Here is a 72089-nt window from a genome sequence, read left to right as displayed (position 1 = left end):
CGCTGACCGCTGCACCCTTCTGACCCCCCTGCCCCAAAGCTTACTTACCCCCCTTTGCTGACCTGCCAGGCTGCATGCTCGGATAAGGGTCTGGTATGGATTTTAATTTTTGATTTTGATTTTTTTAAATAACTGGGTGTCGGCAATTGCACCCACATTTACGTCTACACAATGGCACGGGCAGGCAAATGGGCATACCTGTACCTCCCTTTAACCACTTGTCCACTAAAGGACGTCATATGACATCCTCAACTTTGTACGGTGATATCTGAATGATGCCTGCAGCTACAGGCATCATTCAGATATCATCGTCCTCTGTCGGCGATTCTGTGCACGATAAGAATGATCATAGCGGCAGTTCCGCCACTTGATCGTTCTTATAGACAGCAGAAGGGATGTCCCCCCCTCCCGCCGCCATCCAGTGCTTCTCTGGGATCTTCCGTGCCATCGGGGGCCCGGAGAACAAATTGGCCGGTGCCGGCTCACGACGATAGAGATTTACCAGTCATCTCTATGACCATCGGAAAGGCCCGGGCGCGACGTTGTGACGTCACGCCCGGGTACCCGGAAGTAAACAAAGCCGCAATCGCGGCTGTCGGCATGAGATCAGTGTTTTTTTTTCACAATCTCATGCTTTCAAGCCTGGAGGAGAGATGTTGGGTCTTATTGACCCCACATCTCTCCATAAAGAGGACCTATCAGTGATTCCTATTACAAGGGATGTTTACATTCCTTGTAATAGGAAAAAAAGTGATCAAAAAAATTAAAATGTAAAAAAAGTGTAAAAATAAAAAAACATTTTTTTTTTTAAAACGCCCCTGTCCCCGGTAGCTCGTGCTCAGAAGCGAACACGCATGTAAGTCCCACCCACATATGTAAACGCTGTTCAAACCCCACATGTGAGGTATAGTCGCGTGCGTTAGAGCGTGTGCAACAATTCTAGCACTAGACCTCCTCTGTAACTCGAAAATAGTAACCTGTAAAAAAATGTAAAGCATCGCCTATGGAGATTTTTAAGTACCGAAGTTTGGCGCCATTCCATGAGTGTGACATGTTAGGTATCTATTTACTCGGTGTAACATCATCTTTCACATTATACAAAAAAATTGGGCTAACTTTACTGTTTTGTTATTTTTTAATTCATTGTTTAAAAAATTATTGCGCAAATACCATGCGGTGTCTGCTAAAAAAAATATATATAATGTTTGGGGGTTCTGATTAATTTTCTAGCAAAAAAAATTATGATTTTTACATGAAGGAGAAAAGTGCCAGAATAGGCCCGGTGGAGAAGTGGTTAAATTTTCCGCCCAGCGGGCACACGCTTGCCCGCCGCGTGCCTTGTGAGTGTGCTTGCGGGTCCCGGGAACTCGATGTTCCCGGGCGGCCCATGATTTTGGTCGGCAAAGGCAGAACAGGGGGATGCCTTTGTAAACAAGGCATTCCCCTGTTCTGCCTAGTGACACATCACTGATCTACCGTTGCCCGTGATCTTAAAAAATTAGCTTTCTTTAAAAAAAAAAATTGCCATATTTATTATAGCAAAAAGTACAAAATGTTGCTTTTTTTTCAAAATTGACACTTCATTTTTGTTTATAGCGCAAAAAAATGATCAAATACCACCAAAAGAAAGTTCTGTTTGTGGGAAAAAAAGGACGTACATTTTGTTTGGGAGCCACGTCGCATGACCGAATGGCAAAAAGTGGCCTGGTCTTTGCCAAGCCAAATTGTCCGGGGCTTAAGTGGTTAAACGTGATTTGACCTGTTTTTTTATTTTATTTGGAAATTTCATTTTTGCTGCAGCAGGTTCTATACAGTCATGGCCGAAATTGTTGGCATGCCAGAAATTTTTCCAAAAAATCAAGTATTTCTCACAGAAAAGTATTGCAGTAACACATGTTTATTCCCTTTGTGTGTATTGGAATAAAACAAAAAAAGGGAGGAAAAAAAGCAAATTGGACATAATGTCACACAAAACTCCAAAAATGGGCTGGTCAAAATTCTTGGCACCCTTTCAAAATTGTGTATAAATAAGATTGTTTCAAGCATGTGATGCTCCTTTAAACTCACCTGGGGCAAGTATCAGGTGTGGGCAATATAAAAATCACACCTGAAAGCAGATAAAAAAGAGAGAAGTTCACTTAGAGCCGGTTCACACTGGGGCGACTCGTCAGGCGACTCAGCCGCCTGACAAGTCGCGTCCAATTCTATCCACCAGAACCATTCTAATAGGAGCAACGCAAGTCGCTCCGACTTAGAAAAAGGTTCTTGTACGACTTCGGGGGCGACCCGGGGAGACTTGCATTGACTTCTATACAGAAGTCATTTTGCATGTCGCCTCTGAAAATGTCTTCAGGACGCCTTTGCCGAGTCGCCCCCGAAGTCGTGCCGCCGCAGTGTGAACCAGCTCTTAGTCTTTGCATTGTGTGTCTGTGTGTGCCACACCAAGCATGGACAACAGAAAGAGAAGAGAACTGTCTGAGGACTTAAGAACCCAAATTGTGGAAAAATATCTACAATCTCAAGGTTACAAGTCCATCTCCAGAGATCTAGATTTGCCTTTGTCCACAGTGCGCAACATTATCAAGAAGTTTGCAACCCATGGTACTGTAGCTAATCTCTCTGGGCGTGGACGGAAGAGAAAAATTGATGAAAGGTTGCAACGCAGGATAGACCGGATGGTAGATAAGCAGCCCCAAACAAGTTCCAAAGAAATTCAAGCTGTCCTGCAGGCTCAGGGAGCATCAGTGTCAGTGCCAACTATCCTTTAACATTTAAATGAAATGAAACGCTATGGCAGGAGACCCAGAAGGACCCCACTGCTGACACAGACATAAAAAAGCAAAACTACAGTTTGCCAAAATGTACTTGAGTAAGCCAAAATCCTTCTGGGAAAACATCTTGTGGACAGATGAGACCAAGATAGAGCTTTTTGGTAAAGCACATCATTCTACTGTTTACCGAAAATGGAATGAGGCCTACAAAGAAAAGAACACAGTACGTACAGTGAAATATGGTGGAGGTTCAATGATGTTTTGGGGTTGTTTTGCTGCCTCTGGCACTGTGTGCAAGGCATCATGAAATCTGAGGGTTACCAAAGGATTTTGGGTCGCACTGTAGAGCCCAGTGTCAGAAAGCTGGGTTTGCGTACGTGATCTTGGGTCTTCCAGCAGGACAATGACCCCAAACATACGTCAAAAAGCACCCAGAAATGGATGGCAACAAAGTGCTGGAGAGTTCTAAAGTGGCCAGCAATGAGTCCAGATCTAAATCCCATTGAACACCTGTGGAGAGATCTTAATATTGCTGTTGGGAAAAGGCGCCCTTCCAATAAGTGAGACCTGGAGCAGTTTGCAAAGGAAGAGTGGTCCAAAATTCCGGGTGAGAGGTGTAAGAAGCTTATTGATGGTTATGGAAAGCGACTGATTTCAGTTATTTTTTCCAAATATTAAGTTAAGGGTGCCAAGAATTTTGACCAGTCCATTTTTGGAGTTTTGTGTGACATTATGTCCAATTAGCTTTTTTTCCTCCCTTTTTGTTTTGTTCCAATACACACAAAGGGAATAAACATGTGTATAGCAAAACATGTGTTACTGCAATACTTTTCTGTGAGAAATATTTTATTTTCTGGAAACATTTCTGGGGTGCCAACAATTTCGGGCCATGACTGTGTATGCTACAGATACACCACTTTACAGGAAGACTAAGGGGACCCCAGGCACTATATTTAAAGGGATTTTTCATGTTTATTGTTGCACTTTAACTGCTTGCCGATCGTGCACCGCAGTTCTACGTCGGCAAGCTGGCTCTCCTGGGCGAGAGCACGTCATTCTACGTCAGGTCTTTCAGCCGCCACTAGGGGCGCGCCCCCCGCTCGCCCCCGACTCCCGTGCGTGTGCCCGGTGGGCGCGATCGCCGCCGGGCACACGCGATCGCTCGTTACAGAGCGGGGACCGGGAGCTGTGTGTGTAAACACACAGCTCCCGGTCCTGTCAGCAGGGGGAATGCTGATCTTCGGATCTTCGGTTCATACAATGTATGAACCGAGGATCAGTGTTTCCCCTAGTGACGCCACCCCCCCCCCCACAGTAAGAACACACCCAGGCATACTTAACCCCTTCCCCGCCCCCTAGTGTTAACCCCTTCACTGCCAGTGGCATTTTTATAGTAATCCAATGCATTTTTATAGCACTGATCGCTATAAAAATGCCAATGGTCCCAAAAATGTGTCAAAAGTGTCTGAAGTGTCCGCCATAATGTCACAATACCGAAAAAAAAAATCGCTGATCGCCGCCATTACTAGTAAAAAAAATATAATAATAAAAAATATAATAAAAATGACATAAAAATACCCCCTATTTTGTAAACGCTATAACTTTTGCGCAAACCAATCAATAAACGCTTATCGTGATTTTTTTTTACGAAAAATAGGTAGAAGAATACGTATCGGCCTAAACTGAGGAAAAAATATGTTTTTTTATATATTTTTGGGGGATATTTATTATGGCAAAAAGTAAAAAATATTCATTTTTTTCAAAATTGTCGCTCTATTTTTGTTTATAGCGCAAAAAATAAAAACCGCAGAGGTGATCAAATACCACCAAAAGAAAGCTCTATTTGTGGGAAAAAAAGGACGCCAATTTTGTTTGGGAGCCACGTCGCACGACCACGCAATTGTCTGTTAAAGCGACGCAGTCCCGAATCGCAAAAAGTACTCTGGTCTTTGGGCAGCAATATGGTCCGGGGGGTAAGTGGTTAAGCATAAATAAAATCACTGCTCCTGAAAAAAACAGTACCCGGACCCCCAAACCCCTTTTATGGCCAATTATTGCATACAGTATAAGACTTCAAAATTAGCACTTTTTAGTTCTCATGTTTGGCTCCTATGGACCTCAATCGAGTTTGCGTTTTGGGACAGAACTTTTCCCTTGTTTGGGAGTTCTGCTGTGAACCAAACGGGGGTGTTTGGCCCATTTCTACTTTAGGGCATAAAGTGCAAGAAATTTGAAAGAAGAGGAATCACACTTACCACTCCTGTCCCTGGTGACTCCAATCATTTCTCTCTTAAAGTGGTTCTAAGGCCTCAAGGTTTTTTACACTTAATGCATATGGGGGGAGGGGCCCAGTCCCACTGTTTGTGTAAATGGATGCAGTGGGGCTTGGGAGTGAGCACGCAAGTGTGCCCCCATGGATGTGGCCCAAGAGAAGGTTTCGGTGCAACATTGTGCTATTTATTTATTTTTCCTCTACAATCGCTTTGAGCAGTTCATAGATGATTTAGTCGGGACTCCTGAGAGAAATACTCATATACTGGAGTGAAAAATCGAATATGTTATTATTTAGTGTATTGAGGTATGAACATGCACTACAGGCCAGTGTTAATTTTGACATCAAATATCAATTTAGTTTTAGTCTTAGGCCGCGTACACACGATCAGTCCATCCGACGAGAACGGTCCGAAGGACCGTTTTCATCTGTTAACCGATGAAGCTGACTGATGGTCTGATGTGGCTACACACCATCAGTTTAAAAACCGATCGTGTCAGAATGCGGACACGTAAACCACGTACGACGGCACTATAAAGGGGAAGTTCAAATCCAATGGCGCCACCCTTGGGGCTGCTTTAGCTGATTTTCTGTTAGTAAAAGACGATTTGCGCTTTTCTGTCTGTTACAGCGTGATGAATGTGCTATCTCCAAAATGAGCGCTAGTTTTACAAGAACGAGCGCTCCCGTCCCCTCATTTAGTCTGAGCATGCGTGGATTTTGAACCGATGGTCGTGCGTACTAACGACCGGTTTTGACCTATCGGTTAGGCGTCCATCAGTTGAATTTTAAAGCAAGTTCTCTTTTTTTGGACTGAAGGACAACTGACCGATGGGGACCACACACGGTCAGTTTGGACCGATGAAACTGAACTTCAGTCCGTTTTCATCGGTTTGGTCCGATCGTGTGTACAAGGCCTTAGTCTTTTGACTAAAAGGGCATTTTAGTTTTAGTCCCATTTTAGTCTTGACTAAAATGCCGTTTTAGTTTTAGGCGTATTTAAGTTATCTCAATTGTTTTCGTTTTAGTCATATTTTAGTTGACTAAAATGGTATTAAGTTAGTTGACTAAAATATTTTAGTCGGTTTTAGTCGACGAAATGAACACTGACTATCACACCTCAGATCAGCCCCAATTCCTGCACCTTCACACCTCAGATCAGCCCCAATTCCTGCACCATCACACTTCAGATCACATCAATATTAATATCATGAGATCAACCCCAAATCCTGCACCTTTAGAAGACCTCAGTGCACCCAATTCCTGCACCTTCACACCTCAGATCAGCCCTAGCTCCTGCACTTTTTAACCTCAGATCAGCCCCAATTTCGGAACCTTCACACTTCAGATCAGCCCAATTCCTGCACCTTCACACCTCAGATCAGCCCAATTCCTTCACCTTCACACCTCAGATCAGCCCCAATTCCTGCACCTTCACACCTCAGATCAGCCCCAATTCCTGCACCTTCACACAGAGATCAGCCCACATTCCTGGACCTTCACATTGAGAGATCAGCCCAAATTCCTGCACCTTCACACCTCAGATCAGACCAATTTCTTCACCTTCACACCTCAAATCAGCCCCAATTCCTGCACCTTCACACTGAGAGATCAGCCCCAATTCTTGCACCTTTCCATTTCAGGTCAGTCCCACTTTTTGCACCATCAGATCTCAGATCAGCCCAATTCCTGCACCTTCGGAACCTCAGATCTGCCCAATTTCTGCACCTTCATACCTCAGTTCAGACCCAATTTCTGCATCATCACATCTCAGATCAGCTTCAAATCCTGCACCTTCATATCTCAGATCACCTCATTTCCTGCAACTACATACTCATAATCACCCCAAATCCTACACACTCACTCCTCAGATCACCCAGTTATTGCAACTTCACACCTCAGATCACCCCAATTCATGCACCTCTAAATTAGTATTTCCCAATAGCTGGTTAATTACTAGTACATAATGAGAGCAGGCAGCTTGGGGCATCGATTCAACACCGGGACTGGATCTAGCTTTTCTGATGTGGGGGTGCAGTAAGAAAATGTAATGGAGGGCAAAGGATGGGAGGTCAGCAGGACAGAGTATAGGGTCAACAGTGTGTAGGGCAGTGTACAGAGACCAGCAAGGTAGATGATGCAAGGTCAGCAGGGCAGAGGAACAAAGGACAGGGTAGACAACAGGGGGTCAGCAGAGGACAGGGGGCCAGCAGGGCAGTGTACAGGGGATAACAGTGCATGGGACAATAGGTAGCGGGGCAGAGGATGGGGTCAGCAAGGCATTGGATAGAGGTCAGCAGGGCACAGGATGAGGTCAGCAGGGCACAGGGTGTAGTCAGCAGGGCATAGATTGGGGTTAGCAGGACATAGGATGGGTTCAGCAGAACATAGAACAGGGATCAGCAGGGCGTAGTGCAAGGGTTAACATGGCAGAGGAGTAGGGTCAGCAGGGCAGTGGATGGGATAATCAGGGCAGATAACAGGGGTCAACAGGGCAGAGGACAAGGGTCAGCAGGGCAGAGGACAAGGGTCAACAGGGCAGAGGACAAGGGTCAACAGGGCAGAGGACAAGGGTCAACAGGGCAGAGGACAAGGATCAGCATCTTCCCTTTTTGTACTATATATAAATATCCGATGCATATATCCTTCATATTCAGTTTCAAGTTCAGGGTTCGACATACGAAACAATGTGACGTTCGTAGCGTGTTCTACCAGTTTCGTCGTGTGACTTGGTCTGGACCAAGTCACACGACGAAACCGGTAGAACACACTACGAACGTCACATCGTTTCCAGGTATCAGACTTTTGTCAACATTATATGCCATACTGTTTTTGTCTACATGTGAGTACCCCTTTTTTGTTTATTTAAATAAATAAATAAAGTGTAAAATGATACTACACTACACTCTGGGGCTCCTTTCTCTCCTATGTATGGGCTATTACTGGACTAACATCATCAGCGCAGGGGGACGAGTAACGGCCAGAGGACTACACAGTGGCCCATACTGTGAAGGCACCAGACCCTAAGAAGGGGTGAAAAAGTTGGTGAGTGCGGGCTGTATAAGAGCATGGATTGCAGTGATCACGGCATACAACAAGAGCACAAAGCACTTTTAGAATCACTCAGCACTGTGTAAATGGATTTTTTTACTTCCTATAAGGACATTATATTGCACTGTAAAAAAAAAAAAAATGTGTTTATCAGCACATCTTTTAAAGGGTTAACATAGGTACCCTAATGGAATAGGAATTTTACGTTTTGCACATTTTCTTTACCTAGCAGTGTTTACACAGGCACTTTAGCACTTTAGTTTGCATAGCACTGTGATATATATTTTATTTAATTATTAAATGTTTTATTTATTTTCATAGCTGCATTTATGATACATACTGTGGAATCATTCTAGTAGTTTACACAGGCACTTGGCACTTTGGATCATTAAGCACCTTGTGTATATTTTGCACACTGCACCTTACACTAAGGGCTCTTTCACACGGGCGGCCCATTTAGGTCCGCCTGCCAGTTTTTTAGGCGGACCTGAACGGGCGCTCCGTGTTCCTCTATGGAGCCGCGCATGTCAGCGGTAACATGCCCGCTGACATCTGACCCGTTCCGATCCTCCTAAGTGTGACAGAGGAAAAACCTACTTTTCCATCCGTCTGGTGGATCGGGTGAACACGGACAGACGGTCCGTGTTCATCCGATCACCCCACAGCGGAGAGCGGAGAAAAGACAGGGCGGTCCCTGCACAGTGTGCGGGGACCGCCCTGTCATCTGCCGGCTCAGCGGGGATCAAGGGAGCGATCCCCGCTGAGCAAGCGGAGGTTCACAGGGTGGATCATTACTGACCCGCCCCGTGTGAAAGGGGCCTAAGAGCCTCTTTTATGGGGCATCTGGCTCCATAGGACCAGCGCCATCTCTACTTTCTTTTTCTTCTCGACACTTTCTTGCTCCACTTAGGTGTAAGCAATTAGTAGAGGCAGTTTCAACCATACCTAGTCCAATACCAAATACTTTTGCTATCACTGGTGTTTTTAAATATACTTGCGCGGATTTATTTTGACACATATCTAAATTAATGTCAAGATTTGCGGCGGGGGAGCTGCGGTGGCTCAACGCGATTAGCACTGCGCTGACAAGCCATTCACCTCTGCAGCTAGGGGTTCGGATCCCGGTCTCGGCTACATGTGAATTGAGTTTGGTGGTCTCAGCCCGGCTCCCGGTGGGTGTGCTATGCGAGGTAAGCCTGCGCTTAGTACGCCCACCCCCCTCCCACAAAAACCACCACACTTACACGCACTCAAAATTGGGTTAACATGCACACACTTTGACCACGCGGTCTCTAAAAAAGAGAGGCGAAGGACTAACGGGGCTGGTTGAGCGGGAAAATCCTCTCACTCCCTTATAGGGAGTCCCTCTGCCCCGTTGGGCTTCAAAGCGGAGCAGGTAGGGCGGGCTGTGTGGGAGGACCCCCTCACACACCTGCCATTGCCACCCGGGGCATGGAGAAAGGTGGCAGATTGCCTCTGGGGGAGGCCTGCCTACTCCCAACTCCTGCAGTCCGGCCCCTCTCTCGAGTACACGCACAAAATACACTTTAAAAAAAAAAAAAAAAAGATTTGCGGCGGGGCAGTACGTAGTTCAGAGAACTTTTGTGTGACCGAGTGTATACAAGCCAAGCTTGAGAGAAATTGTGCAAGAAGGTTGTTTGATTCTGGTTTCTCTGATCATCCCCTCCTCCCACTGTCTCCTGATAATTTCCTGATAACACAGTCTATAGAGTCAGGCTGCACATGCTCAGTTTGGTGTGTAATGAGAGGTTTTTTTCTTTTCTTTGGAGGGTGCATGGGATCAGCACTGTCCAGACAGAGGGTCAGGGGTCCTGCAGACTCAGAGGACAGTCAGAAAACTCCTCTTGCAAGCTTGGTGCTTGGCTGAACACTGATAGAAGCCACAAGACTGCTATATACTGCTGATGAGAAAAGGTATATAGCTGTTTATATTTACTAAAATAATTACATTTCCATGTTCTGCGTACTGTGGGAGACCAGATATAGTGAATGCAGGGTCCTGAGTTTACTAACACTTTAACCACTTAAGGACAGGAAGAATTTACCCACTTCCTGACCAGGCAACTTTTTGGGAAACGGCACTGCGCTGATATAACTGACAATTGCGTGGACGTGCAACATTATACCCAAACAATATTAATGTCATTTTTTCCCCACAAATAGAGCTTTTTTGTGGTATTTAATCACTTTTGCGGTTTAAATTTTTTGCGCTATAAACAAAAAAAGAGCGACAATTTTGAACAAAAACATTTTTTTTTACTTTTTCCTATAATAAATATTCCAAGAAAATGTAAAAAAAAAAAACGAATTTCTTCATCAGTTTAGGCCAATATATGTTCTGCTACATATTTTTGGTAACATCACAATAAGTGTATATTGATTGGTTTGCGCAAAAGTTATAGCGTCTACAAAATAGGGAATAGATTTATGGGATTTATGATTTTTAGCGGGACTGTGACATTGCGACGGACAGATCGGACACCTAACGAACATTTTTGACACTTTTTTGGGAACCAGTGACATTATTACAGTAATCAGTGCTAAAAATATGAACTGTTATTGTACTACTGACACAGGCAGGGAAGGGGTTAACATCAGGGGCGATCAAGGTGTTAAAGGGGTTGTAAACCCTTGTGTTTTTCACCCTAATGCATCCATGTATTAAGGTTAATACTCACCTGAACCCTTCGTTCCCTTGGCAGAGATGCGCTCTTCCTCTCTGCCCATTGTCTCAGCTCTTGATTTGATAGATTGATAGCAGTGCAGCCATTGGCTCCCGCTGCTGTCAATCAAATCCAATGATGCCGCGCCAGGGGGCGGGGCTGAGTCCTGCATTCTGTGTGAATGTACACAGATGCAGGACTCGGAAGCGTGACTGAGGTAAGTTAGTTTAGAAAAAAAAAACACGAGGGTTTGCAAAACCTTTAAATGTGTTCCCTGTTTGAGTTTTCTTACTCTATGGGGGACTGTGTGACTGGGGAAACACACAGATCAGTCTCCCTGCATTGAAAAAATACAGGATCTGTGTGAGATTCCCTGTTAGAATGGAGATTTGCCTTGTTTACAGATCCCTGTTCTGTCATTGCAGGGAATGATTGACTTTGAGTCCACCGGACCTGCTGATTGGCTCCCCCGCTGGCCAGTGGGAGTGCGCGCGCCCACGTACACCTACGGCAATTTGCGGGATCATGCCACCTTGCCGCAGTATAATGACGGTCGGCAAGTGGTTAAGAAATGTAAATGTAGCGCCTGGTTACTTCTAAGAACCCATTGCTAAGTTAAATTTAGAGGAGGTCAGAGAGTTAGTTAGCTCTGACTAGGCTAATTGGTTCAAATGTGGGCTTATTCTGTCGCTTCTGGGGTGCTGTTCCCACCCCAGTACGACAGGTGACAGCAGTGGAGTCGAGGTTTGGGTGCTTTTCCCCAGCAGCTTATCAGGAGTGGTTTTCCTCTCTGTGCATGCTGGGGGGGGGGTATTTATGGGACAGACGCCATTAGCCTGGGTCTTCTTCGAGTGTGGCGCCCCAGCGAAATGGCCTTCCAGGCCGGGGTGCGCTTGCCATGCAGTGTTCCTGCGCTTTGAGCTGTGATGTGGGCCCCAGCAACTGGGTCCCCAATCCTGAGAAGATCCCAAGCGCTGTTCCTTTGAGAGTAAGCTGTTCGGTGGGGAGTCCGCCTGAGGAGAGCCAAGAGAGACTGGCAATCCAATAGAGTCTCGACCATCCACCGGGGATCAAGGTAACCGGGTACTGAGAGGCTGGACGTCAGTCACCTATCAGTCGGTAACCTAACTGCAAACTACCTGAAGGAGATCCAGGTGTAAAGTCAATTGAGGAGGAATATCTCCGCTGTCTCAATTCTAAGGAGGGTCTGTGGCAGAGACTTTTCCCTAAGTTCCGAGTGACACTCTGGCTGCCAGGCCAATGAGAGAGGCCTGTCCGGGTGCACTGGACTCACTCTGGCTGGAGTGGCGAAGAAGAAAGTGTTGTTGGAAGCAGGACTGTTTCCCTGTTGCTACGCCTGAATCTGCTATTTTTCCTTCTGCTGAATCTCTACTCTTCACCACAAGTTTTATTGTTTTTACCTGGCTGGGTAATAAAGAGAACAGAAAAAGACACCTGTCTGGACATTCCGTTACTACTACTTTCACCATACACCCCTAGACGGCGGAGGAGCCACCCAAAACAAACCAGCAGCTCCCTCGGGGGTAGTGCTACATAAATGATCACGGTGTTGACTCGAATTTTAAAATTATTTTGAGTGGGAAGTTTTCAATGAGTATTTGTGAGTTGTTTGGGCAGGCGAACAAACCAGTTAGTTCACCTGTTCTGTGAACTGAAAACCTTGCATCACCCCAAACTCAAAGCTCATCTCTACTAGCCAGCAAAAATAAATAAAAATGAACTGTCTCAATTACTCAAGTTAAAATCAAGGGGCCAGATTCAGGTACAAATCCGTTACGCAGCGGCGGCGTAACGTATCCCATTTACGTTACACCGCCGCAAATTTACAGCGTAAGTGGCTGATTCACAAAGCTCTTACCTAACGTAAACGTAACGTAAATCTGCTCGGCGCAAGCCCGCCTAATTCAAATGGGGCGGGCACCATTTAAATTAGGCGCGTTCCCGCGCCGAACGTACTGCGCATGCTCCGTCCGTCAAATTACCCGATGTGCATTGCGCTAAATGACGTCGCAAGGACGTCATTGGTTTCGACGTTAACGTAAATGGTGTCCAGCGCCATTCACGGACGACTTACGCAAACGACGTGAAATTTAAAATTTCGACGCGGGAACGAAGGCCATACTTAACATGGGTTACACCACCTAGAGGGCACCCTTAGTTTTACGCGACGCATCTCTACGGAAACAACATAAATTTAGATCTACAGGCAAAGCGGACGTTCGTGAATCAGCGTAACTAGTCATTTGCATATTCTACGCCGACCGCAATGGAATCGCCACCTAGCGGCCGGCCTAGAATTGCAGCCTAAGATCCGACGGTGTAACACAGTTACACCTGTCGGATCTTAGGGCTATCTATGCGTAACTGATTCTATGAATCAGCCGCATAGATACGACAATCGTATCTCAGAGATACGACGGCGTATCAGGAGATACGCCGTCGTATCTCTTCTGTAAATCTGGCCCAAGGTTTTTTTTGTTGGATGCATTGTTTTGATTATACATCAAATGAAAACCCTCTGTAGTGCAGAAAGTGATGGGAACTCCAACATTTTATGCCGCGTACACACGATCATTTTTCGGGTTGTAAAAAATGATTTTTTTTTAATGTTGTTAAAAACGATCGTGTGTGGGCTTTTAGAGCATTTTTCGGGTTCTGAAAAACGGACAAAAAAAAATTCGAACATGCTCCATTTTTTCACTAAGTTTTTCGGGTTGTAAAAAATGGTCGTGTGTGGCTTTAACGACGTGAAAAATCCACGCATGCTCAGAAGCAAGTTATGAGACGGGAGCACTCGTTCTGGTAAAACTACCATTCGTAATGGAGTAAGCACATTCATCATGCTGTAACAGACAAAAATCGTCTTTTACTAACACGAAATCAGCTAAAGCAGCCCAAAGGGTGGCGTCATCCGAATGGAACTTCCCCTTTATAGTGCCGTCGTACGTGTTGTACGTCATCGCGCTTTGCTAGAGCATTTTTTTTTTCACGATCGTGTGTAGGCAAGGCCGTTTTAATGATCAAGTTGAAAAAAACTTTGCTTTTTCTAGAGCCTGAAAAACTTCGTTTTTTGCAACCCGAAAAATGATCGTGTGTACGCGGCATCAGACTTGTCACACTCCCTACACAATCCAAAACAGAAAAGTAAAACCTTTTGTCTTTGTACATGCTTTCATTTATTGGGAGTGAGTTGGGACAGTGGTTCTTGCAACAGCTCCATGGAATTAATTTACTAAAGGAGAAGTAACTTAAAGCGGAGTTCCACCCTAAAAACAGAGGCCCGGATTCACAAAGCACTTATGCCGACGTATCTCGAGATACGCTGTGTAAGTGTAACTATGCGCCGTCGTATCTGTGCGCCGTGCCCACATAACTAGATATGCCTGAAAATAGGCTTCTTCCGACCGACATAACTTTCCTTTGCCGGCGTATCGCGGGCGCATATTTACGCTGGCCGCCTCATTGCAAATATGCAAATGAGGGCGATACGTCAAATCACGAACGTAGTTGCGCCCGGCGCATAATATACGTGGTTTGCATAAGGCTTACGTCCGGCGTATAGTTAATCCCTATCTATGAGGCACAACTCATGCAAAGGTATGAACCAGGGAACAGCCGTCGTATTTTACGTTGTTTACGTAGTAGTATGTGAATATGACTAGGCGTAGGTTACGTTCACGTCGTAGGCAGTGATTCGACATATCTTAGGGAGTAGTTTCAACGTGATTCTGCGCATGTGCACTGGGTTGCGTCCACGGGACGGCGCATTCGCCGTACGTTATTCGTATCTTTATGATTCTCAATACATCATTTACATGGGATCACGCCTCATTAGCATGGCTCACGCCCACTTCCACCTACACTGGCTTCCGCCGAGAAAACCCAGCGTAGATTTGAGGGCGAGTGCTTTGTGAATACTGTGCTTGGCGCTCTGCGCTACGCCGGCGTAGCCTAAAAAAAGATACGGTACACCGGCATAAATATGCGCCAATGTATGTGAATCCGGGCCAAACTTTTTATTAACAGCTTGCCTTTAATGTAAAAAAAAAAAAATCAACCCCAGAAATGTTTCTTTACCCAGTACACCAGGATTTCAAACACTTTCCAATTACTTAAGCAGTTGACCTTCCCTGTGTGTTTTAAAAGGTTAAAAAAATATTCCAGCTAAATCTGCCTGTGGCAATGGCACGGTGCCATGGTAATGACTTTTATTGACTGTGTGTATTTTTTCACGTCTATAATGAAATATAATTGCTATGAATCATTGTAAGTGAACTGATCTATTTTCTAGTCTAGATGCACATTCTTCACAATTTCATTAACCACTTGCCTACTGGGCACTTTCACCCCCTTCCTGCCCAGGCCATGTTTCAGCTTTCAGCACTGTCACATTTTGAATGACAATTGCGCGGTAATTGCAACACTGTACACAAATTCTTTTTTTTTATCATTTTTTCCCCCACAAATAGAGCTTTCTTTTGGTGGTATTTGACCACCTCTGCAGTTTTTATTTCTTGCGCTATAAACAAAAGAAGAGGGACAAGTTTGAAAAAAAATATTCAGCCAAATGCTTCAGAACTCATTGGACGGCACAGTGCAGATGGACAATGACCCGAAGCGTACTGCGAAAGCAACCAAAGAGTTTTTTAAGGGAAAGAAGTGGAATGGTATAGAATGGCCAAGTCAATCACCTGACCTGAATCTGATTGATTTCAGGCTGTAATTGACTGCAAAGGATTTTCAACCAAGTAATAAAAAGTGAAAGTTTGATTTATGATTGTTAATCTGTCCCATTACTTTTGGTCCCTTAAAAAGTGGGAGGCACAGATACAAACTGTTGTAATTCCTACACCGTTCACCTGATTTGGATGTAAATACCCTCAAATTAAAGCTGAAAGTCTGCAGTTAAAGCACATCTTGTTTGTTTCATTGCAAATCCATTGTGGTGGTGTATAGAGCCAAAAAGATTAGAATTGTGTCGATGTCCCAATATTTATGGACCTGTATGTTATATGAAAAAAAAAAGAAAAAAAAAAAATTATATATATATATATATATATATATATATATATCACTTTTACTATAAATGAATAGTGTTGCGAATATTCGTTACGAATATGGCATATTCGAATATTCGCGAATAACTCGAATTTCGCGGCCAAAATTCGCTATTCCGAATATTCATATTTTTTAAAATTTATTTTTAAAACAGATCACATCCTAGTGATCTCCATCGACGTCTAAAAGCATTGCTGGTATGATTAGAGACCCTGGGCCGAGTAGCTAAGCTGAGGCGATCCTTTTATGTTGCCGAATATTCGCAATAGCGAATACTTTCTCCGCCCTTCTTTTGCATCAGAGCCAATCAGAGTTCTCCTACCACAGTTGTCATAGGAGAGAGTGGAGTGTTTCTGTGCGTTTTTCCAGTGTATCACATCTTCAAAGAATTTTCCATCTTTTAAGTTTAAGTTGACAACTTTTAAGAGATGTCAACTTAAACGGTTTACTTGGCTTTTTTTTAACTCAACAGAATCAGGGGCCCCAGTGTGCGGTTGATCTTTACCTAACTCAATACAGGTCAGTCTAGAGGAGAGATCTATATTTTCCAAATCTATGGTTATTCAATATTTATTAAACTAATCAATATACAAATTGGTCAAAGTAAACCCTCAAATCTATATAATAATGTATTTATTTTATTAATACCTTGTTGTTAGTTGCAGGGTCCATTACGTAAAACCACACTTTTTCCAAAGGGCAGGTGAAATTGAATGTTTCAAAATTTCGCAATCGCATTAGCGAAATTTCACAATCAATTTCGCATTAGCGAAATTTTGCAAAAATTTTTTTTTTGATAAAATATCACGAATATTCGATTTTAGCGAATATTTCACGAATATTCGTCTATATATTCGTGATATATCGCAAAATCGAATATGGCGTATTCCGCTCAACATTATTCTCAAAGGGCTTACGACGGCGCAACGTCGAGGGGGAGGGGCCACGTGTGACGTCACCCGCGATCGCCGATCCACGGAGAAACCCATGCTGCTATGGATATCTCACTATGCTACATCGCTGCACTCGCTTGAGAGTGCTTTTAAATGTGAGTGTACTCTTTTTGATCTTAATAAATGATTGGCTTTTGGCTTCAGAGAGCACTAGATTCCCTCTTTTTTGTTTTTTATGCCCTGACTGCCATGGCTTGTCCCTGAGTCTGATTACATCGTGGTGCTTATGCTGTATGTGGCTGCTGTCCTCTGAGAACAGGGAGGTTCTCTGATTAAGCTTTGTGACCTATTGTAGGTCGAAGCATTAAGGTGAGAGGCCATTCCTGTCATATGGTGGAGGTTCTTCTGGATTCACCCTTGAGTTTTGCACCGATTTATTCTGATTTGGGATTTACTTGCCTGAGCACTTTATATGGACTTTATTTATATCACTTATATTCCGTTTTAGATCTATATTTGCACTTGAGCACTATATATGGACTCTATATAGTTTATATTGTATAATTTGTGTATGTTATTTTATTTATTTAATTTCATGTTTTGCGCTGCACTATTACTATTGTATATACGTACATTTTAACATGACTGCTGAGAAGCTTAGGCTTAACTTGCTCTTAATCCAACCATACCAAAAACCTTGCCCCCCCAATAATTCCGCACAGACCATTTAAAGTTGGAAGTGGGCAAGGCCGCAGCTTTATTGAAACATATTGTTATAACAAACTTCAAATCCCAACAATCCAAAAACCATGCCAGTCACGGTTACACCGTGAGCATATAACCAAAATTGTCTAGTCTAAGAGGCCTGTCTCCACCATCAGTGCGAGACGGGCATTAAACTGACCCTGTGATTCAACGTGAGGGCTTAGCCCAAAAAGTAATGCTAATTGCTGGCCAGGTAAATCTGCCAAAGAAGCTGTGACGAAAAAACAACACCATGGGCGGGAGGGTGGGCAACTCTTGTGATGTCAATTCTTCGGAATTAGTGGGACGTGCCCCTGCGTAGCTATTTCTAGAGTTCTGTCTCCACCCCCTCACCCCGTGCCATCGTAGCCAATCCCAGCGGAGCCACTCCGACTCCCTCCTCATGTTGATGCCCTGACTGGTTGCCAAGCATCCAGCAGTCAAGGCTCCCTTTCCTTAGTGCAGGGCGGGTCAAGGGGCCTTCATGACTGCTGAGAAGCTTAGGCTTAACTTGCTCTTAATCCAACCATACCAAAAACCTTGCCCCCCCAATAATTCCGCACAGACCATTTAAAGTTGGAAGTGGGCAAGGCCACAGCTTTATTGAAACATATTGTTATAACAAACTTCAAATCCCAACAATCCAAAAACCATGCCAGTCACGGTTACACCATGAGCATATAACCAAAATTGTCTAGTCTAAGAGGCCTGTCTCCACCATCAGTGCGAGACGGGCATTAAACTGACCCTGTGGTTCAACGTGAGGGCTTAGCCCAAAAAGTAATGCCAATTGCTGGCCAGGTAAATCCGCCACATGCAGTCAGTGGTACACTGACTAGCGCCCCACCGCAGCCAGCACTTGCTCGACACTACCAACGAGGCCAAGGATAAAAATGTCGAGGCCGATATCATTCAAGTGGACCCCATCAGGACGCAGTAAATCGCTGTTGTCCCCTTCAAGCTCCCGGTGGCGCACCACAACACCACCGATACGGCGAACAAATTTTGACACATTTACCTTGCGCCAAAAACTCTCCAGGCCCGCACCCGGGGTGCCGTGAGCCCAGACCCGTCGAGGGACAATTTCCAACCAAACGACCGTCACATCAGTGAACGAGGCACAGCACTGAGCAATGTCCCGTTTTATCGACGAAATGAGGTCCACCGAACGAGACATGCCAACGTCATTTCCCCCAGCGTGAATGATAATAACAATCGGACCTTGAACAAATCTCCCGAGGTTCAGTAGCTCCGGCAACAAGTTCACCCAGCGAAGCCCATGGAAGCCACACCAGCGTATTCTGGCAACCGTGAAAGGAAAACCAAGGTTCCTCCCGTAGTATCTGTCGGAGGCATGCCGGGCAGCCCAGTAGATAAAAGAATCACCGACGATCCAAACCCGAACCGGAGGGGAACCTGAAATCAACACAAACGATGAGGACGAACATAAGGAGAAAAACGAGAAGAATCCCACCTACCCAAGCGCTGCAGATCCTCGTCTGAGAAACCCATCCCCCGCGCAGCAGTGGTGGCGCCAATGCGAAAGGAGTGTGTTGAGAAATCAGCAGGAGGCAGGCCCAACCGAGAAAGGCAGAGGCGGAAAACCCTAAGGAACTGCTGATACCTGCTGAGATTGGAAGAATCGGAATGAACAAGATAAACAGAAGAAGGAGGACGTACAGAAGAAAAGTAAGAAGACAAGCGGACCGGGCAAAAGGGGCCCCCACAGGCCTTGAGAACTACTGCGTAGCTATTTCTAGAGTTCTGTCTCCACCCCCTCACCCCGTGCCATCGTAGCCAATCCCAGCGGAGCCACTCCGACTCCCTCCTCATGTTGACACCCTGACTGGTTGCCAAGCATCCAGCAGTCAAGGCTCCCTTTCCTTAGTGCAGGGCGGGTCAAGGGGCCTTCATTATGCACATTAGACATCTCTGTATAGCATTGTGAAATATGCACAGGGTTTATTGGGAATATTAGGTATGCAACTGCAGAAGTGCTTGGCAGGTGTATTTCATTATGTTTGTCATGGATGAAATCCTGGCTTGTGTTCTTTATTACTCAAGAATGTGATTAATACTGGGTAGACAATGACATCTCTTCTGAGCTCACTGAGGATAATCCAGAGTGCCGTATATTAACTTTCAGTTTAGTAAGGATATTTTACTTGGCAGTGTCTAGAAGCTGGAGACACACCTAGACCTGTCCAAAAGAGCTGGATTGCTCACTTATAATCCAGCCTCAGGCTAACCACACTATTCCACAGAACGGAGGAGACACACGGCAGGTAGAGGAGGAAGCAACATCTGTATGATGAGGAAATATCGGTACTTACTATCTTCATCACTGATCCTTTTCTTGTCTGTTGTTACCACTTACACAGGTAAGATGATCACCTTATTGTGTAATGCTGCCGGTTTCACCTGTAAATGATGATCATTATTTGAGTGCTTAAAGTAGATGTTAACCCCCCAAAAATAAAATCTTGAATGATTAAAGTGCATGTCAAACCAAAGTTTTTTAAATTAAAATTTTTAAATATTTCAAAAATCACAGATGAAACACGGAAAACAACGAGAATCATTCCCTATTCTACCCAAGCCTAAGAAAAAAGTTTTGGCTTTCCATATATTTAAACATAGTAATGTAAAAAAAATGTTCAACCTTCGTAAGGGCTCTTGTGTGAGGCCATAATTTTTTGTGTATAGTTATGAAACATATGCCTATACGTGCACATGAGTAAATGCTGGTGGTGGTTGTTTCGTGCATAGGAGCGCACAGTACTTTCGATGAGAAAAAAAAAGCTATAGCTGTGGCTCTCAGGTGTCACAGCTACAGACAAAGGCCCAGATTCACAGACACTTACGCCAACGTATCTTCTGATACGCCACGTAAGGGCACGGATGCGCCTTTGTATCTCTGCGCCTAATTCTTAATAGAAGATACGCCTGAATTTTGGCCTCATCCGACCAACGTAAGTCTCCTACGCCGTCGTATCTTGGGCGCATATTTACGCTGGCCGCAAGGGGCGCTTCCATTGATTTACGCGTTGAATATGTAAATGAGCAAGATACGCCGATTCACGAACGTACTTACGCCCGTCACAGTAGTCAACGATGTTTACGTAAGGCGTACGTCCGGCGTAAATTTAAAGCACCATATAGGAGGCGCATCCCATGCAAAGGTATGGACGTCGGAACAGCCGTTGTATTTTACGTTGTTTACGTAAGTCGTACATGAATGGGGCTGGGCGTAGGTTACGTTCACGTCGTAGGCATTGAGCCGTCGTATCTAAGGCCGAGTACTCACGGCAGGACATGTCCGATGAAAACGGTCTGCAGACCGTTTCCATCGGACTTGTCTGGCCGGGGCCTGCCCGGGGACTTCTGTTCGATGGCTATACACACCATCGAACAGAAGACCGCGCGTAAACAATACGCGGGGCGTGTCCGCGGTGTCGCCGCGTCGATGACGCGGTGTCGCCGCGACAATGACGCGCCGGCGTGGGCGGCCTGCCTTGAAAATGCTTCCACGCATGCGTCGAAGTCATTCGACGCATGCGAGGGATGGCGGGCGGCAGGACATGTACGGTAGGTCTGTACAGACGACCGTACATGTCCGGGCGGACAGGTTTCCAGCGGACTGTTTTAAAGCAAGTCCGGGAAACAGTTGTCTGCTCAGAAACGGTCTGTCAGACAATTGTTTGCTGGAATCCTGTCCGCGCGGCTGTACACACGACGGAACATGTCTGCTGAAATTGGTCTGCCGACCAGTTTCAGCAGACATGTTTGGTCGTGAGTACGGGGCCTTAGAGAGTATATGCAACGTGATTCTGAGCATGCGCGCACATGCGCCGTTCGGCCCTTCATTTACATGGGGTCACGCTTCATTTTAATAGATGACACCCACTACCTTCCTACTTTGAATTAGGCGGGCTTACGCCGGCCAATTTACGTTACGCCGGCGCAAGTTTGGGAGCAAGTGCTGTGTGAATACTGTTCTTGCCTCACTGATTTTCGTCGGCGTAGCGCATATGAGATGCGCTACGCCGGTCTAAAGATGCGCCGCTCTATGTGAATCCGGCTAATAGTTTACACTGTATGGCCATATGGCAAGGTCACTAAATGTGCAGCTTAAAGCGGATCTCCACTCTAAAGTAAAGTCATGCTGATCGGCACCCTCCCCCCCTCCGGTGTCACATTTGACACCTTTCAGGGGGGAGGGGGGTGCAGATACCTGTCTACAGACAGGTATCTGCACCTACTTCCGGCCACACGATATGGGCAAAAGACGGGTTTTTTCCTTACTTCCCGTCCGTCCCCCGTTGTATGCTGGGAACACTCGGCTCCCAGCACACAGCGGGAGCCAATCGGCGGGCGCAGCGCGACTCGCGCATGCGCCGTAGGGAACCGCGCAGTGAAGCCGGAGCACTTCACTTCCTGGTTCCCTCACCGTGGATGGAGGGGGGAGCAGCAGGGTGACGAGCGATCGCTCGTCATCTGCTGCGGACGGCGCTGGACTCCAAGACAGGTAAGTGTCCTTATATTAAAAGTCAGCAGCTGTAGCAGTATTTGTAGCTGCTGGCTTTTAATATATTTTTTTAGTGGCACATCCGCTTTAAGTTTAAAGAATACCTAGCCATGACGGCCCTTGTTTAGGAACCTGTCTGCCTCTGCCTGCAAATTGCACTCCAGCATTGCCACACCTCACATTTGATTTCATTGGAGAATATATTCGACCCTGGGGAAAGTCATTGTGCAAGTACAGTGCCTTGAAAATGTATTCACACCCCTTGAAATTTTCCAAATGTTGTCATGTTACAACCAAAGATGTAAATCTATTTTATGGGGATTTTATGTAATAGACCAACACAAAGTGGCACATAATTGTGAAGTGGAAGGTTACATTTTTTACAAATAAATACAGCAGAACCTCGGATTGCGTAAAACGAGCATGATTCAGGCCAAAGCGGTGGGCACCGGAGCCGAACAGAGCCAAACGTGGGCGATCAATGCCGATTGGTGCCGTTCGGAAATGCATGGAAACGCCCGAGGACAGCACGGCTCGTCCTCGGGCGACCTCGGCAAATCTTGCGTAGGAAGTCTTTCCGAGGTTTGCCGAGGTCGGCCGTTTCGAGGCTATACGGCCGCATGCGGTATTGCATCCCATTAAAGTCAATGCAGAACTAATTATTTTCGTTTCCATTGACTTCAATGGGGAAACTCGCTTTGATATGCAAGTACTTTGGATTATGAGCATTCGCCTGGAACGGATTATGCTCGTAATCCAAGGTTCCACTGTATCTGAAAAGTGTGTGCAGGGGTCTCCAAACTGCGGCCCGAGGGCCAGATGTGGCCCTTTTCTAGCCTTTTTCCGGCCCTTGGGGGACTATTCCTCCCACTGACACCATCAATGGGGCACTATATCTTCCACCAATACCAATGATGGGATTCTTATTGACCACCAACCCATATTTATCTTCACTGAGGCTGGGCCGTGACATTTTCTGCCTTTGCTGGTCACATTTCGGCCCTCCTAAAGTCCTAAAGGGCAATAAACTGGCCCTTTTGTTGGAAAAGTTTGAAGACCCCTGATCTAGTGGAACTAATTGCCTTCAGAAGTTACCTAATTAGTAAATAGAGTCCACCTGTGTGTAATTTAATCTCAGTATAAATATAGTTCTGTGAAGCCAACATGTACTGTGACATACTGAAGCAGAGCATGATCCCCTCCCTTCGGAGACTGGGCCCCAGGGCAGTATTCCAACATGATATCGACCCTAAACACACCACCAAGATGACTTCTTCCTTGCTAAAGAAGCTGAGGGTAAGGGTGGTGGACTGGCCAAGCATGTCTCTAGACCTAAACCCTATTGAGCATCTGTGGGGCTTCCTTAAATGGAAGGTGGAGGAGCGCAAGGTCTCTAATATTCACTGTGATGTTGTCATGAAGGAGTGAAAGAGGACTCCAGTGGCAACCTGTTAAAGCTCTGGTGGACTCCATGCCCAATAGGGTTAGGGCAGTGCTGGAAAATAATGGTGGCCACACAAAATATTGACACTTAGGGCCCAATTTGGACATTTTCACTTAGGGGTGTACTCACTTTTGTTGCCAGCGGTTTAGACATTAATGGCTGTGTGTTGAGTTTTTTATTTTTTTCTATTATTATTTTATTGGATTTTTTTGGCAGAAAGTAAAAAATATTGTGTTTTTAATTTCAAAATGTTCTGTCTTTTGTTTATAGCGCAAAAAATATGTAGCGCTACCCCCTCAGGAGCCGCTGGTTGTTGTTGAGATCGTCATATTAAGTTACCCTTTCAGTGTTGTCTAGGGGTGCGGTTGATAAGTAGAGTAGCTTAGAGTAGTGAGCGAATGTCCAGTCATTGAATAAAGGTTTTCAAATGCTTTATTTCCAGGCCCAACATGGCCAACATCAACATCAAATGAGGAGAAAAGGTTGATGAAGCACGAGAGAACTTTGCAGTATCAGGCCTGGATATGAATCGAGCAATCCTGCTCTCAGTAGTATCAATTGCAATCCGTTTCCACTCTAGCCAGAGTGGGTGAAGTGCCCCCGGACAGACTTCTGTCACGAGCCTGGCAGCCGAAGTGTCACTTTAGGTTTTCTGGGAAGAACAGGTCTCTGCCACAGACCTGGCTCTAGGGCCTCTGCCACAGGCCAATTATTTGAATGAGCTAAATGAACAGATTGAGATTTAGCGAATCCTCCCAGTAGATTAAGCATAGGTCACCGGATGACAGCAATAGAGTACCTGTCAACATTCCAGTCACCAGATCCCCGATGGTTCGTTCAAGCCCTGTTGGACAACCTGCCCCCGGGTTCTCCTCAAGCCGACCCCCCCATCGAATGGCATACAGCCTGGGATCTTCTCAGCAAAGTGGGGGACCCAGTAAGTCACTAGGGCCCCTCTCAGGAACATGGAGCTCCGCGTAGAATGCAACCCCGGCCTGAAAGACCATCGCCGGGGTCCGTTGGATGCGCACACCCTAAAGGTGGGTGCCGCACCTGGAACCCGGAACCCGCGAAGAACCACACAAAATGCTGTCTGCCACAGATATACTCTCCCCCAGCATGCCCCGCGAGGGAAAACTCCTCCAATTGGCTGCTGGGGAAAAGCGGCTCTGCCAGAACCCCTCTAGCGCCAACTGTCGCCCAAGGGATGTAAACAACACCCCAGGAGCGCAGACTGACCTACAGGACAGTTCAGGAATGACAGCAGCCCAATTTAGAAATATGTGAATGGGAGCAAAATAACTCTCCCATTCCCCACTAACTTTAGCGTAGTGCCCATACTGAAAGTAAGGGGGCGCTACAAATACAAAAGTCAGAGGTGACCAAATACCACCAAAAGAAAGCTCTATTTTTTGGGAAAAAATGACATAAATTCTATTTGGGTACAACGTCACACGACCGCACAATTGTCAGTAAAGTAACGCAGTGCCGTATTGCAAAAAATGGACTGGTCAGGAAGTGGGGTACATTTTTCAGAGGTCAAGGGTTTAAGACAAGGAACATAATCTGGTATTAAGTAAGGCTGAATGACAATTTCTGTCCTGACAGAGGTTGCCTAATACTTATAACCAACATTTATGTGTAATTTTAGTCTTACAGACATCAGTGACTTAAAACAATTGCAGTTTTTGTCCACTCGTCTTAGCTTTTCATTTATTTCTACTATAGACTTACAAGATTCTGTTTTTCTTTTGACATTGGTTCCTTGCCATGGAAATGTATACTTTAATGCACTTGGTGTTATGAAGAGCCTTTTGTGTCTGACAAAAACACATTTTTTTTAACTGACAACAGTAATCCAAGAGGTGGACATATCTAAACATTTTTATTGAATGTTTGACAAAAAAATATAATGGTAGAGCTAGAGGCTTAAAGGCAAGGTGGGGATGCAATCTACTCTGGTGGCTAAACTAATATGCTCAATTAAATTGTTCAAAGGACCATTGACCATTTCTCTTCAAATCAGAGCACTCAACAGGCCCCACTTTACAGAAAGCTCTCATTCCAAGAGAACGGCATTTTTTTACCCCTCATCAGGGGTGGACTGACAACTCATGGGGCCCCCAGGCAATATGGGATTATGGGGCCCCTGGACAATAGGAGATTATGGGGTCCCCAGGCAAAAGGAGATTATGGGGCCCCCTGGCACTGGATTATGGGGCCAAACAGAATACACAGACAGTATACATACACAGTATTCACACACAGACACACAATATACACACACGGTATACACACACAGTATACATACACACAGAATACACATACACACACACTGAATTTGGATTTTTAGACCAAAAGGATGTCGGTAAGGGACAGGGCTGGACTGGGACAAATATGTGGCCCTGGACTTCATCCAGACTGGCCCAGGGCACAACACATCAGGGTACAGTGCACATCAGGGCATAGTACAGAGCTCAGCACATCAGGGCACGGGGCACATCAGGGCACAACACGTACAGGGCACATCACATCAGGGCCCATCACAGCACATCAGGGCAGACCACATTGAGGCACAGCACATCGGGGCACGGGGCACATCAGGGCACTGGGAAATTCAGGGCACGGGGCACATCAGGACACAGGGCACATCAGGACACAGGGCACATCAGGACACAGGGAACATAGCACATCAGGGCACATAGCACATTAGGGCACAGGGCACATTATGGTGCACATCGTTTACCAGCCAGCCTCACTCGGCTCCCCAGCGGCCCCTCCTCTCTTCTCGTCCATCCCAGATGATGTCACAATCAAATAGGAATGGACGAGAAGAGAGGAGGAGCTGCGACAGGAGAGAGAACATATTACACACGCTTACTGCGCTACTCTGCATGCTCGCTAAATCTCAATCTACCCGTCAAGCGCCAGCTGTCGGCGATTGACGGGTAGATCACCACGGACCTCCGACCGGCCCACTGAGCCATTGGCCCACCAGGAATCTCCCGGTTGTCCCGATGGCCAGTCCATCCCTGGTAAAGGACATTTCAGGGACAGATGTAAAAAAAACATAGATTTTTACATACTGTCCCTGGTTTTACTGAGGCTGGCAGCCCTGATGGGCCCCCCTAGTGGCATAGTGCCCGAGTGGTCAGTCCACCCCTGCCCCTCATCAATGACCTCCGATCCATGCTGGGGTAGAAATAGGATCCTGCATTTTTGGCCTTGCGTGACAAAATGAAAATCTGTGCCCCCTATAAAATTATCACCCTAATAAGCAAGCACGCCTCCATATGTGGTAGTAACTAGGGATGAGGATTGGGTTTGCTGTTATGACGAGTTCATGACAAATCCCCAGGATTCACAAAATGTTCAAATTGCAAACCTTAGGCCAAATATTTTACTGATATGCCACCAGAAAAGAGGAACAACCAATAATGCAGTGGAGAGACTTTGCAACTGGTTAGCTAAGTCAAAGAAGCCAATAATTTAAAGGGATGGAAAGAGAGCTGAAAAATCTGCATAAGTAGAGTTATGCCGCGTACATACGATCAGTCCATCCGATGAGAATGGACTGATGGACCGTTTTCATCGGTAAACCGATGAAGCTGACTGATGGTCCATGGCGCCTACACACCATTGGTTAAAAAAACGATCGTGTCAGAACGCGGTGACGTAAAAAACAACGACGATGATTCTGAGCATGCGTGGATTTTTAACCTATGGTCGTGCCTACTTTTTACGGTTTTGTCCTATCGGTTTGGAATCGATGGTTAACTAACCGATGGCGCCCACACACGATCGGTTTTGACTGATGAAAACGGTCCATCAGACCATTCTCATCGGTTTAACCGATTGTGTGTACGCGGCATTCCCGTAATTTTAAAATCTTTAATTTTGGCATTGTTAGATGCAGGGCTTTTTTTCAGTGGGAACGTGGGGGGAATATACTTCCGGCACCTCCAGCACTAAATGTATGTAACGGCAAGGGATGCTGGGGTTGAGCTGCAGGGTCTATTGATGCTGGCTGCTGGGGGTTTTTTTTCAGCTGGAGGGGATCTATTTTTGCAGGGTTGGTCTATTGTTGCTGAGAGGTCTGTTGTTGCTGGTGGGGGACCTAGTGTTGCTGGGTTTGGGTCTTTTATTGCTTTTTTTTGCCCATGATAGATTTCATTGGGCTTCACTGTAAAGTTTATGAACTTCAAGCAAGAGTCTGCAATCCCAACACAGGAACATTCATTTATCCCTAGTAGTAACCTCTCAGCATGGGAATTCTGACCTCATATTACCAGGAGGTCATAAAAAGCAACCATTCAATTCCAGCCATGACTAAAGGCCAGGGCCAGATTAAGAACATCATGGGCCTGGTGCTGAGGATTTTGGTGGGGCCTTTTATAAATAATAAATAAATGCGTGGGAATGACATGAATGCAGCACGGCCAAGGCAAGTGACCAAAGACACAGAACCCAGAAGGAAGACCGGGTGAAGATGGAAGCGCCCGGGCCTCGCCTAATTCATCACCGCGCAGCACTGGAGGGCTCAGTCTGAAAATTTAAGTGTACACTAATGTGCTAATATGCTGTGTATACTTGTACGTTGTGGCATAACCTACCCCAGGGCCTCTAAAAAGTAGTAATGTCAGGAAAGTTTACTACCGCTTTATTATCACAGGATCCCAGGAGCCTCTCATGGGGCCCCTACTGACCCAGTGGCCCTTGGGCAGTGCCTAAGTGCACAGTTGCCAACATTTAAAAAATATTTTCAGGGAAACTTTTTTATATAAGTGCTATATTTAGAGTAGCTGAGATCCCCGATGTTCCTTTATACATCATAGTAGTAATCACAAAATTAAATGAGTACTAATAATGGGGCAGAACAAATATGAGAACTGAGATTTCCTTTAGTTGAACTAACAAAAGTGTGTCCATTCTAGAGCTGGTAACATTGAGGATATTCAGTATAATTTTAAAGAACTGTTTTTGTGGGTAAGCGACATAGGGGAGGAGTATGGACGGTATATAAGTGGGAAGTATGTGCAGGTGAGGGAGAGAAATGTGGAGGGTCTAACAGTGGGCACATTGTACAGGAGAGGAGTGCAAAGGGTACGGCAAAAGGCACTATGTACAGGAGAGGAGTGTGAAGGGTATGACAATGGGCAGTATGTACAGGAAGAGTGTGGGGGTATGACAGAGGGTAGCACGTACTAGAGAGAAGTGTGGAGGGTATGATGGGGCACTTTGTATAGGAGAGGAGTGTGGAGGGTATGACAGTGAACACTATGTATAGAAGAGGAGTGTGGAGGGTATGACAGTGAGCAGTATGTACAGGAGAGGAGTGTGGAGGGTGCGACAGTGGTCACTATGTAGAGGAGAGAAGTGTATGACAGCAGGCACTATGTACAGGAGAGGAGTGTGAAGGGTATGACAGTGGGCGCTCTGTATAGTAGTGGAGTATGGAGGGTATGACAGTGGGCACTATGTACAGGAGAGGAGTGTGTAGGGTATGACAGTGGGCACTATGTACAGGAGAGGAGTGTGGAGAGTATGACAGTAAGCGCTATGTACAGGAGTGGAAGGATATTTAGGGACTGCGTAGTGGTTAAGCGGGTCATACATGGATTGAAATTACGCCAATTATGCAGAGACCAGCCATAGTCAATCTATGTATGGGCTAGCTGGTTTTACACAAGTCAATCTATTAATCGACTTGAGTACAACCAGCCTGTTAGGTTTTTCCCAAAACAATCAGTGCTGCCAATATATAATATAAAAAGCTGCGCCAATCACAATGAAAAATAAAAGTCAATCACTGAAGATAAAGTTGATATGATCTCCTTGAGGACAATATTAACGGATAGAGCCTTTAGTTTGTTTGATGAATGACACTAAGTTCTTAAAGTTGGTCAAACCACGAACACCCAGGTGACATGCATACTTTTAGTGCAAATCCTCCACCGTAAGAATAAGCTGCTTACCAAACGGCAAGTCTTTAATGCATTTGGCTTTAGCCCAGCCACGGCCTTTCAATCCTCTAGATACTTCAGGGTGGACACACTTGTAATTAAGCAGCGAGATCCCAGCCTCAGCATAGAATTGGAAGGCAGTTGCAGTCCACTCTCGTTACCCCCCGCTCAGGACATTAGCAATCAAGCGATCCAGACACATATATCAAGGATAAAGAAGGGGCACAATAGCGTAATACCGCAAGATAAGGAAATTTATTTAAAAGTAATGTACTTACATCAGTACGAATAAAAACAGCGTATAACAGCAATAGTAAAGCCGGCCGGCTTGAGGAGCCCTCCTCCTTGGCGTGGTGACGTCACTGACGCAGCCTCCCAGACGCGTTTCGTCACTACTAGACGTTTTCAATGGGGGTGGCTGATCATTGTACTCACTGGCAGAACACAATAACACTGCAGGAGTGATTCCCCCATCCACAGGTCAGCAGGTGAGAGGGTGTGTGGAGACAGTCTGGGGAGAGATACTAGCCAGTGGCTGGGTAGGCACTGGTAGTATCAGAGCCAGATACACACAGGTTACATGTGCCACGATCATTGGAGCGAGAACAATATTTCTAGTACTAGACCTCCTCTGTAACTCTAAACATGTAACCTAAAAAAAATTTAAAGCATCGCTTAGGATACCAAAAAAAATCGTGCCAACTTAACTAAATAGTGTTTTTTTTAATGAATGAAACATGTTTGAAAAATTGCTGCGCAAATACCGTGCTAGAGCTGCAGAATTAATCGTTAAAATAATTGTGATCTCGATTCAACCCCCCTGACGATCTCCAATGCAGAGTTTGTTGATTCTTTCATATAACAAGTGGAGAGACTTTCAGCTGTCAAAAAAAAATATCTGGAGAGTCTGCCAAGTTTTTAACAGGAAACATTGTAACTAACACTTCCTTCTTAGATCAAAAGGGATAAACTTCTGTGTGTAAAGAAAAAATCTCAGCAGTCTGCCAAGTTTGTAAACAACATGAAACATTGTAGCTAACTAACATTGTAACTAAATTTAACCACTTAAAGCCCAACACTTGTTTCTTAAAGCGGTGGTTCACCCTCCTTAACATCATTATATCATTAAATTCGGCATCGTAGCGCGAGCTACAGTATGCCGGTCTTAAATTTTTAATCCCCGTACTCACTGTGCTATGGATCATTGAAGATTCCGACTCCCGCGGGGAATGGGCGTGCCTATGGAGAGGGAGGATGATTGACGGCCGGCTCTGGCACGTCACGCTCCCCGAAGACAGCCGGAGTAGGTCTCGGCTCTTCACGGCGCCTGCGCACAGGCTATGCGCAGGCGCCGTGAAGAGCCATGCCTATTTCGGCTATTTCCGGAGAAGCGTGACGTGCCAGGGCCGGCCGTCAATCACCTTCTCTCACCATAGGAACGCCCATTCCCCGGAATCTTCAATGATCCATAGCACAGTGAGTACGGGGATAAAAAATATAAGACCGGCATACTGTAGCTCGCGCTACGATGCCGAATGTAATGGTAGAATAAAAAAATACATTTTTTTTTTTTTTAATAGGGTGAACCCCCCGCTTTAAGTTAAAAAGCAAAATTATTTGCTAGAAAATTACTTGGAACCGCCAAACATTATATATATTTTAGCAGAGACTCTAGGGAATACAATGGCTATTGCTGCAATATTTTATGTCACACTGCATTTGCCCACTTCAATGAATAATAAAAACCATAAAAACAAAACAGTGAAGTTAGCCCATTTTTTTTGTTGTTGTTTTAATGTGAAAGATGATGTTACACCGCAAGAATCGTGAGAGAATCGTGATCTATCTTCTAAGCAAAAAAAATGCAATTCTCATTTTAGCCAGAATCGTGCAGCTCTGTACCCTGCAACATAAAAAGTGCAAAGACCACCATAGAGTAATTTTCTAGCAAAAAACAAATGATGATTTTTACATTTAGTAGAGAAGTGTCAGCATTGGCCTGGGTGGTAAGGGGTTAATTACCATGAGTAATATACAAATAATTATTATAAGCACTGTGATCCTATCAGTTTGCTGCAGTGGGTCAGCTTGTATTTATATTGGCCGCTCTGAATGTAGCTTCTGACAGGCTGTGCAAGCAGGCCTGTATCTCCGGAACCATAAATGATAGCTGTCCCATATTTTGACCAGTTGTGGGGTAGCTCTTCCCATGCCTACCCCCCAAATATGGGGTTTCTGTGACTTCTGGTCATCGAGCTACAACCCCCCAAAGTCGATAATTTTTTTTTTTGAATTTTTTTTTTTTTTGGGCAAATGGGCCTATCTTGAGAAAGGGGCCTGGAGCTGCAGCTCCATCAGCCCCATTGTTAATCCGGCCCTGCTAAAGGCCATTGTAAGAAAGCAAGTAAGGAATCCATCCTCCCTTGGAGCTCAGGCTACATGCATTGAAGGCCCACTTAGCGGTTTTTATTTACAAAGCAAATATTTATGGGGGATACATGTACAGATTACAAAAGGGGTCCATACAGTGAACTTGGTGTTGAGTTGTTCACTTTAAGGTAATCACAGAGGACAAGGGGGGAACTCTTTACGTCTAGAGGAAAAGGAATTATTTTTATAAAAGCACACCTTTATGTATATTATTGTCAACATACCTCTGTGTGCTCAGGTTGAAATAAATAAGCTTTGAACCACTGTAAAATTTCACAATTACAGTATGGCAAAAATATCTCTTTTTTTAGTTTTTACAATTATGTTGGATATTTTTTTTCTTTAACCACTTCCTTACTGGGCACGTATACCCCTTCCTGACCAGGTGAAATTTCAGCTTCTGGCACTGCGTCGCTTTAACTGACAATTGCGCGGTCATGCGACGTGGCTCCCAAACAAAATTCGTGTTCTTTTTTCCCCACAAATAGAGCTTTATTTTGGTAGTATTTGATCATCTCTGCGGTTTTTATTTTTTGCGCTATAAACAAAAATAGAGCGACAATTTTGAAAAAAAGTCAATATGTTTTACTTGTTACTATAATAAATAGCCCATTTTTTTTTTTTTAAAAAACATTTTTTTTCTCAGTTTAGGCCAATACGTATTCTTCTACATATTTTTGGTAAAAAAATAAATCGCAATAAGCGACTGGTTTGCGCAAAAGTTATAGCGCTTACAAAATAGGGGACAGAATTAATATAAATTTTTATTATTATTTTTTTTTGCTAGTAATGGCGGCAATCTGCGATTTTTATTGGGACTGCGATGTTATGGCGGACACATCGGACACTTTTGACACATTTTTGGCGCCATTCACATTTATACTGCGATCAGTGCTATAAAAATGTACCGATTACTGTATAAATGTGACTGGCAGTGAAGGGGTTAACACTAGGGGGGCATGGAAGGGGTTAAATGTATTCCCTGGGTGTGTTCTAACTGTGGGGGTGACTGGGGGAGGTGACCGATGCTGTGTCGCTATGTACAAAGGAAAAACACAGATCGGTCTCCTCTCTCCCCTGACAGGACATGGATCTCTGTGTTTACACACAGAGATCCATGTCCTTGTCCCTGTAACCGCCAATTGCGAGTGCCTGGCGGACATCGCGGCCGCCAGGCACGCGCATCGGTATCTCAGGAATGCGGCGGGCACGCGCGCGCCGCCGGCGGCGCTCGCGCACCCTCTAGTGGCCTGGAAGAGCGGAGGACGCATATATGCGTCCTGTCAGAGATTTAGAACCACCCCGCGGCCGCACATATTCGTACGGCCATCGGGAAGTGGTTAAAAAGTGTATTTTGTAAATAAACATTTAATGCAGAGATTAAAATATTAGTTTCTTTATTTTTTTTCAATTAGTAACTTAAAAAAATACTGAAACCAACGACTCAGTACAGCATGCCAGTCAGGGAAGTACCGTATTTGCCGGCATATAAGACGGCCCCCTAATTTTCCAGCTAAAATTTTGGTTTTGGGATATACTTGCTGTATAAGATGACCCCCTTCCTTCTAGTCTGTCTGGAAGCTGGGGGGTAGCCAGAACAACCGCTGACAGGAGAAAAACGCTGCTAGGAACATGCTTTATTCAGCTTTTTCAAATCTCACTGTGCCCATTACACGCCTCACTGTGCCCATTACACGCCTCACTGTGCCCATTACACGCCTCACTGTGCCATCACATGCCTCACTGTGCCATCACATGCCTCACTGTGCCATCAACATGCCTCACTGTGCCATCAACATGCCCCAATGTGCCATCCCAGGCCTCTCTCTGCCACCCCATGCCTCACTCTGCCACCCCATGCCTCACTGTGCCATCAAAATGCCTCACTGTGCCATACCTTTAGTCCTGTACTGCAGGCGTCCATTATTCAAAAGCCGCACCTCCTCCTCATGCTGTTCCGTGATAGGCGCCTGTGTTCCGCCTATCACGGAGGTCCTCTCGTCCGAAGCCGAGGATGAGAAGACATCCATGATAGGCAGAACACCGAACAGAGGCTCTGCTGGGAAGTGTTCTGCCTATCACGGAAAACCACAAGGAGGAGGCGCGGCTTTTAAGTAATGGATACCAAGGTCTGGTACCGGCGTATAAGACGACCCTCGGGTTTTGAGGCAAGTTTTTAAGCCCAAAAGGTCGTCTTAAATGCCGGAAAATACGGTAGTTCATCTACATAAAAAGGTCAGCAATGACGGCTTCAATACTTTCCCATTACTTTCCTATTATGGTTCCCTTTGGGCCTCTTTCACCTGAGCCTTTTTGCTGACTTGTGATCCACTGTGGACCATATTGTCCGCTGTGGCTTGCATGCAATAAGATGGCAATTGAGAGGTGAGAGGCCTGCTTTTCAAGAGGGACTTCACATTGAAATCTTTATTCACTGCACCAGAACTGTGTTTTTGATAGGCGGCTGAGAGGACTTAAAAACGTGCCTCAACTGCCTTTTTGCTGCCTGACAGCGCTCATGATAAAAGGTTTCTTAAAGTGTTATTGCCTCGTAGACACGAACAGTTTTCCCGTCGGAAAAACTGCCAAGACAGCTTTTGGCAGGAAAAAATAGAACATGTTCTCTTTTTTCCTGTCGCGATTCCCGCCGGTCTTTTTCCTGGCAATTTCCCTATGGAAAACACTGCGGTGGAACATACACACGGCTGGGATTACCGGCCAAAGCTCTTACCACAGTTTTCCTGACGGGAAAACCTCTGGTATGTACAAGCAGGTACTTGGTTTTCCCCACGGGATTCCCGGCGGACTTTTTACCGCCGGGAATCCTGGTCATGTGTACAGGGCTTTACTATATATTCACTATATCTGGTCTCCCACAGTACACAGAACATGGAAATGCAATAATTTAATAAATTAAATATAAACTGCTAAATACTTTTTCTCATCAGCAGTATATAGTAACCTTTTGACTTCTATCAGTGTCTGGTTAAAGCTTGTGGGAGGAGTTTTCACACTCTATAGCAATACACACTAAACTGAGCATGTGCAGCCTGACTCCAGTTACTCTGTCTTATCCGGACCTGTTTTGGAGTCAGCGGAAGAAGAGGAGGATCAGAGAAGACTGGATAAAACAGCCTTTTTACATAATGCAGAGGGTTAACCCCTTAGGTTCCACAGTGAGTATAACAAGCATGCTTTACTGCATATACAGACTAATTTTACTGTTGTGGGTTTAGTAACACTTTAAAGAAGAATTGGAGTAAGAATCCTACAATTTAACATTTGCTGACATGGATCTAATAGCCATTGAAATACAATATAATGTCCTGCACTATAATCCATGGCTGGCAAGTCTAAAACAAAAAATTGTCTGTCCTTTGACATGCTTTCAAGATATATTGGGACATTATTCTTCAATTTATCAACCAGATAGTGCTGTGTAAGTATGTGAGAAGGAAAAAGAACAGCATCCTCTAAATGCAGTAAGTAAAAAGTTTTCATTATAAATGAATACACTCACAAGAGAGTGGTATGTTCAGGCATGGGATAGAATGTGATGTGGTTCTTCCGCTCTGACTTCCGGGTGATCGCTGGTGACAATAGCTTTGATGTTAATCCACGATCTTGCTGTCCTCCGGCTGCACTGTTGGTGCATAGGGCTTCCGGATGGCGGGAGCAGTGATCGGCGGTGCACACAGACGGCGGTACACACAGCAGGATCATGGATTAACATCAAAGCTATTGACACCAGCGATCACCCAGAAGTCAGAGCGGAATAATCAGATCACATTCTATCCCATGTCTGAACATACTACTCTCTTGTGAGTGTATTAATTTATTGTTTATGTAGCACTACCCCCGGAGGAGCTGCTGGTTTGTTTTGGGTCTACGCTCTGTGATAAACCCCTTAAAATGGATCAAAACCCTTCCTTGACACAACTGGTAATATGGGAGTTGTGGACCCCAGTAACTTGTGGGGAAGCAAAATATCCCATTACACTACAACAGATTATGCAAATTAAAGGTTACCTTAAATGGATGGGATCCTGCAGTATAAAAGATAGGCTGCACACAGACTTCAAGATAACCAAAGTAATACTTTACTTGAGATGGAAACAAAGGAACATGAGTAAAACAGTGATAAACTATCTGCAAAGCCCTGCAGGATCAGTAACAATAATAAGGCATAGGTGTTAGCTAGACTACAATGTCATACAGACCTGTGTAAGCACACAGCAAGGGGGACCCCTTCAACAAAACATACACATTGAAACGCCCCCTTGCCAAGCCTCACCCAGCTCTCTGTCTCTCTACAATACTATACAATGTAATAGAACCAATTACTCGATCAACAAGCAATAAGATAAACAGCCAAACCGCAAAGATGGATATCAGCAATCTTCCCTCCCTCAAGTCAGTACTCTCGGGCAAGTGCCTGTCTCACCCAACTGGTTCAGGCCATGTCCATCTGTGGCACTCCGTCCCCGATCTCCAGTCACAGTCCTGTTAGCCGGCAGCCTCCGGTTCTCTTACAAGTCGCAGGGATACTGGAAGCCCGTCCGATCACTCCGACAGAGGTTCCGTCTCTTCTTCTCAAAGACGCTGCTCCTGGGCGTATGTAGGCCTCAAATGTGGCCTACTCCCAGTGGAGACACTTCTGGCAGTGTCCTCCTGGGTTGAAGAGGCGGTCCAGAGAGAGCACGTCAAACACGTCCTCTACCTTAAATTACCTCCCGGAAGGCAAAGCATCTTAGGGTTGTACAGCTGCTCTCTGGGTAATGTAGTTTATTACAGGCCAGGGCAAATGGAGTCTCTTCTCCTCCTAAACTCAAGTCCCCAACATTCTCTGCGGTACCAGAACAAAATGTATACAGGTGGCTCTAACCCATCTCGGCCACAAGAGGGAGCTGAGATCCTTCACAATCAGCAATGGTAGTCTTTTATATCACATCGAAAGAGTGATACCCCGCTACATTTATAATTAAAATGTTTTACTTACTGCACTTAGAGGGCGCTGTTCTTTTTCCTTCTTGCATTCCAGAGTTTTTTCCTTCTAAAACTGTTGAACTGGCAGCCTCCTGAGGACAGCTTAAAATCCATCCTTACATGGACCTAATTTAAAGGACATGATTTATTCCCCCTCTATTCATCCCATATCCCTCTATATACAGTGGAACCTGGGTTTAAGAGTAACTTGGTTTGAGAGCGTTTTGATTTGCGAGAAAACTTTTTATTTTTTATTTTGACTCGGTTTGCCAGTGTTGACTCGCAAGATGAGCAGAATTCAAGCTAAATAGGCCTGCAGTACCTCATTTGGCCTGAGGTACGGGGGCGCAGGAAACAAGCCGAAGTGTCCTCGGCCTTTTTCGGTGCTCTCTGGCACCCCCCACCTCTGGCCGCATTGGGTATTGCATCCCATTGAAATCAATGTGGAACAAATTGTTTTCGTTTCCATTGACTTCAATGGGAAAACTCGCTTTGATATGCGAGTACTTGGGATTACGAGTGCACCATATTACCCCATTGTCTGTGCTGTGTACTGTAAGTATGTGATAAGCAGCATCGGTAGAAATAGAGCTTGTAACACATTCTGAGGATGAAGATTTTACATAAGTTATTTTCTTACTTTCTTAGATGACCTCAGGGAGTCATATGTTCATATAATATCTAATTTACATTTTTTAGGTTTAGGTGAACATTAGTTAATACAGTAAAAACAAAATCACTGTTTTTAATATACTGTACATGTATCCCTTGTGTCCAACCTACAGACCTTTGGAGCTTTTTGTGTGGCTCTTGGGGACCCCTGCAGACTGTGGCGTGTTTCCCTATTTCCACATAATAACATTATTTTCTCAAATCAAAAGTCTCATGTAATGTGCAATTTATGCATTCAGAAAAGTGTGTACAATGCAATGTCTATGAGGCAGATGGGGAGGATTCTGGACGTTGCTAGGTGTATGGTAGGGGGATTCTAGAGGGTGCTGGAATATGCTGAGTGGATGGTGCATGGGGTGATTCTGGAGGTTGCAGGGTCTACGATGGGGGGGGTTGTTGGAGTGTGAAGGGTATATGAGAATTCTGGGGAAGCAATATATATGGGGGGGGGGGTTTCTGGAGGATACAGGGTGTACAATGGGGGGTTGTTGAGTGTGAAGGGTATATGAGGATTCTGGGGAAGCAGGATATATGGGGGGATTCTGAAGGATGCAGGGTGTACAATGGGAGGTTGTTGAGTGTGAAGGGTATACAAGGATTCTGGGGAAGCAGGATACAGTATATGAGGGGATTCGGGAGGATGTAGGGTGTACGATGGGGGTTGTTGAGTGTGAATGGTATATGATGATTCTGGGGAAGCAGGATCTATGGGGGGGTTCTGTAGGATGCAGGGTGTACGATGGGGGGTTGTTGCGTGTGAATGGTATATGATGATTCTGGGGAAGCAGGATCTATGGGGGGGTTCTGTAGGATGCAGGGTGTACGATGGGGGGTTGTTGAGTGTGAATGGTATATGATGATTCTGGGGAAGCAGGATATATGGGAAGGGAGGGGGGGTTGTGGAGGATGCAGGGTGTACGATGGGGGGTTGTTGAGTGTGAAGGGTATATGATGATTCTGGGGAAGCAGGATATATGAGGGAATGTTGGAGGTTGCAGGGTGTACGATGGGGGGTTGTTGAGTGTAAAGGGTATATGAGGATTCTGGGGAAGCAGGATATATGAGGGAATGTTGGAGGTTGCAGGGTGTACGATGGGGGGTTGTTGAGTGTAAAGGGTATATGAGGATTCTGGGGAAGCAGGATATATGGGGAGGGTTCTGTAGGATGCAGGGTGTACGTTGGGGGGTTGTTGAGTGTGAAGGGTATACAAGGATTCTGTGGAAGCAGGATATATGAGGGGATTTTGGAGGTTGCAGGGTGTACGATGGGGGGTTGTTGAGTGTGAAGGGCAGGGCTTTTTTTCAGGGGGAACTTGGGGGAACTCAGTTCCACCACCTCTGGCTCAGACCCTTTGGTGCCCGCTCACCACAATCGCTTGCAAACACAGAAGTCTGGTTTCTGTGTTTAGAAGTGACAGCTCTGCACTCTGTGTGTAACCCCCTGAACTCTGCACTCTATATGTAATGCAACCCTGGTATTTAATGCCCCTTTAAGACCCTTCTACTGTTTTCGAAATCTGAACGGAGTCGTGGTTGAGTTCCTGCACCTATTTTCTGAGAAAAAATGCTCTGGTGAAGGGTATATGATGATTCTGGGGAAGCAGGATATATTAGGGGATTCTGGAGGTTGCAGGGTGTATGATGGGGTGTTGTTGGAGTGTGAAGGGTATATGATGATATTGGGGGAAGCAGGATATATGGGGGGATTCTGAAGGTTGCAGGGTGTATGATGGGGTGTTGTTGGAGTGTGAAGGGTATATGATGATTTTGGGGGAAGTAGGATGTATAGGGTATTCTGGAGGATGCAGGGTGTATAATGGGACACCAGAAAGAAAACATGGAGGCTGTCATTGTGGCCACTTACACCAGTGCTGGTGGTTACTATTATTGCCAACAACACCAATGATGGGACTTATTTTACTCATATACCGCGTACGCACGATCGGAAATTCTGACAAGAAAACCATGGATTTTTTCTGAAGGAATGTTGGCTCAAACTTGTGTTGCATACACACGGTCACACAAATCTTGTCGGAAATTCCGACTGTCAATAACGCAGTGACGTACGACGAGCCAAGATCAATGAAGTTCAATAGACAGTTTGGCTCTTCTGCTTGATTCTGAGCATGCATATTTTTTTGCGCTTCAGAATTGCATACAGACGAGCGGATTTTCCGATAGGAACTTGTTCCATCGGAAAAATAGAGAACCTGCTCTCAATCTTTTGTTGGCAGAAATTCCGACAGCAAAAGTCCGATGGAGCATACACACGGTCGAAATTTCCAACCCAAGAGCTCACATCGGACTTTTCTTAGAGCATTTCCGATCGTGTGTATGCGGTACAAACCCTACAGTACAGTACAAACCCCAACACCGTGAAGCATAGGTGTGTGCAGCCTATTGCATTAGAGTGTGCACCCCAAAGCTCAATCACAAATGTATTTCTCTGTAGCCTCAGCTGCACTGAACAGTGGATGAATGAGAAGTGCTCTGTGCTGAGCAGCTTCCTGTTAATTCACAAAATGAAGCATAGTAAACACTGTTTAGTATGCTTCAGTTATAAATGGACATATTGAGCGAGTATGTTCACTGTGCTAATTTAGAAAATGAAGGGGCCAGAAAATGAAATATTTACTAGCCCCTTCCCCCGCTCTCTATCCTGACACATCCCCCGCAGCAGCCAGGGGGACGAGGAGGGAAGCCAGTGGCACTGCGGGGGGGGGCAACAAGTGGGGGGGGGGAGAACACTGCACATAGTGATAAGGGTTTGCCCAGGCACACCTGGTACAGCCCTCTGTGCATGCCTATCCCGTGAAGTGACACCAACCTTAACATTATTGGCTATGTCTTCTGGTTTTCAGCTTGCTTTATGTATAGCACACTGCAATATTTTTTTAATACTTTCAATGCATCCCTCCTAACTATATATGTATATCATGGTGCCTCTAAACTAGGCTAAAAATGGCCTATGGTTTTGTGGGTATGGGTAAAAGTGGGCACCGTCAGTAGGATGTCTCCAGATTTCATTTTGAAAATTTACCAAAATGTTGGTAACCGTACCATGAGCCGGCTTCCAGTGTCTGCTGGTGCTCAAAAATTTTGGGGGGTGCAAACAAACTGAGAAAAAAAACACATCAATTGCAGCCACTGTGCCATTAAACGCAGTCAATGTGCCCATCAAACATCGCCAGTTTGTCCCCTCAAATGCAGCCAGTTTGTCCCCTCAAATGCAGCCAGTATGTCCCCTCAAATGCAGCCAGTTCGTCCCCTCAAATGCAGCCAGTTTGTGCCCCCAATTGCCGACCAGTTTGTGCCCCAATTGCCGACCAGTTTGTCCCCCAATTGCCGACCAGTTTGTCCCCAAATGCAGCCAGTTTGTGGCCCCAATTGCCCCCAGTTTGTGCCCCCAAATGCAGCCAGTTTCCCTAGGCCTTCAGCGGGTCAATGTCTTCTCCCGTCCTCAATGCGCTTCAGCCAATCAGGTGACTGGTAACCAGACCCGATGCACCTGATTGGCTGAGAGGCGGGTCAGTGTTGGGGAAGCGATTCCCTAACACAGCACTGTTTAACCAGGGAACGCACAGCCTGTGAGCCCTCTGGTTAACCATTTGGAAGTCGATTAGAGCAAACAGGCTCTAATCAGGAAGCCTATTAGAGCATCTCGCTCTAATCAGGCACTTCCAAAACACTCCCACCGCTGTTATTCAGATGGCCGGCGCTCAACAGGGGGCTGGAACGGCAACAATACATAGATTCATACAATGCATGAATCTATGTATTGTTGATTGATGGGTGCAGGAGAGAGGGGCCGACGCTCCTGCGCCCAATATGGACACACCGCCACTGCCAGCTTCCTAGTTCAGAGTGACAACGGTAGATTACGTGCAGTGTTTGTTGGTGTAGCCGACTGTCGCCTTTATCAAGGGCGTACAGGAAAGGATGACAAATACAAAAACACAATTGGGAGACAGTTGTCACCTTATAGCAGGAAGTGCCTGAACAAGGACCTTCATGGCAGAATCCTCAAGGAATATTTGAATGAAAGAAGCAGATTCAAAAAGATTAAAAACAATATTTGAAATTAAATTAACATGATAAATGTATATGAGATTTTAGTGACTGGGTTCACATCAACTTTAATACTTATAAAAACACATTGCAAATAAGCATATCACTGGGTAAAAACATTATTTTTGTTTTGGATAGACTGGGGAAGAGTTAGACACTCTGTAAAGTTAATTTTGTATTCTTATTGCTGTCTGAGTCCATTGCCTGTTACCAAAAAAGAAAGTGAAGAGAAATCATTTTTTTTTATTTGTCTCCAGAACAAGAGGTAAGTGGAAATCTTACAATGGGGAAACCTGTTCTTGGGAAAACTGTCCAAGGCCCTGTACACACGGCTGGGAATCCTGCCAGGAAAAGAACGTTGGTTTTTCCTGACGGGATTCCTGGCAAGCTTGCCGTGCATACAGACGGCCATTCAAAAGAACCGCCGTTCTTTTGAATTGCAAGAACGCGGTGACGTCATCGACAATGAGCCGGTGCTCGTCACTTTCGATGCCGTCTCCCACATCTTGCTGCTACACCCCACACTAAACTTGTATGCTACCGCGCAAGCGTTGAACTCTTATCGAGCATGCGCTAGGACAGGTAAGCATACAGACGACCGGTTTTCTCGGCATGAAACACTCTGCCGGAAAACCCGACGAGAAAATAGAGAGCAGGTTATCTATTTTCCATCTGGATTCTCGGCTGTTTCCTGACTGAAAAACTGCTAGGGAGCATACACATGTGTTTATGAGGCTTAAAGTTTGTAAAGGATTTTTTTTTTATCTTAATAGCTTCCTTTACCTTAATGCAGTGCTGTTTTCATGTCCTTTTTGTTTGTTTTTGCTCTCAAGTTGCTGTAATTCTTCTCTCATCTCCACACTTCCTGGTTGTCTGTTTCCTGATGACCACAGTACTGGGAGCTTTCTCTCCGTGGTCACTAATCAAGGAGGTGTGAATACTGTGTGTCTAAAACCCCATAGCACCAATCAGTTTCGTTTTCCAAACCATCACTGCCCTGTATTGGCTCTGTGGCTCTGTACATCACAGAAGCAGGAAACAACATGCAAAAACTAAACTAGAAACTACAGGTACATTATAGGATTGATTTTTATCTATTTTTAATCAGTTAACTATTATGTCTCCTGTAAACAGTCATTTCAGCAAAAAAACAATTTTCCTTTACAACTCCTTTAAGAGGAGAGCTTCCGTCACTTTGGAAGACTTCCTTTCACTTCCTGTTGTGGTGTCCCCAATGTTACCCAGACTGCAAAACAAACAAAAAATAACCTGGCAAGAGTTTAACCCTTTCCTACTCTATCCAGTTTTTTTTTAAAACGTCTTAGCTATACACTGACTTTTTTTCCCCAACAATTTCCTCTCTCATATACAGACACGCACTCGCATTACTTCTTCATAACCGTCACCGATGACTTGAACTATGACCGCCCATTCTATTACACAACCAGGTCCATTGATGACATCACATTGTACTGGTATGACAGCATCAGCGAGGTTATAGAGCGCAGAGTGCCCTGGTTTAGAAGTACCTACTCCACGTTACTGGATGCAAGTGCCAATCAATTGATGATGCAGAAGAGCCTGCAAAGATTGTTCCATATGTTTAAAAATTATCTGAATGAGACGAAAGGTAAGCACGTGTTTATGGCATTGAAGGAGGGGTTTTATAAGTGGAATATAAGTATCATCCTCTCCAAATCTTGGAGAAAAGAATATACTCCACTAAAGAAAGAACCTGAGCCTTTCAATGTAGAGCAATAGATCCGACTCATGAGGGGTCATGGCAGACCTCAGAGAGACCATTGCTGCCACACATAGAGCAAGGGTCTTTCTGCAACATGCTGGTAGGACATGGATTTTTCTACTTATACTCAAAGACATACTGTAATGCCCCATACATACGTGCGGGATTTCCGACGGGAAAAGTTCCCGTCAGAAATCCCTAGGGGAAAGCCGAGAACCTGTTCGGGCAGTCTTTCCTCCTACACACAAGAGGTTTTCCCAACAGGAAAACTGCGATGGAGCTTTGGTCGGGAACCCCCGGCCGTGTGTATGCTCCATCGCAGTTTTTCCCCATTGGAAAACTGCCAAAAACCGCCAGGCAAAAGTCCGCCGGTTTTTCCGGCGGTAAAAAAAGAGAGCTGGTTCTTTTTTTTTGTCCGATGGTTTTTGGGCAGTTTTCCCCGGGATTCCAGGCCAAAAGCTCTCCTTGCAGATTTCCATTTGGGAAAACCGGTTGTTGTGTACAAGGCATAAGACTGTTCTGGGTCCATTCACACCGTGCAGGAAACTTGCATTCTGTGACAGTTTCTCGCACTGCATTTCAATCTCACTGCACTTACAATCTGCAGTGGGTGTCAGTGCAAATTTAAGGACACCCCAAATGCAGTGCTTTTACCTGCACTGGATTGCATGGTACAAAGTACCATAATATCCGGTTAAAGTGCCTGTGCGATTCACATGTATTCCTAGTGTGCATGGACCCTTTCAGATGAAAATGTAATTGGGTTCTAGCCCTCTGGTAATAAAGTAGGCCATACACGGTCGAATTTCAAACAAATGGGCCCGGATTCACAAAGTACTTACGCCGGCGTATCTCCAGATACGCTGCGTAAGTGCAAATAAGCGCCGTCGTATCTATGCGCCGTGCCCACAAACTAAGATACGCCTAAAAACAGGCTTCATCTGACCGACGTAACTTGTCTACGCCGGTGTAGAGTGGGCGCATATTTACGCTGGATGCATTTGGCGCTCCCATTGATTTTCTATTCACATATGCAAATGAGGGAGATACGCCAAATCACGAACGTACGTGCGCCCGAACGCAGTGCGCGTAAAGTCATACATCCGGCATAAAGTTATGCCCCATAAAGGAGGTGTAACTCAGCAGCATCCATGCAAAGGGCTGCACCAGGGAACACAAGCCAACGTATTTTACGTAGTTTACGTTGGACGTGAATATGACTAGGCGTAGGTTACGTTCACGCCGTAGGCAGTGATCCGGCGTAACTTAGGGAGTAGTTCCGACGTGATTCTGAGCATGCGCACTGGGATGCGTACGCGGTACGGCGCATGCGCCGTTCGTCATACGTATCTGTCTGGCGCTCGGCCCATCATTTGCATGGGGTCACGCCTCATTTGCATGGCTCACGCCCACTTCCACGTACGCTGGCTTATGCCTAGGACACCCAGCACAGTTTTGGCAGCACTGGCTTTGTGAATCCAGTGCTTGCCTCTCTGCGCTGCATCGACGTAGCGTAAAGGAGATACGCTACGGCGGCATAAATGTGCGCCGCTGTTTGTGAATCCGGGCCATTTTCTTTTCAAAATCAGAACGTTTTTTTGTTGTGATCCAATGATGCCACCATTGATTTTCAAAATTCAGCCGACCAAGCCTTCATGTTGCTACAGAATTTTTTTCTGTGGTTCTTCTCTCCGGAAATTCTTTTCTTGCACATGCACATTTTGTTTTCTATTACATTTCTCGCATGATTCTCCCATCATTGATTAGAAAATCAATTCCAACATGTCCTATTCCTCAAATTTGATTGTCACGCGATATTCTTAGATACAATTTTTGAAAGAAGATTCTTTCGAAATTCGAACCGTGTATGGCCAGCATAAGTGCCAGATTTACCATGATGCACAGTATTAACTGCTGGATCACATATACAGTATCTCATAAAAGTGAGTACACCCCTCAATTTTTTGTAAATATTTTGTTATGTGACAACACTGAAGAAATTACACTTTGCTACAATATAAAGTAGTGAGTGTACAGCTTGTATAATGGCACGTACACACGACCGTTTTTCATGTCATGGAAAAAACGAAGTCAAGCCTGCCTTGCATACACATGAGCGTGATAACAATGCTTGAGCAAAGCGCGGTGATGTACAACACGTACAACGGCACTATAAAGGGGAAGTTCCATTTGAATGGTGCCGCCCTTTGGGCTGATTATGCTAACTTCCCATCTCATAACTTGCTTCTGAGCATGCGCTTTTTCTCCCCGTCGTTAAAGCACACACACGACCGTTTTTCACGGCGAGAAAAACTACGAGAAAAAAATATAGCAGGTTCTAAATTCTCGTTGAGAAAAATGCTCTGTAGCCTACACACGACCGTTTTTAACGACCAGATTAAAAAATTGCATTTTTCTCGTCATGAAAAATGGTCGTGTGTACGCGGCATAACAGTGTAAATTTGTTGTCCCCTCAAAATAACTCACACAGCCATTATTGTCTAAACCGCTGGCAACAAAAGTGAGTACACCCTAAGTGAAAATGTCCAAATTGGGAAGAATAAGCCATTTTCCCACCCCGATGTTGTGACTCATTAGTGTTGCAAGGTCTCAGGTGTGAATGGGAAGCATGTGTGTTAAATTTCGCTCTGACTCTCTCATCTCTCTAAATAAATTTCGCTGAGGATCTCAATAAAAGATTTGTTGCTCTACATAAAGATGGCCTGGGCTATAAGAAGATTTCATTGTTACAATATAGTTTAGTCGCACACGCTCAATGTGACCTGTGCTGACATCTTTGACCAGTTTTGGAGAGTTTTTAGTCTCCACTGTAGCCATCCTGCAGTTTTTATATATAGTTTTTTTCCCCTTTTTTAATGAATTATGTATTAAATTGTCAAAAAAATTATTGTTTACTTTCATGTAATTGGTGACTAAAAAGATTTTTTTTTCAACTTTCAACATTTGATCAATTGTTGTGTTATTGGTTAGAAAGGGGCGTATTTTTGGAGATGTTGCGAAGGTTGAGGCTGCAAGATTTGGACAGCGATTGGACGTAGGGCTTAAAGGAGAGTTCAGAGTCCTATACTCCTAGGACCTTGGTATGCGGGAATGGGTTGTTGTGCCATCAATTTTGACAGAGAGATCAGGTGAAGGGGCACATGGGGGAGGAAGAATTATAAATTCAGTTTTGGATAGATTGAGTTTGAGGAAGTGGTGTGACATCCAGATTGATATATCTGTTAGTAAATTAGTGATATGTGAGGAGACGGCAGGAGTGAGCTGAGGGGTAGAGAAATAGATTTGGGTGTCGTCAGCGTAGAGATAGTATTGGAAGCCATTGGAGGCTATCAGCTGACCGAGGGGGAGGTGTAGATTGAAAATAAGAGAAAAATAGGAGAGGTCCAAGAACAGAACCTTGGGTGACCCCAACAGAGAAAGGAAGAGGAGAGGAGGAAGTAGAATTGTAAGTAACGCTAAAGGTGCGATTGAATAAGTAGGAAGAGAACCAGCAAAGAGTAGAGTCACGGAGACCAAAAGCGTGGAGTTTTTTTGTGGAGGAGGGGGTGGTCAACCGTATCAAAGGCAGCAGAAAGATCCAGGAGTAGGAGTACAGAATAGCGTCCATTGGTTTTGGCTGTTAGCAGATCGTTTGTTAGTTTTAGGAGAGCAGTTTCTGTGGAGTGTTAGGGATGAAATCCAGACTGAAGGGGATCAAGAATGCAGTAATTAGAGCGCAGCCAGGCCTTCTTGTCCAACATCAGTGCCTGACCTCACAAATGAGAATGGTCAAACAAACAATCCCATAGACACACTCCTGGTAAGGCTGTTCACAACATTTAGAAGAGTTGAAGCTGTTATAGCTGCAAAGGGTGGGCCAACTCAATATTGAACCCTACGGACCAAGACTGGAATGCCATTAAAGTTCATGTGCCTGTAAAGGCAAGTGACCCAATACTTTTGGTAATATAGTGTATCTCAAATGATCATTAGTACCATTTTGTGGCCAAATTTATTTTCCTGAGATTTAAAAAAACAAATACTGCAATTTGGCCAATAGATGGTGCTTATGATCATGCTAAATAGTTCTATAACAAAGAACATGGAAAGTTTTCAGCAAACTTTTTATACATAGACCTTAAAGCGGTGGTTCCCCCTTAAAAACTTTTTTTTATTCCACTGCCCCCCCACATTCCATCACGATTAAGGCTATTATTTTTTTTTCCCTGCTGTACATAGTTTAGTACAGCATGTTCACCCGTGCATCCGGGTTGCGAGTCCTGCGGGAGTGGGCGTTCCTCACATGATGTTGATTGACGTTTTGCCCAAAAACGAGCTCTCCCCCCGTCACGACTGGCGAAAGGAGCCGAACGGCGATGCGCAGTATAGCGCCGACTCGCCGTTCGGCTCCTTTCGCCAACCGTGACGCGGCTTACGCGACAGGGGGGAGCTCGTTTTTGAGCAAAACGTCAATCAACAGCCTGTGAGGAATGCCTACTCCCGCGGGACTCGCAACCCGGATGCACGGGTGAAGATGCTGTACTAAGGTATGTACAGCAGGGAAAAAAAAATAATAGCCTTAATCGTGATGGAATGTGGGGGGGCAGTGGAATAAAAAAAAGTTGTTTTTAAGGGGGAACCACCGCTTTAAGCATTCCCTAAAAACATGTACTTCAGGGGCTCATTTCCGAAAACTCTGCTGCTGGCAATGATGTGATGTAAGTGATTTACAGAGAAGAAAAAGGCGAGAGGATTCAGACTACAGACTCATTAAAAATCATTATGTGACATAATGGTAAACCAATCCTTAATGGAGAAAACAGGCATATGCCTCGTTCACATGACCAGTTTTCCTGTCGGGAAAACTGCCATGACAGCTTTTGGCCAGGAAAACTGGTCATGTGTATGCTCCATGGCATTTTTCCCGACAGGAAAACCGCCGGGAAACCTGGTGGGAAAAATGAGAACATGTTCTCTTTTTTTCCTGCCGCGATTCCCGGCGGTCTTTTTCCCGGCAGTTTCCCTATGGGAGACACTGCAGTGGAGCATACACACGTGTGCTGGGGGAAAAAGCTGCCGAGCAGGTTCTGGGCTTTCCCCTCTGGTTTCCTGGTGGTAAAAAGTCTGCCGGTAAACCCATACGTGTGTACGAGGCATTACACTAGAGTCATGCTAGCAATACCATTGTATTTATGAAGAATAAAGACAGGAAAAGGAAGTTTACAGCTCAGGATTTTATTCTGACAAAAGTGTGGCTCTTGAACTAGCCAAATGTATGTGAAGAGGAGACAAACATATTCTTCTCATGTTACATAGCGTGGTATTTTATGGTATAATGTAACACAAAGCGGATAGAGAGAGGCTACATCTCAGTATAAAAAGAAGCCAACCAATAGATATACACAAATTTACTCAAACTAGCAGAAGGAATTAGCAAAACTCGGAAATGTGGCCGTGGGTCACGCCATTGCGGTCAGCAAGGGCAGAAAAGGGGAATGCCTTTGTAAACAAGGCATTCCCCTATTCTGCCTAGTGACACTGTGACTGATGACTGCTCCCCGTGATCGGGAATGGTCAGTGACTCGTCATGTGTAGCCACGCCCCCTAACAGTAAAAATCACTGCCTAGGGAACACTTAACCCCTGCAGCGCCACTTAGTGGTTAACCCCCTCACTGCCAGTGTCATTTTTGCAGTAATCAGTGCATTTTTATAGCACTGTTCGCTGTAAAAATGACAATGGTCCCAAAAGTATCCGATGTGTCGGCCATAATGTCGCAGTCACGATATAAAAAAAAAACGCTGATCGCCGCCATAACTAGTAAAACATTTTTTATAAAAATGCCATAAAACTATACTCTATTATTTTGTAGATGCTATAACTTTTGCGCAAACCAATCAATAAACACTTATTGCGATTTTTTTTACCAAAAATATGTAGAAAAATATGTATCGGCCTAAACTGAGGAAAAAAAATTTGTTTTATATATTTTTTGGGGATATTTATTATAGCAAAAAGTAAAAATATTGAATTTTTTTTAAAATTGTTGCTCTTTTTTTGTTTATAGCGCAAAAAATTAAAATCGCAGAGGTGATCAAATACCACCAAAAGAAAGCTCCATTTGTGGGAAAAAAAAGGACATCAATTTTGTTTGGGAGCAAAGTCGCACGACTGCGCAATTGTCAGTTAAAGCAACGCAGTGTCAAATCGCAAAAAGTGACCTGGTCATTGACCACCAAAATTGTCCGGGGCTTTTGGTTAACCAAAAGAATAGTTAAAGGGGTGGTAAATTGATTCATGCATTGCATTTTGGGGCCTAAATGTCCTGGCTAGAGCCATGGGTGTAGGAACCCTGATGCCGCATACACACCATCACTTTATGTGATGAAAAAAAACGACACTTTCTGTGAAGTAAAAAATGACGTTTTTGAAACTTCAATTTTCAAAGACGAAGTTGCCTACACACCATCGTTTTTCTCACAATGTTCTTGCAAAGTGAGGTTACGTTCCACCACGTTTTACCATTGAAGCTCACTTCATAAGTAGCTTCTGGGCATGCGTGGATGAAAAAACGTCTTAGAAAACGACGTTTTTTGCTACACACGGTCAATTTCTGTGAAGTAAAAGTTGACGTTTTGAAAAACGACACATAAAATTGAAGCATGCTTCAATTTTTTTTGGTCGTTTTTTAGAAGACATAAAACGACGTTTTCCCCCACACACAGTCAATTAAAGTGACGTTTTTAAAAACGTAATTTTTTTCATCACATAAAGTGATGGTGTGTACGCGGCATTACAAATCTGGGGGGGACATCATTTTTACTCACCAGGTATATTCGTATCTCAAGCCAATAAATCAAACTATTAAAGCAATCCAGAGAGGGTAATGCGAAGAGCAATATCCAGCAATAAAAAAAGAAACCATCATAGCATTAGTAAAAATAAACCGACATATAGCATTAGTAAAAATAAACCGACATATAGCATTAGTAAAAATCAACCCACATAGCATTACTAAAAACCAATGAATCAAGCAATGCTATGCTGAAATGTTAGTTGATTTTTACTGATGTCCTGATAGTATCAGTAAAACTCAACTGACACATGGCATCAGTGAAAATCAACCGGTATAGCAAAAACCAACCCACATGGCATCAGTAAAAATTAACCCACATGGCATCAGTAAAAATTAACCCACATGGCATCAGTAAAAATTAACCCACATGGCATCAGTAACAATTAACCCATGTGGCATCAGTAAAAATCAACCCACGTGGCATCAGTAAAAATTAACCCATGTGGCATCAGTAAAAACTAACCACGTGGCATTAGTAAAAATCAACCCACGTGGCATAAGTAAAAATTAACCCACATGGCATCAGTAAAAATTAACCCACATGGCACCAGTAAAAATCAACCCACATGGCATCAGTAAAAATTAACCCACATGGCATCAGTAAAAATTAACCCACATGGCATTAGTAAAAATCAACCCATATGGCATAAGTAAAAATTAACCCACATGGCATAAGTAAAAATTAACCCACATGGCATCAGTAAAAATTAACCCACATGGCATTAGTAAAAATCAACCCACATGGCATAAGTAAAAATTAACCCACATGGCATCAGTAAAAATTAACCCACATGGCATCAGTAAAAATTAACCCACATGGCATTAGTAAAAATCAACCCACATGGCATAAGTAAAAATTAACCCACATGGCATCAGTAAAAATTAACCCACATGGCACCAGTAAAAATCAACCCACATGGCATCAGTAAAAATCAACCCACATGGCATCAGTAAAAATGGTGGCACAGTGGCTGCGTGTGATGGGCACAGTGGCGACAATTGATGGGCACAGTGGCTGCGTTTGATGGGCACAGTGGCTGTGTGTGATTGGCACAGTGGATGCGTTTGGGCACAGTGGCGACAATTGATGGGCACAGTGGCTGCGTTTGATGGGCACAGTGGCTGCATGTGATGGCACAGTGGCTGCGTTTGGTGGCACAGTGGCTGCGTGTGATGAGCACAGTGACGACAATTGATGACGCCCTGCGTGTTCCTGTTCCTGCTCCAGATCGCTTCTTACGATCAGGAGTTTTCCGATCAGAGATGGCCCATCCATTAGGAACCAAATCAATCCTCCATGGGGGGGGCGAGGAGATGCACAGGAGGAAAGGGAGCCAGCCAGGAGCGCACGCGGCAGCCAGTGAGTGGGCGCCAGCGGGCACACAGTTTAGTGACTGCGCTGTCACATCTGGGGGGGATTTTACCATACCTGTCCCCCCCGCATTATTTTCTGGGGGGGATGCGTCCCCCCGTCCCCCCCGCTTCCTACGCCTGTGGCTAGAGCACCAGTCCACAGTTCATAGATCACCATATTGGCAGTGGAGCTGGGGTATCATTTTGCTTCTCGAAGGGGTTGTAAAGGTTCATGTTTTTTCACCTTAATGCATCCTATGCATCAAAGAGATTACCGGCCCCCCAGCCCCCATTTTTACTTACCCGAGCCCTGGAAAGTCCTGTGTTGCGAACGTGCTCGATCATTGCCCAGGCTTCTCGGCTCTTCATTGGATAGATTGATTGCAGCACAGCCATTGGCCTGCGCTGCTGTCAATCAAATCCAATGATGCCTGTTCCCGGGGGGTGGGGCCGAGTCCTGCAATTGGCAGCTATGGACTCGGGAGCCGCACGCACGGTTGCCCCCTTGGAAGAGCACTTCCCAGAGGGGATTATCTGAAGCGGGGAGGAGCCGAGAAAGCCGCCGAGGGACCCCAGAACAGGAGGATCGGGGCCACTCTGTGCAGAACGAACTGCGCAGTGGAGGTAAGTATGATATGTTTGTTATTTCAAAAAAAATGTAATCGAACCTTTACAACCACTTTAATGCTTGGAATAGACTTCAAGAAGAGGTAGTAAACCAGCTAACACTAAATGGATGCAAACATGCTTGGGGCAAACATAGACCTATACTCAGACAAAAGTAAAGGTAAGAAAAAATATATACATTTTAAAAATATGGGTGGTCTCAATGGACCATGTGGTCTTTTTTCTGTCATCACTCTACTTTGGTTCTATGTTTCACATACACAATACAAGTGTATGAAAAATAAGCCAGTTAACTACAAATACAGACAAGAAATATACTTTATATTCAGTTCAAATGCTGGTAATGATGTACTGTAAGAAGAGAACAGTGGAGTAAATGAATCTTATTTGTAGACATCTGTTGCTGAGAGATGTGTTGTGTGAGGAGGAGCTTAATGCCTCATTCTTGGTTTATATGCGGTTTGTCCATTCTGTGTTTGTCTCTCTCTGGTGTGATTGCAGGTTTCCACGTTCTGCAGAGGTTACTGGGATGCATTGTTTATGGTAACGGGACAATTGGCACAGTATTCAGTTATCGTTATGACGGAAGACCGTTCCTTAGTTTCAATGTGGAGAAGGCACACTGGATAGCGGAAGACTCAAGAGTACAATACTTTGCTGATATCTTTAATCGGAACAAGACTATGGGAGAGCAGAACAAGAAAGTTCTGATGAATAACTGTGTTCCTCATATAGCTGAGCTCCTTTCATTGGGGAAGTGCACGTTTAACAGAAGAGGTACTGTGCTGTCCTATTACATTTATGTTGGTCACATTTAATGCCTATTTGCACCCCAAATTTTAGGATGTGTCCACTCAGTTTTTTTTGGTACATGCAGGAATGTTAAACAAATTGTGTAGTTTCTTACATTTCTCTGGGATTGTATTAGAGAAATATCTGCACTGGGTTCCCAGGACTGCATGCTTGCTTTGCCCTTATGGAGATAGCTGGACTTTTTTTAGGCACCACTCTAAATGCAAAACTATAAGAAACATATATTTTTATTCAATGCAATTGTTAAGTAGTCCCTAGCGCACTTAATTTTAAAAAACATAACAGAAAAAAATATCTTCTTTAACCCCTAGGCTCTGGACACACAGAAATATTTGGCCTCTCGGCGGCTAGGCCTTATCGCTGAGGGGCGCACATATGTGTGCATTAGCGCTATTAGAACTGTGCTGAGAGCGCACGCCCTGCGTGTTCCTGTTCCTGCTCCAGATCGCTTCTTACGATCAGGAGTTTTCCGATCAGAGATGGCCCATCCATTAGGGATGCCCGGGTGCCACCCCCTTGCCCAGTGCCGATCCTGACCTCCATGGGGCCCTAGGCAAAATGACATGGCACATTAAAAATGTGAAGCGGTGGGCGCTGACGACGGTGACATGTCACATTAAAGAAAGTTTAGAAGCGGGGGTAGGGGGTGTTCTACTGTCGGAAATGACATCTTACATTAAATTGAGAAGCAGGGGGTGCTGACTTCTTACCTCTTCTCCCATGCAGCCAGCGAGTTGAGAAGCGGGGTGAGGGGGCGAAAAATGACTTCTCACCAGGCGGGGCCTCTAGTAATTTGGGGGGCCCTTCGCAGCTTTGCGGGGCCCTAAGCGGCTTGCATAGTGAGCCTATAGGGCGGATCGGCCCTGCCCTTGCCCCCTATTCATGTGTCCAACCTCACCGGATGAATGCATTACAGCGACCAGAGTTTTTTTTTTTTTAAGCACCCGATTTGAGCCAGAGGCTCGAATAGGCTTTAAAATAGGGTGGGCTCTGGTCGCAGAGAGTGTAACCGTAGCCCACCCAGGTGTGTTACAACAATGAATGAATATTCACTTTTGCAACACTGATCCTGCTCCCGGCCAATTGGGAAGCGGGTCTGATACCCGTCACCTGATTGGCTGAAAGGACAGGCGCTCCTATTGGACGGCTAGGAGGAGGGGAGGAGATGCATGGGAGAACGAAGGTGGAGAAAAGCCAATGGCCGATGCCTGGATGCCTGGTCCCTGCCATCGCTCCTCGGATGCCCGATCCCTGCCGCTGCCCGGCACCTAGATGGGGTAAGTGCCAGTGGACAGACCGGCAGACAGTGGGGGGGGTTTGGTTGTAATGACAGGATGACAGTAACCATCAGTGTTCCCATGTAGCAGCACTCCAGGTGGTTTACTAAGATTAAGGGTGAAAGCCCGAGCGTCCAGGTTCCGACATCCCTCACTAGGCTCAGTTGACCAATAAAAGGAAAATGAAGGCAGCCGCCATGGGACCACCATGAGACTGGTAAGTGGCAATATACTAAATTATTGTTTTTAGATTTATATGCACTTTAACATTCCCAAGCACACTATATTTTACCATTGCTTCAAAATAACTGCAATTTGGTCTTGCTCTTTATAGTTTGCCATATAGTTCTAGACTCTGTATCTTGTCTTTCCATCCATTTCCTTCTACAGAAAAACCAATAATGAGAGTGACACAAACACCCATCACAAATTCCACTTCCAGACTGAACTGCCGGGCATATGGACACTACCCCAAGAATATCTCCATGACGTGGTTCAAGAATGGGGAGATGGTGCCAGAGAATCTGACGGAGCGAGTGACCTTACCTTTCCCTGACATCACCTACCTCACCTGTCTCACATTAAATATCACTCTGACAGCTGGTGATGTCTACACCTGTAGCGTTAATCACAGCAGCATGATGTTGCCCTTCAGGGAGGACTGGAGTTTGTCAGGTGTGTTTGTCATTTGTATTAAATCTTTTATTTTTTGTTTATTTATGTAATTCATTATTATTTCAATATCCAGCTATGTTCTATTTTTGTCCCTACATAATTTAATTGAAAAAATGCAACACCATTAATAGACCGATACACAAAACTACAGGTTTTGAAAAATAATCTAGCAACACTTATAATATATACATATATATATATATATATATATATATATATACATACATACACACATATACATACATATAATATTAAATCGTCCCTGTGCGTTATATGCCAAAAATATCCGGCAAAGCCATACCTGTAAAAGACAAAGGTAAATACTTTACCCATTTTACCCAAAAATCCCATGCAACTGAACACCACTCCAATGTAAAATTATCCACAAAGTCCTCTGGGAAACCACAGCCTCTGGAAGTTTTAATCCCCTGAGTCCCCCGCAGCCGCAACTGGCCCCTCCCACCGAACCCCAGCATCCACAGGATACAGTAGTGATGTGGAGGTCAGCAGAAGGAACCAGCGAGAGCCGCAAGGGGACGCAGGAGACCGACCCTCCCAGAAGTGTCAGCTTCTCAATGAATTATAAAGGCCAATTTTGGAGCTCTGTGGCACAGGTGCACGTGCATCACAATTTTTTTTTTTTTTTTCATTTGAAATTTTTATTATTATTAAAGAGCAAAGTTGTACATGTTAGTGCTCACAGTACATTCCGGAGCAGAAGAAAAAAGAAATAAACAAATAAGATTCAAACAAAAATGTACAGTACATCTTTGGACATTACAAATTGCATAGGGTACGGGGATAAGGGATAAACTGATTAGACAACTATAAATATATAGAAATAAGTGAGAAGGATCTTATCTACTCATCAAAAGATTCAGTCTATCCAACCTCACGTGAACTATTCTGTATAGGAGGAAGAGTCTAAACTAAGAACCTGACCCAGCAGTCTGATTCGACACCCCTAATGGGAACAAACTGTGTCGGGAAAAAGCTAAAAAATTTTTAAATCTAAACCGCTGAGCTTAATAAATGTTCTAACTGCTAATAAAATAGCATGGATAACAGAAAAACATGACAGAGAAGAGAATGTACGGGAAACAGGAGAGGGAAAGATGAAGTAGAAAGAAAAGAAAGTAGATAATAGAGTTGATTACCAGCTGGAAGGTTAAGTATCCGTAGATGGTGTCCTGATACCAGGTGAAAGGGAAACCCCTACGTATTTGGCCCAAGGTTCCCATATGGCCTCAAACAGGTTGTACGTATTTAAAATAATGCTGACCATTTTTTCCTGAGTCATGATCCAGGATATTTTTCTCTTGGCTGCCATAATAGAAACTCTTGGATGTTTCCATGCCCCCGCCAATGTAGATTTGGCTCCCAGAAGCATAAAAGTTATCAACTTTTGCCTGAGTTTGGAGGCCTGAGGAACGTTAGCTCCCAGCAGCGCTACTTGTGGAGTTTTTTCCACCGGAACATCTGTAACTTTTCTGATGAGGTGAAAGAACTTGTTCCAAAACCCCCTGATTTTAGGGCAGTCCCACCAGATATGAAGCATCGTGCCCTGGGCTTGGCAATCACGAAAGCATAGTGGGCAGGCAGTTGGAAACATAGAGGCCAGCCTGCTGGGAACTAGGTACCATCTCGTCAGTACCTTCATATTGGCTTCTACCAGGGATGTATTAGCTAATCCTTTAAAGGCACTTGTTCCTACCTTATGCCACCTTTCCAGGTCCCAGGTCATCTGCAGATCTCTCTCCCATGCCTCCATGTAGGAAAATTTAGAGGATACCTCGGAGAGTGACGTGTATATTATGGAGATTCCCCCTTTGTGTTCCATCATTTGTTTACACCATCGTTCATAACTAGTGGGAGTTGGTGAGCCCGAGTTGTCGCTCCAAAAGGACGTCACAAAGCGAAGAATTTGGGAGCATCGAAGTCTTTCAGATTGAGGCAAGCCCCATTTCCTCACACAATACTCCAGTGAGAGCGGACCAGAGGAAGAAAGGAGATCACCTATTCTATAGATCCCCTTGTCTAGCCACCATTGGAATGCTGTGGTGTCCATACCCAGTGCAAACTGAGGGTTGTGGAAGATTTGTGTTAGAGGCCTAGCCTCCGACACCAGGGAAGGAAGATGTCTCAGACCATCCCATAGTTTAAATGATTGTGACAATGTAGGAGACAGTATTGCGGGTCTGGATTTCTGGGGTAACCAAAATAGGCTCTCCAAAGAAAGGCCAGGGACCGCTAAACTCTCTATATCAATCCACTCTGGCTTCTCACATTTCGCATATACAGAAGATAATTGGGCCAATCTAGCTGCTTGGTAATATTTAAACAGGTTCGGTAGCCCGAGCCCCCCTTGCGTTTTGGGCCCATAAAGGACATTCTGGGCTAATCTATACCCTTTACCCTCCCATACGAATTTGAGAATTTTGCCCTGGAACGACCTAAGTTGGTCCTTTTTAATAGCTATCGGGAGGGATCTAAATAAGTAGAGCAGCCTGGGTAGGAGAGTCATTTTGATAGCATTGATCCTACCCAACCAGGAAATTTTATGTTGGGACCATGTCTGTAGGTCCATATCGAGTTTACGAAACATAGGGGGGAAGTTGGCCTGGTAAAGTTGTTCAATTTTGGAGGTGAGGTTTATACCTAAGTAAGGAATGGATGATTCGGCCCATTTGAAATCAAAATGGGGCTTCAGGTGAACGATAACTGAGGGGGGTGAGGATATATTTAGAGCTTGAGATTTGTTCCAATTTACCCGTAATCCCGAGATTTTACCAAAAGATTTAAGTAAATTGCACACAATGGGGAGCGAGGTAATCGGAGCTGTGACAAAAAGCAGGAGATCGTCTGCAAAAAGTGCGCATTTGTGGGTTTGGAGACCACAGGTTACCCCCTTAATGTCCGGTTCAGATCTGATAGCGATAGCCAATGTCTCAATCGCTATGGCGAAAATCAATGGGGAAAGGGGGCAACCTTGTCTAGTACCTCTGGCAATACTAATGGAATCTGAAAAATATCCCTGTAGTCTGACCTTCACCTTGGGTTCAGAGTAGAGGGACTTCAGAAGACCTCGGAAGTGTTCTCCAAATCCCCAACGCTGCAATATCTCAAAAAGATAATCCCAAGACAAGGTGTCAAAGGCCTTTTGAAGGTCTAAAGAGAGGAGGAGTCCCTCCTGCGGCGCACCCCCCGCCCATCCCGACTGGAGCAAAGAGATAACGTCGATTGCTCGCCTCACCTGGTCTGGGCCCTGTCTACCTGGGATAAAACCCACCTGATCCTTATGGATATAAAGTTTTATAAAGGAGTTTATCCTGTTGGCGAGGATCTTGGTTAATATTTTTAAATCATTGTTGATTAATGAAATGGGTCTATAATTTTCAACTAGCTCTAAATCTTTATCTGGTTTAGGGATGACTGAAATATACGCCTCATTCAATTGTGGATGCATGGACCCCCCTCCCCCCCCCCATTTCGAGTTAAAAAAAATTGTGAGATGAGGTGCCAGGGATTCCGCAAAAATTTTGTAATATGGCACTGAGAAGCCATCTGGTCCGGGCGCCGAACCGTCCTTTAGACTTTTGATTACCTCCTTAGTTTCTTCTGTAGAGATTGGGGCTTCCATTAAATTTACATGACTCTCCTGTAAATTCGGGATCGGTAGTCGGTCTAAAAAGGATTTAACATCAGAGTGTCTGGCTGTACCCGACCGCTGATATAGGGAGGCATAGAAGAGTTCAAATTCTTGTAGGATGCGTTTAGGGTTAAGGGTCGTGGTCCCGTCCCTGGTCTTAATTTTAGGGAGAGCAAATGTGCGGAATCTCGGCGAGAGCTTAGTGGCTAACATTGTGTTCATTTTATTCGTATGTAAATAAAATCTTGCATTACTCCAATTTAAGGACTTTTCAGCCCTTACCGTAAGCACTAAATTCAATGCTAATCGAGCAGTATCAAGCTGTGAGACCTGGACCTTCGTCTGGTCTTTCTTATGTTCCTTACACAGGATCAAGAAATCCTTCGCTACCTCCGCAGCTTTCTCCTTTTTTCGTTTAGTGGCTATCTGAATTAACTTGCCCCGGATGGTAGCTTTGTGGGCAGCCCATAATATCTCAGCCGAGATTCCATCGACATCATTTAGCGTGAAATATTCATTAATGGCCCTCTCAATCTCCGAGACCACATTAGGGTCATTAAGTAAGGTTTCATTTAGTTTCCAATGAGATTTGTGGGATCCTAAAATTTGTGTTTGTACTGAGCAAATCACCATAGAATGGTCCGATAGTGTTGTATCTTGTATATTGGCTTTAGTGATCGAGGGGACATGTCTGGCAGATATGAAGATATGATCAATCCTTGAATATGATTGATGTGGGTTTGAATAGTGGGAGTAGTCCCTTTTATGTGGATTGAGTTCCCTCCATATGTCTACAAGATTTTGTTGAAAGATTAATTTTGCTATGTGGGAGCTGGCTCTGGTTGGGCGGGTCAGTTTCGTTGCTAAGGGTTTAGATTTGTCTAGACTTTGGTCGAATGCTATATTGGTGTCACCTCCGCATACTATCATTCCCTCTAAAAGGGGTTCCAAGATGTTAAACATAGCTTGGAAAAACATGGTTTGACCTCTGTTGGGGGCATAATAAGAAATGAATGACATTAGTTGGCCATCCAATTCTCCCTTGACCAACAGAAACCTACCATCTGGGTCCCTAAGAGGATTAAATTTACATGTCTTTGAAAAAAGGATTGCAACCCCTCTAGTTTTGTCCTCGGCGTTTGCCAAAAAAAATTGTGGATACTGCGTGTGTATAAATGCTGGGGTGTAGCTAGCCGGGAAATGGGTCTCTTGCAAAAGAACCTGTCATGAATATGCATCAAGCCTGTCTGCCTACCTGATCTCCATGTGTTCATTAGAGGCAGATCCTGCTCTGGTTCCCCTTTTTATCACTTCCTCTTCCTGTATGGCTCCACCCTAGTCCATCCCAGGAAGCCTATATTAACCGTTGCTCTACAGGTCTGCAGTGCTGTTCAACAGTGTTCCTATGCTTACTTCCTGTCTGCAGTGTATTGCTAGTTCCTGGTTGCAGAGTGCTACGATCATCTTCCGTGTACCGTTTTGGCTTGTCCCCGACTTCCCTGTCTGCCTGTGCCCCTGACTATTTGCATGTTCCACGGTTATCCTTGTCTGCCTGTTGCCCTGACCTCGGCCTGTCCATCACCACTGTTTGTCCTGCTGGCTGCCTCCCCCTTCTCCCTGCGGAGTGTGACTTGAGGAATCCCGGGAACGCGACCTGGACCCAGTTGCGGCCAAGACCATCCCTACCACCAAGGGCTCTGGTGAATACAAAACTGGGTCTTAGACTCCGCGCCCTGGGTGACCTTAGGTTCACGCTTCGTCTCTGCTAGCAGCAGTCGGCCATAGGATTCACCACCCTGTGGTGCATCCCTGACCCCTACGGGGTGCACTTGTCATCTGGCTACGGGTGACCTGACAGTTTGAACAGCCATGAATCCGGCCGACATGCCGCTCCCCGCAGATGATCCATTACAGTGCATTGTTCGCAGACTCGAGACGCATGAAACTAATCAGGATCAGGTGATGCGTTTCCTTCAGGATCTGGCTTCCCGCTTTGATCAGCTTCAGACCTCGCTGGGAACCCCGAATCCGCAACCCCAAGTACAACCAGCAGCTGCACCTGTTGCACCAGTCGCAGAGTCGCATTCACTGAAGTTATCACCTCCAATCCGTTTTTCTGGAGACTCCAAAGCCTGCAGGGGATTCCTTAGCCAATGCACTATTCATTTTGAGCTCCTGCCCCAGTACTTCTTGTCTGATCGGGCCAAGATAGCCTATATCATTTCTCTCCTCTCCGGGGAGGCCTTAGCTCTGTGGGAATTGAATGATCCAGTGGTTTCTAGCCTGCCTGTTTTCTTGAAACTTTTTCGGAATATCTTTGAAGAACCGGCTCGTGTCTCTTCAGCAGCCAGCGCCCTTTTACGTCTCCGCCAAGAATCCCGTTCAGTGGGACAATATTCTCTGCAGTTCCGTATCCACTCAGCTGAACTGAGCTGGAACAATGAGGCCTTAGTCGCAACCTTTTTGCATGGTCTATCTGATAGAGTGAAGGATGAACTAGCAGGAAGAACCATCCCCACTGATCTGGACGGAGTGATCTCCTTGTGTAATCAGATCGATATTCGCTTTCAGGAAAGGACCCTAGAAAAGCGACGCCAACATTCCTTGGCCCTTAGTCAGCCTGAGCTCCCCTCTCTTCGACCCGTGGAGCATCCCTTGCCAACTGAGGAACCCATGCAGCTGGGTCGGACCAGGCTATCCCCTGAGGAACGTGCCAGGCGCAGAACTCTAGGCCTGTGTCTATACTGTGGGGGCAAAAGTCATTTTCGTGACACTTGCCCTCTTCGCCCCGAGAAACGCTCGCGTTCAATACATCTGGAAGGTGGAGTATTGGATCCAGAAATATCTCCTTCACCTTCTCGTCTTTTTCTTCCTGTGTCCCTTCATTTTGGTGCTTCTTCTCATTCGGTCTCGGCATATCTGGATTCCGGAGCCGCTGGCAATTTCATAGACTGGGAAATCGCATCGTCCATGAGACTTACCCTTTTGCCCCTCACCACACCATTGGTGGTCTCGGCGATTGATGGCACTGTTCTCCCGGGGGGTCCTATTCGCTTCCAGACGGTCCCTGTTAAGATGTCAGTAGGCACACTTCACCAGGAGTGGATATCCTTCCTTGTTCTACCTAAGACCTCAGCTCCTATCGTTTTGGGTCTTCCTTGGTTAAGACTCCATTCTCCTCACATTGACTGGACTGCCGGACAGATCCTGGCTTGGGGTCCCTCCTGTTCCACGTCTTGCCTACCCAAGGTTGCCCCAAAAGAGAAACTTCCTGTTGCCACCATTCCAGAATCTTTTGCTCGTCCCACCACATGTAGTGATGTCCGGAATGTGTCCTGCAATAGTCAGGCTGATGCACTTTCTAGCCAATGTAGCACTCTGGATGAGGAGCCCGTCTGTGAACCTGAGCCGATCATTCACTCCAGTTTACCGTTGACTGTCCCTAAAACGCACAGCCAGGCTAACTTGTCTGCAAGTTCTGCAGTCACTACGCCTTGTGATGCGATTCGGGTAATCGCTACACCTGAATATGCTATTCAATCGGCCTCTGCATCAGCTATGCCAGGTCAGCCCATGCCCAGTGAGCCTCCTACCTTTTCTTGTTCAGGCCCTCCTGCAACCTGTCTAAGGGGCTCAATCCATCCTTTGGATAGATTGCCATCGTCGGCCAAATGGGGTTTTCTACCTTGTTTTCAGGGCTCTCTGCATTCTGCTGGTTTCCCTGCTATCCAGCTTGACTCCTGTGCCCTGTCACCTTCTAACCAACCTGACTTCAGGGTTCCTCTGACCTCTGCCCAGTCTGATGGTCCTGTGCTTAATCCCCAGTTCATCTTTAAGGGTCTGCTTGATCCTCCTCGGATTCCTGTTGACCCTCTCATGCCCTTACTTATTCCTAAAAGGCCTTTGGTCCTCAATAAATCCTCTCCTCCTGTCCGTACTTCGGTTATGGTCAATGAGGATACTCAAGTTCTGGATTCTCGTCTCCGCAGAGGCGTTCTTCAGTACCTTGTGCTTTGGAGAGGATTTGGTCCTGAGGAGGCGTCTTGGATTTCTGCATCTGAGATCTTTGCGCCCCATTTGTCGAAGAGGTTTCTTCTGGGATTCCCCTTTAGCCCTGGCTCCAGGCTGGGGAGGGGGAGGGGCCTTAAGAGGGAGGGTACTGTCATGAATATGCATCAAGCCTGTCTGCCTACCTGATCTCCATGTGTTCATTAGAGGCAGATCCTGCTCTGGTTCCCCTTTTTATCACTTCCTCTTCCTGTATGGCTCCACCCTAGTCCATCCCAGGAAGCCTATATTAACCGTTGCTCTACAGGTCTGCAGTGCTGTTCAACAGTGTTCCTATGCTTACTTCCTGTCTGCAGTGTATTGCTAGTTCCTGGTTGCAGAGTGCTACGATCATCTTCCGTGTACCGTTTTGGCTTGTCCCCGACTTCCCTGTCTGCCTGTGCCCCTGACTATTTGCATGTTCCACGGTTATCCTTGTCTGCCTGTTGCCCTGACCTCGGCCTGTCCATCACCACTGTTTGTCCTGCTGGCTGCCTCCCCCTTCTCCCTGCGGAGTGTGACTTGAGGAATCCCGGGAACGCGACCTGGACCCAGTTGCGGCCAAGACCATCCCTACCACCAAGGGCTCTGGTGAATACAAAACTGGGTCTTAGACTCCGCGCCCTGGGTGACCTTAGGTTCACGCTTCGTCTCTGCTAGCAGCAGTCGGCCATAGGATTCACCACCCTGTGGTGCATCCCTGACCCCTACGGGGTGCACTTGTCATCTGGCTACGGGTGACCTGACAGAACCACTGACATCTTCTGGGAATAATAGGACTGAAAGACCTTCCTTCTCTTAACAGGGGAATTTAAACCCTGGACATTGTGTGAGGCAACCTTCAAAACCTTAGGAGGTAAGGAGTTATGGGGTGTGGTCATTGTGGGGGTGGGATAAGTGGAGCATGGAACTTACCCCGGTCAGAGAGAGGCATGGGAGAGAGAGGCACGAACTGCATGCTGGACCCGGCCTGGGATGATACAAGCGAAGCACTGTAGGAACAGACTGGTAATCAAAAAGAAAAGGTTAGAAAAGGCTAGAACAGGAAAAAAAACTGAGAAAGAGATAACGCATTTAAAAATATGAATTAATCTCAAACAACAAACACAGGAGGGAAAAGAATCCATCCTGCCTTTGTCAGACATACAACTGATGTAGCCCCGAACTAGGGCTACTAGACCAATCCCCGACAGTGAATAATCCACCGTCCAGGACTGGTCGGAGGCGCAAGGCATCTGCCCCAGCCCCCATCAACCATTAGAGTAATCAAGAGAGTTATAACATAGTGAACAAAACTCTAAACAAATGCTATAACATTACATGTGAAGAATATACGGATCACGGTCAGTGCGAACAGAGTGACATCAGCTAAATAAAAAGGTTTTAGACTGATAAGCGCCAAAAAACAAAAAAAACAAACAGGAATCCCCAGCCACGGATAGGGGACTCAATTATGTGATACCCTACGGGTATTCAACCCCAGAGGGGAGAAAAACAAAGAAGGAAGCATGACAGGTAGAATGTCTAGTTCAAGTTTTAGCAGGATCCTTGGTGCGTCTGCTTTTACTCATCTTCCATGTGGGGGAGAGGGGACTGGCTGGGGTGGACCGTTTGGATGAACTTGCTTGTGAATTTGAAGTGTTCATTGCTGAGTCCAGAGAAATGAACTTTAAGGCGAGCAGGATTTTTTCTCCCTCCGAGAACGTAGTAAATGTGTAGGTTTTGCCTTTATAGGAGAAGTAGGCTGGTAGTGGGCGTGTTGTATTGAAATGAATCGTGATCCCATGTGAATGCATGGCCGAACGAACGGCGCATGCTCAGAATCACGTCGCAAATACTCCCTACGATACGATGTCACAATGCGTACGACGTGAAACCTCACTTACGCCCAGCCCCATTCACGTATGACTTACGTAAACGACGTAAAATCCGACGGTACTTCCGACGTCCATACCCTAAACGACTTAGACCAGCTTTTTGGTGGTTTAACTTTACGCCGGAAAAACGCCTTATGTAAACGACGTAGATTAAAGCGACGGGCGCAAGTACGTTCGTGAATCGGCGTATATAGCTCATTTACATATTCGGCGTGTAAATCAATGGAAGCAACCCTTGCGGCCAGCGTAAATATGCACCCAAGATACGACGGCGTAGGAGACTTACGTCGGTCGTATCTTGGCCAAATTCAGGCGTATCTGGTTTCCAGAATACGCTTAAAGATACGACGGCACACATTCGGACTTACGGCGGCGTATCTACTGATACACCGTCGTAAGTCTCTCTGAATCTGGCTAATAGTACTTATGGAAGAAATCCCATGCTCCTATCCAGTAGATTTTTCAGGAAACACTAAAAGCCACAATTTTCATTTATCTGGAAGCTAGACAAAATTTGGGAGGTATATGCAAATCCCCTTTTATCTTTTATATTTTAAACAAAAATGGGTATTATGTTGTGTATAATATATTGCATATATATATATATATATATATATTGCACTTAAATATATTTTATTATATATTTTTCTGAAAAATTGGTTTAACCACTTCCGGACCACCCGCCGTCATTTCACATCTGTACTTTGAAGTGGAATACCGTTGTATCATGTCTGCACACTCTCTGACTCCCTCCTTTTCTCTCTCTTTCTCTCTCGCTTTCTCTTTTTTTCTCTCTCCACCTTTCTCCCTTTCTTTCTCTCTCCCTCTCTTCTTTCTCCCTCCATCCCTCTTTCATCTCAGACTCTAACCACACCCCATCAAGCCACGCCCAACATTTAGTTTAAGCCATACCCATTTTCCAATGTAGCAAGTTTTTCTCTCTATTAAGCCACACCTACAAATGAATGCCACACCCCTAATTAAAATAAGACTACGCCTACATACAAAAAAGTGTCCCATTTTAATATTTTCAGAATGTGGCAACTATTCACATAGTGAAGGCAAAACAGCTTGTTGTAATTTTTATGCAGCTAGTTGTAGGTAGTCGGGCGGCAGTTTTTCAAACACAACTTTTTTGGTAAGAGTACACTTTAATGAATTTTAGTGAATACAGACACAATATAATACCCAACTTCTTGTCAAATATAAAGGATGATGTAACGCTGAGTAAATAGATACCAAACATGTCACGTTTTAAAATTGCGCACACCTGTGGAGTGGTGACAAAATACGGTCCTTTAAACTAACCATAGGCAACGTTTTAAAATACTTTACAGATTACCATTTTAGACTTGCACAGGAGGTCTGGTGCTAAAATTGCTCTTACTATGATGTTCACAGTGATACCTCGTATGTGTAGGGCAATCGCCGTTTACATATGCGCGTGGGACCGATGTGTGCGTTTGCGCTTGAGCATGGGGGGAAGGGAGTGCATTATTTAAATTGTTATTTTAGTTACACTGAACCTTTTTTTATCACTTTTGTTGCTATCACAAGGGATGAACAATGACCCCAGATCTCTCCTCTGAACTCCAAAGCATTCACAAGCCAGTGTTCTGTCAAAAGAGCCAACTCGTCAAAATCTCTAACCAAGTCACTTCCAGTGACTCTCCAGCAGCTGTAATTGCAGTTTTCACAGAACACTGGCAGCGTAAACACTGCGGTACAAGATATAATGAGTGGACATTGTTAGTCAGCCTGCTGGCAACCAACAACATGACCGCCTACAAGGCGGCGGCAACTTTCTTACTCCTTAGCGGCTGTTCTGTGAAAACACTCAACTCGTCATGTACCGTAGTGTATATGCTGCCGGTGTTCTGTGAAAACATCCAAGTCAACGAAATCTGCAATTACTGCTCCTGGAGAGTCTCTGGAAGCAAAGATGAACTTATATTTTACAGGACTTGTCCATCCAAACTTCACATGTAAAGGGTAAGGCCCCGTACACACGACCAGTTTCCTCGGCAGAATTCAGCTTCCGACCGAGTTTCTGGCTGAATTCTGCCGAGGAAACTGGTCGTGTGTACACTTTCGGCCGAGGAAGCCGACGAGGAGCTCGACGAGGAAATAGAGAACATGTTCTCTATTTCCTCGTTGTTCTATGGGAGCTCTAGGCCCGCCGAGCTCCTCGGCGGCTTCAGGGCTGAACTGGCCGAGGAACTCGATGTGTTTGGCACGTCGAGTTCCTCGGCCGTGTGTACGGGGCCTAATAGGTAATTCCACTTTTGTAGGGGAAAAAAGAGCAAGTAAAAAAAATTATCTAAAGATAAAAAAGGAAAAATTGCGCTAACCAAAAAGTGTGATTAAGAAATATAGAAGGCAGCAATCACGTGACCTAACACAAGCATATATAGAAAAAGAAAAATCGCGCCAACTTAGATAAAAAACAACAATCAAGTCCTTTGTAAATGAAACATAAGTGATAATATGAAAATGTCCAAAAAAGATGAATTCCAGAACAGACAACACCCAGTGCACTGATGAATATGTGAGCCGCCACCACATGGACTAAGGCTTATCAAAGGGTGATTAAATAACAGCGTTATTTAAAATCCACAGCGGGATAATCCAGGGTATGGGGTCACAGCACAAGATGGATCAAAGATGCCACACAGACCACAGCTAATATGAAATCCACGGTGGGATATGACCAGACTTAGCGTGGGGTACTCTTCCTTGACCGTGTCATGCAGCCCAACGATATACCATATATAGGGAAGGAGACCGCAACATGGTGTAGTATGTACAAACTGGTTTATTTTAAAAGATAAAAAGCTACTTACACAAGAAAAGTGCAACCGAGCGATAAAAACAAATGCCGGCCGGCATGAAATAGAAGCCCTTCCTCCTCGTGTAAACGCGGTGACGTCACTGCACGCCATCGTCCCAGACGCGTTTCGTCATACGTTGACGTTCTCAATCAAAAAAAAAATTATCTAGCTTATACAATCAGGGCTGGTGCAATGATTTTTCACACCTTAGGCAAAACCGAATTTTCCATCCCTGACTCCACCCCCTTGCCCTGTCCATGTATACCCCACATTTTTAATAAAGCATCCATCAATGCAGCCCATCAAATGCAGCCTCACCGGCGCCCATCAGCCTCACCAGTGCCCATCAATGCATCTCACCAGCACCCATTAATGCAACCTCACCAGCGCCCATCAATGCAGCTTCACCAACGCCTATCAATGCAGCCTCACCAGCGCCCATCAAATGCAGCCTCACCAGAGCCCATCAAATGCAGCCTCACCAGCGCCCATCAATACAGCCTACCATTGCTGATTAATGAATGGTTGTTTGTTTCTATTCATTTGGGAGTCGGTACACAGACACAGTCCTCCGACACTAAGTGTAAATGGCTGCCTGCTGATGTTGAGACTTAGCTGCTTGATACATAGAGAAGAGAGTAGGAACACCAGTGGCCGGGCGCCCTAGGCAGCAGTGCGCCCTAGGCGGCTGCCTAGTTTGCCTAGTGGTAGCACCGGCCCTGTATTCAATTGCGGCACAAGTCATTTTTTAATTGAATGTTTTTAAAAATTACCTTTTATTTTTAATCGGCGGTGCTGTCATTTTCTGTAAAATGCAATGCAATATGGCAACCGGGAGGCACTCTGTACACAGATGGTGTATAGAACGCCCCCAGAACTGTAGTTTCCTGCTTGTGTGATTGGCTTACTGATTTTCCCAGAAGTCTGCACTAAGATATAAGTTTGCAACAAAAATGTCACTTTGAGTGAGATACTCCCAATAGGAAATTGAATCTAAAGGGATGCAGACCCCCGTCACTTTCCTCATTACAACCCTGCAAGTGCAGCAGCTAATTGATAATTATAAAATCACAGCCATTAGATTCACATAACAAATGGACACAGAAAAACAAACAGCTAGTTCATCAGAATAACAAAAGGTAGGAATCTGCAACAAAGTAAAAATTCCTGCAATGTACATTGATCACCCAGAGGGAAATATATTTTGCCCAAAAAAAGTTACTTTTTAAGTGCACCTGATCAAAAAGTGAAATAATACACAACACCCCCTACTGCCTTGCCCTATCCACAATATTTGATGGTTAAAGTGCTTGTAGGTTTAAGGTTTAAATAATAATAAAACATAATATACTTGCCTGCTCTGTTGCAGTGGTTTTGCACAGAGCATCCCTGATCTTTCTCTTCTCAGGTCCCCCACTGGTGCTCCTGGTCCCTCCCCTCTGCTCTGGGGCACTCATGCCTACTCGCTCCCAAGCCTCTTCTGTGTGTCTATAAAGACACACAGAGAGCGGCTCGGCCCCTCCCCCTGTTCCCTCCTCACTGGCTGTTATTGACAGCAGTGGGAACCAATGGCTCTCACTGCTCTGTCTCAGCCAATGAGGAGGCAGAGACCCAGGAGAGCTTCTGCTCTTGTGCACATCGCTGGATCAGGCTCAGGTATTAGGGGACTGCACGCTGAAAATTATTTACCTTCATGCATTATGATAAAAAACTTTCAGCCTTTAGAATCACATTAAATAAAATTGCTGAAGTACACCGACATGTGCAATCGGCATAGGGTTATCTTTATTATTACCTTTCTTCAACAGTGATTTAAAATGGTAAACCTTAAAAAAATAAATAGTTATGATTTTCTTTGATTGCTATGATATCATAGTTGTATTTTGTGTTTTCTTTGTGCAGAGGAGTCCCTTGAACCACTGATCAAAGGCCTCTCCAATGGAGTCATCATTGCCACATGTCTGGCTGTCATCCTTCTGGTGGTTCTCATAGTATTTGGCTCTGTATCTTTAGGAAAAAGTAGAATACAGTGAGAAGTCATGTTGGCACAGAACCACTGATGTGTCGGATTATATATCAGAATGGGACCGAGCTGAAGATTCCAAATTTGCTCTACAAGGTTTTTTTTTCTCCAACCGATCATTGACATCATAGTCACTACAGGCCAAACGAATGTTTTCTAAGCTTATTAGTTATGTTCCACTACCATTGTGATATCTTCTATGTCCATCTTGCAGTATTCATGTGGTTCATAATTCGAAGAATAGTTCTCGGAAGCTACATATACCACAAATGTTCCATCTGTACCTGCACATACCTATATTTGTATTCCAATACAGTATTTGTTACGAGCCTCCCTTACCAGCTGCAGATCCCTTGCCATAGATTCCCACCCACCCAGAAATACATATTGAACAAGTCCTTGGACTTTTCAACTTGGCCATCAAAGCCCCCAATAATAAAGGTTTTTGGATCACAGGTTCCTCCTTCTTGTAGCTTTCACTACACTCCATTTTTGCCAAAAAGGTCTATCTGGTCTCCCTTTTAGAAGATGAGGCATATCATATACTTAAAGCGGAGTTCCGGGCATATTTTTATATAATACAACATCTTGGGGCAGATCCACGTACATCGGCGCATATTTGCGTCGGGCGTAGCGTATCTAAGATACACTACGCCGCCTTAACTTACTTTTTTTTTAATCCTCAAAGAATGCGCGCCGTAAGTTACGGCGGCATAGTGTATCTTTGGCGGCGTAAGGGCGCACAATTCAAATCGATGTGATGGGGGCGTGTTTTATGTAAATACGTTGTGACCCAACGTTTTTTTTTGAACGGCGCCAATGCGCCGTCTGTGGGAGTTTCCCAATGCGCATGCTCGAAATTAAACCGGAACAAGCCAATGTTTACGACGGTGACGTCATTGTACGCAAATCCCTATTCGCGAACGACTTACGCAAACAACGTAAAAAATTCAAAATTCGAAGCGGGAACAACGGCCATACTTAAAGTGGAGTTCCACCCATAAATATAACATTACATCAGTAGTTTTAAAAAAATGTCATTCGTCCTTTACGAATTTTTTTTTTTTTTTTTTAGATGCCTTCAAAGTGTTGTTGCTAGGCAGAATAGTTAATCTTCCCACTTCCTGCACCTAGGTGCTTAAAGGGTCACTAAAGGAATTTTTTTTAGCTAAATAGCTTCCTTTACCTTACTGCAGTCCTGGTTTCATGTCCTTATTGTTCGTTTTTGCTTTGAAGTAGCTGTAATTCTGCTGTGATCTCCACACTTCCTGGTTTCCTCATAACCATGGTACTGGGAGATTTTCACGGTGGTCTAAGCTGTCATTACTGTGTGTCTAAAACTCCTCAGAACCAATCAGATTCATTTTAAAAACAAAACACTGCCCTGGATTTGTTTGTTTTTGTTCTGTGAGTCTTCCCGACTCACCTCTCACCCGGAACTTCATGTATGTACCTTTAAAACCGAAAGTGAAACTAGAGGCACATTATATGATAGATTAAATTCAATTTTTAATCATTTTTAAAAGGAATCAGTTAACTTGTATGTCTCTATACCCAATAAACAGTCATTTTAGCAAAAAAAATTTTTTTTCCTTTAGTGACCCTTTAATGCTTCCTAACCTACACCGCACAGACTCCTGGGAATGTAGTGGGTGTAACTTTCCAGGAGTCTGTGCATTCCCCAGTCTCAAAGAATCATGTGACTTGGACAGCACAGGTGCTGAAACCTGATCTGACACTGCTTGTGCAGCACTGAGCATGTGCGAGATTTGCAAGGCTGAAATCCAGGAAGTCATACAGTCTGGCTTCATGATGCCCACACTTAAGATGGCCCCAGTCAATTTCTATTTTATAAAGTGTCTAAATGCTATAACAACCTAACAAAACGGACCTTAGTTTACAGACTAACTTTACTAGAATACATTAAGCTTGTGTATTACAGGGGTATTTATATTTAAAATGTGAAATTGTGGCCGGAACTCCGCTTTAACATTGAATACGCCTCATAAAGCAGGGGTAACTATACGCCGGAAAAAGCCGAACGCAAACGACGTAAAAAATGCGCCGGCTGGACGTACGTTCGTGGATCGCCGTAACTAGCTAATTTGCATACTCGACGCCGAATTCGACGGAAACGCCACCTAGCGGCCGTCGGAAAAATGCACCTACGATCCGACGGCGTACTAAGACGTGCGCCAGTCAGATCGAGCCCAGATGCAGTCGTATCTTGTTTTGTAGATACAACGTGGGAAATTTGAAATTACGCGGCGTATCAATAGATACGCTGGCGTAATTCTTCTGTGGATCTGGCCCCTTATGTATAATTGTGTTTGTATACATCAGGCATTGCTAAATTGATGACCACGGTCTGTATCCAGACCGATCCACTGTCCCATCCAGACCTGCTATTGTGCCATTTAGGAGCTGCTTTTTTCCCCACGCCTCCACCTCTGTCATTATCACAACAAGCGGACAGTGGGATGCAAGACAGTTCTTGTGGGAGGGGGTGATGTAAAGGGGGGCAATGCTATGGGGGGTGATGTGAAGGGGGAAGAGGACACTAGCTGTGGTGGGAACTCAGCCTGCTCTCCAATGACCAGACTTGTCCTGCCACCCCCCCCCCCCCATCCTGCACAGCAATTGCATGGGAAGATCAGTGTACTGTTGTTTCTCCTCCACCAGCTCTTATGAAGCTGAGTACAGAGAGAAGGGTATCACTTATAAAAAAGGGGG

At 45.0% G+C, this 72089-nt stretch overlaps 1 protein-coding gene across 1 annotated transcript; it reads left to right on the top strand.

Moving 5' to 3' along the window:
• The first annotated feature begins 18693 nt into the window (after positions 1-18693).
• LOC120914272 (major histocompatibility complex class I-related gene protein-like) lies at positions 18694-69954 on the top strand. The gene is made up of 5 exons (XM_040324896.1): positions 18694-19875; positions 42958-43215; positions 52666-52941; positions 54645-54929; positions 69236-69954. Exons 1-5 carry the CDS (start codon positions 19803-19805, stop codon positions 69364-69366), a joined length of 1023 nt encoding a protein of 340 aa, XP_040180830.1. The 5' UTR covers positions 18694-19802; the 3' UTR covers positions 69367-69954.
• Positions 69955-72089: the final 2135 nt, after the last annotated feature.

The sequence above is a fragment of the Rana temporaria genome, chromosome 9 (assembly GCF_905171775.1).
Source record: "Rana temporaria chromosome 9, aRanTem1.1, whole genome shotgun sequence".
Taxonomy (NCBI): domain Eukaryota; kingdom Metazoa; phylum Chordata; class Amphibia; order Anura; family Ranidae; genus Rana; species Rana temporaria.
Note: the sequence above shows the minus strand (reverse complement) of the source record. Positions and strands in the feature narration are given on the sequence as shown.

Coding starts and splice junctions, on each gene's coding strand:
- LOC120914272 (XM_040324896.1), top strand. CDS start 19,803: ATGATGAGGAAATATCGGTACTTACTATCTTCATCACTGATCCTTTTC. Junction 19,876..42,957: donor TGTTGTTACCACTTACACAG/GTAAGATGATCA, acceptor TCTCATATACAG/ACACGCACTCGCATTACTTC. Junction 54,930..69,235: donor GGAGGACTGGAGTTTGTCAG/GTGTGTTTGTCA, acceptor TTCTTTGTGCAG/AGGAGTCCCTTGAACCACTG.